Source organism: Salvelinus fontinalis, chromosome 38, assembly GCF_029448725.1.
Source record: "Salvelinus fontinalis isolate EN_2023a chromosome 38, ASM2944872v1, whole genome shotgun sequence".
In the NCBI taxonomy this organism is placed as follows: domain Eukaryota; kingdom Metazoa; phylum Chordata; class Actinopteri; order Salmoniformes; family Salmonidae; genus Salvelinus; species Salvelinus fontinalis.
The window spans coordinates 29,478,140-29,539,135 of record NC_074702.1 but is presented as its reverse complement, the minus strand read 5'-3'; the positions used below and the strand labels follow the sequence as shown (position 1 = coordinate 29,539,135).

The window sequence follows — 60,996 nt, the reverse complement described above, 5'->3', positions numbered from 1 at the left end:
CAATGGTCCAACAGTACTATTTACATGTTGAATGCTTAACAGGACAATGGTCCAACAGTACTATTTACATGTTGAATGCTTAACAGGACAATGGTCCACTTATCGCGACAACATCCCTGGTCATCTCTATTGCCTCTGATCTGGCGGACTCAATAAACACACATGCTTCATTTGTAAATTATTGTCTGAGTGTTGGGGTGTGCTCCTGGCTATCTGTACATGTAAAAAACAAGAACATGGTGCCGTCTGGTTCAATTAATATAAGGAATTTGAAATGATTTATACTTTTACTTTTGTTACTTAAGTATATTTTAGCAGTATATTTTAGCAATTACATTTCCTTTTTAAAATTCTATATATATTTTTCTACTTTTGACACTTAATCCTTAAGAGCACCTGTGCATCAATCTAAGTATCAATCTAAGTAACATAAAAATGAAAAAACATCAAAAACATTAAGCTAGAGATGCATGGGCTGCGTCTGAATCCACCACATCCGCCTATGTCGGCCTTCCACACCTGCGGTGGAATGTAGCCGAGCTACAGCAGTGTTTGTCAGACCACGAGACATCACAGAAACGTGTGTAGCGTCCGAGCGGTTTGGCCTACAAACACTATATGGAAAGGGGAGACTGTCACGAACACCATGGTGTTCTCCGTTTTGCTCTAGGACCCCCACAAGTGTCACGGGACTCGTCTGAAGGTAACCCATACAAATGAATAGAGGTTTGGAGGTTTGGAGATTTTTGTGCCAACAAAAATAAGGGGTTAAATATTTGTCCAAAAAAATATATATATTTATTTTTTGCCATTTATGAATGTGTTATTCAAGGTGTTTCTATGGGCTGTAGTAGTAAAGGTCAAATTCAATATTTTATTAAATAATACAAAAATAATAGAATCAGAATTAGAATAGAATTAGAATAATTTTTGATACCTAACAGGGTCCTTAAATTCGAAATGATCTATTGTATGACCCTCTTAAAAACAAGTCCATATGTTAGCTTAGACTTTTAGAGGTTTTAAATATATTTAATACGTTTAGACTTTTGCTCAAGTAGTATTTTACTGGGTGACTTTCACTTCTACTTGAGTCCTTTTCTATTAAGGTATCTTTACCTTTATTCAAGTATGACCATTGGGTACTTTTTTTACACACACACACACACACACACACACACACACACACACACACACACACACACACACACACACACACACACACACACACACACACACACACACAGTTTTTTTTTACTGGGCTCGCAACTCCAAGACATCACTCGACATGCTTGGAGTCTACATTGTCACTGACAGCTGTCTGCACTCTACTGCACCAGTTAAGTGAAACGTAACCACGGACAACGCCACTAGAATGTATGTAATAGGAGGCTGAAGTAAGTGTTCAAAAAGACTCAAGTAAAAAGTATCCTTATTAAAAGTGAGACGAGACTCAGCGGTGCATATTATGTTTGAAATCAAACCAAAAAATATGATTTATATGATCTGTATTCCGTTCAACAAGAAAACACTTTCATTTAACAGGTATATCAATTCATAACATAACATGCGGGTATTTAAAAAAGTAGCCATGACGTTGACAAAATTGTAACGTCTGTAAATATGCCACACTGAACAATATCACAGTAAGAATCGTTGCAAAATCATTCTAAAACCGTACAGTATAATTCTCAGGCTTTGTGTGAAAATGAATGATCATTGAAAATGATCTAAGCACAAAGATGCAATGCAGTAGAGGATGCTCTGACAATGCGGGAAAGACGTCAGATGACGTTCAATAACATATAGGCAAGAATAACATTGTTTCTTCCTTCAATATGTGATTTTCAGTTTATACAATTTCCTCAATCATATTTTTGAAACAGACATAAGCCCATTTACATTATCTCCCCCCTCTCTTTCTCTCTCTCTCCCTTGTATCTCTCAAACTGTATAAGGCTACTTTTCTCTCTCTCGATCATTCTTCCATCCACCCTGTGTCGTCAAGCAATCATGTTCCAGCCCATAATACTCCGCTCCATCAGCGCTGTTGCCGTGGTACAGCCGAAGGCTTCTCTCTCTGTGTCCTCCGGGGTGGACCCTCTAGTGTGCTGTGAAACACATGTGTTAACAATATTAAACTTGACAATGTATCGCTAACTACTTTATATTACATAGTTCCATGTATTTTAAATATTATTTCCATAGCTAGGAAACCTGATTCAACTTGTAAACTATTCATCAAGCACTTGAATAGGCAAATCAGGTGAGCTAGTTCAGGGCTACAACAAATTGTAAAGGGGGAGGTTTGAAAACCACTGGTCTACGTGACCGTTCAGGAATACACAGTGTGCAGAAATTCCCTTCTCTGATTCTACTAGACAGAGCAAAAGAGTAGTTACCGGTTACACTGGCAGTAGTCATTGGACTTCAGGGGCACTCTGATGTTCTTCATCTTCCGGTCTCTTTTCTGAGGGAGAAAAACATGTATTGTCTTTCTCTTTCATTTGCTGTTAAGCACTCGCTCCACCTGAATATAACTAAATTAATCATTAAGTGGGAGCCGTGGGAAGTATGGGTGCTTAGTGTGCTGCAGTACCCACTGTAAAAATCTGAATTTAAAAAATATATTAATAATAATATACTAGGCCTTTACTAGTCCTGTATTAGCAGACCGATACAGCTTTCTATTGCGCTGACAATATTTTTTTAAATAAATATATATTGATCTATATATGCTTATAGATCACTTTGGTTTATACGTTTGGCAGTGACATTTTCATTGATCCCTCCCGTGTAGACTGTCTCCTCACCTTCATTCTTTTGTTCCTGCGGTGCAGGAGAACAGTGGTCACGACGAGTAAGACCACCACCAGGCATCCTGCTCCCACTGCCACCCACACCCACAGGCTTAAGCCCAGCATGGGCACCAACTCAACGGACTGCTGGCTGCCTTTGGTACCTGAGAGACACACAACCAGGGAGCACCTCAGTGAAGACCTCAGAAGTGGCAACTCACCCTCAAAATCGGCGTATTTGTCACGCCCTGACCTTAGAGATCCTTTTTATGTCTCTATTTTGGTTGGTCAGGGCGTGAGTTTGGGTGGGAATTCTATGTCTGGTGTTTTATGTTGTCCTTGTTTTGTATTTCTATGTCTTTGGCCTGGTATGGTTCCCAATCAGAGGCAGCTGTCTATCGTTGTCTCTGATTGAGAATCATACTTAGGTAGCCTGTTCCCACCTGTGTTTGTGGGTAGTTGTTTCCTGTTTTGTGTTTTGTCACCTGATAGGACTGTTTCGTTTTTTCGTGTCTTCTCCTTTGTTATTTTTGTGTTCAGTTTAATAAATTTAACATGGACACGTACCACGCTGCATTTTGGTCCGATCCTTCATACTTGTCGTCAGAAGAAGAACAAAATCGTTACAGTATTGACGTCAATGCACGGTTGACTCGAAATTTGGCATTTCACACTTGTGGAGATAGAATTTGCCATAGTTTCTTTTGTGAATAATTTATTTTATTGAATCACTTTAGATTAATGAGAAACGTTTTATTTTTGTAACTTTTTGAACAACCCCTCCTCCCGTCCTGAATTGACCAATGTTAAGGAGAGATTGAATAAAGTAGGAGCTTCCAATACCTTTACCATGAGGAAAATGAAACAATGAATCAGTAGTCGGTGTTCATAAAGTAGTGATACTCACAGTGATTGCAAGGTGTCACTGCGTTTACATCAGAGTTAGGTACACTGTGCCCCTGCCCATCATCTTGGCCCTCGTTCGGCAACAAACCTGGGAGAGAAAAGACAAAAGCATTGTAATATTCATTACTACCATGGTTGTATTGGGGATGCTACCACCTATTACCTACTTCTCACGTTGATGGTCTGAGTCTCTTTGTGTGTCTTCTCATCCTGAGTAATCTGACATGTCCATTCTCCTGTGTCTGACAGGGCCACAGAGCTGAAAGAGACATTCCTAGAGCCAGGTCGTCCAGGAGCCCCTTCCACCTTTCCACTTGGACTAAGCCACTCCACACTGGGCAAGGGATCCACTCCTGTCACTTGGCACTCGAGGATAGCATTGTTGCCTTCGATGAGTTCATTGGAGGGGCGGACCTTGACTGGTTCAGACAGGGGAGGGGGGAGAGGGAGGAAGGGAGAGGGAAAATAAAGAGGGAGGGGTAGAGTATGACAAGAAAGCGAGGAGGAAAAGATAGGGAGGGAAGAGACAGAGGGAGAAATGTCTAAGGAGAACACAGAAGCTTTCGCCACGTGAATTCTGCCATTAGAATTTACCTCTGGTGCAAACCTGGGTTCAAATACTATTTTAAATCTTCTAATAATTTGAGTATTTGCTTTAGCCTGCCTGGAGTACTAAGTGGGTGAGGATTACACTTTTGAGACATTTCTATTGGTTCCATTGCAACATGGAAGCTCAATCAAGCACAGATACAGGATTTGAAATGATTTCAAGTAGTATTTGAACCCAGATCTGCTTTGGTGGTGTCATTCAAATGGTGGGCAATAATAATATCACTTCACCATCACTGCTATAAAAACTGCTAGTTTGCAGGACTGGTGTCCACATGCACTTGCTGGACAGCCCCATAACCCTATGCGGAGTGACACCTGTGACTAAGTCGAGTCTGTGAGGGATCCTTTTCATGTCCACCATACAGATGTAAAGTCCGGCGTCACCATCATTTAGAGCAGAGATTTCCAGCCAGTCCCCTCTCACTTTCGCCCTTCCAACCATGGGAGCATTTCCTGACATGGGGAAAAGACAAGGACTATAATGAACACGTACAAAACGCCATGTATACATTTGTTTTACGGCATATGATCTATGCGGTATTTTAGGAAACACTTATTTTTACTGCTACTTTTTCATGAAATAACCCATTTATTTCTTTATAATGATCTCTTTTCTATCCACCTTTCCGCTGGTTGCCAGTATTTCCTTTAACGTGGAAGATCAGAACAGATTCACTTCCACCCACAGCTTTATGACTCCACTCTACATCCTTGTTAGACGTCTTGACTCCACAATCAATTTTGACAGAGTGCCCCTCTGTCTTGTAGATCACCTCACCCACCGCATGGAGAATGCACAGGGCTGAGCGGAGAAAGAGAGAGAATACTGCAATCCCTTTATTATTATTACAGTACTTCTGTTACTTGTATTATAATGTATTTTAACTTTCCATTTCAATAAAGCATACTGAATTGAAATTGAATTGATAGAGAGATATGTATCTGTTTATTTATTTTTCCTTTCATACTTCGACTATATGCACATTGTTACAACACTGTACATAGCCAATAATATAACATTTGAAATGTATATATTATTTAAAAACTTTTGCGAGTGTAATGTTTACTGTTAATTTCTGATTGTTTTCTTTCCCTTGTTTTTATCCCTTTTGTTTATTTTCTATTCCACTTTGCTTTGGCAATGTAAGCATACATATGTTTCCCATGCCAATAAAGCCATTTGAATTTAATAGAAAGAGAGAGAAGAGAAAGGTGTGTGTGTGTGTGTGTGTGTGTGTGTGTGTGTGTGTGTGTGTGTGTGGGTGTGGGTGTGGGTGTGTGTGTGGGTGTGTGTGTGTGTGTGTGTGTGTGTGTGTGTGTGTGTGTGTGTGTGTGTGTGTGTGTGTGTGTGAGGGGTAAGAGAAATAGTACAATGAATACAACAACATTTTAATATTTCAATCATGTAGTGTAGATCTTTACCCACCGAACACAAACCAGGAGACAGTCTTCATATTGGACATTTTATCTGAAATCTGGAATGCAAATTTAAATGACATTCATGCAGTCAAAATGCATAGAACATTTTAAGGAGAGATTGACACTTTTGAAACATCTAAAATGTAAAGTATATTCTATAAAAATGAGTACATTTCTAAGTAGAGTTTAATCTAGACTTTATGTTCTTACATGGCTTCTGTTTGAGCGAACTTGTGGTTTCTAACCACAAGGCTACTTCCCCTCTCTCTCTCTAACATTTATATATGTATAAAAAGATAAAACATCTGTGAAAAAGTCAAAAGAGTCAAATGTTTCTTTGCATGACTAGAGCTGTGATGATAGTTTTCAGAGCAGGGCTAGATTCTTTTCTATCTTTTCATTATTTTCAGAACTTACTCTAAACATTTGACACATTTCAATAACAGGTAGATGTATATATAATAACATTAATAAGCATAAGCCTCTCTAACCGATAACAACAAAAACGTATGTAATGAATTGTGACTGAGTATGTAAATATGTATAATCATCATCACCATTATTATCGAAATACTCATATATGAAAATCATTAGTCTATATCAGAGCAAAATACAAATAACTTTGTGCCATAACTCATAGTTCATGGATAGAAATCCCAGTAAATAAATTAACTGAAAATCGACAACAAAGGCGGTAAATATTCTAATTTACAGTATAATATTAGTTACACGTTTTCAAGAATGATATCCCTCTGAAGATGGTTTACTGAATAACAATAAGTAATCTATCACTCCACAATTGTTTTAGTAAATAGTAATTATATATAATTAACTCATTTTCACTATTTGTTTAATTCAGATTGATCGTAATAACTTAATTTATTACAGCCGTATTAGTAATTGGGGCAATGCTTGACTACTTTACAATATTCACCTTTTACTTGAGCAACTTAATTAAATGAAGACCCATTTATTTATAATGATACTGTATGCCTACTTGAAATCGGCATTTCATACTTTATCAGGTGTTTGATATCGATGTAATTCTTAACACTATCTTTGATAACTTTAAAATATTCAACTATTCCACAAAGCCTATATCTGAATACCATGCTATTCACAGAGGTGAAGTATAGTCTACTTTAAAATGTACTATAATTTACTAATAGTAATCATCTTTGTTATAAACCATCTGTAAACAAAATTGCAGTAACCTAATAATTATTCGATTCGTATCATGATGTATTATCTCACTTTGATTAACTCACAAACGGTGATAGGCTACAGACAATGATATTGTGTTTGATATTATGTTTGAAATTATGTTTGATATTGTGTAGGCTGTTGAGTAGGCTGTTAATCTATGGTTGATTTATTTGCCACGAAGTAGCATAACAAATAAAACGTGGCTAAAAACGTAGATGCCTGCTCGATAAAAGCCTATCCTACAATATCTCTTCGATATACTATTGATCAAGAGCTATTCATTTGCTGTAACTATTTTTTTTTTTACACGTCTTTGTGTGTTATGGAACATTATAATAGTCTACTGGTTGTGGTGATTTAACAGTTTTAAGGCCAGGCTGAAATGACATTTTTGCAAATACCTATCAGTTTTGAGATTTTGTTAGCGTTTTGGTCAGTTAATATTTGTATTTTCAAAACTTGATGAAAATGTTAAGCATACTATCATCATAAAGATTTTAATGCAATTTAAACACTTTAAAGTCGACATACGTCAATATTTTCAAAGCTCACTACATTAAATTACAGATAATTTAAATGTCCATTTCATAGAGAATGTCACAAATTGGACTGACTATATTTAGTAACTTACTTTGAAGAGATGGTGATTCGGTCTAAATAGGCGTTTGGTAGTCTAAGTCAGACTCTTCCCACACCCCAACTAAGAAGCATCTGCGTTAATCAAATTTTAGTCCGGTTCGGGAGTATCTAAACAAAATGACTCCAAAATATTTAGGCTGGTTTCGTCCAGAAAAATGGATCTGCGCTATATGCAAATATGATATACTGACTAATTTGCATATTTGTAAAACATATTTCTGGAGAAATGTAATATAAAAAAATATTATATTTGTGTCTAAATTCAACCGGTAAAAGTTGATTATCCGTCCCCTCTCCCTTCAACATTTCCCACGAACTAAAAATAACAAAACTCCTCTCTCTCGGTAAAAAAAACATATAGCCCATGCAACTGAACTAGCTCCGACAAACATGGGAACATTAATATTACCTGATCTGATTTGTAATTTACCTGAAATTGATTCTCAAAACGTCTTAGGTTACAAAAATCTGAGAAAAAAAACCCACGTTGTCCTTTCGCGACAATACACTAATGAGTATGCGTTGAGGATAGTGACGGAGTAGAGCGGAAGAGATCGAGAAAAAACGTCTGCACTTTGGAAACATTGTGGGTTTACGCATGCTACTTGCCTGCGCCTTCTTTGAAAACTCCTTATTTGATTTTGTATTCACCTTCCACCAGTGACCCAACTTCATAGGAAATTGGCTCCTTACTAAAAGTCCAATCTGCAAAATGTGCTGTATATAGGAAACTTTGCATTTGCGCTGAATGACTGCATATAACTAAGTATCGTGACATACTTTTTTGTGATGATCCTTTATGACGTGAACTTGACAGTGATACCACTTAAACGTCTCATGTAAATATAGTATGTTCTTTTGCATTATCAATAGCAGCCTACTTTAAAAATCTACCTTATAAAACCACGCTATTAAACCAAATAAAAGTAGGATATTATCTTTTTTTCCAGCCTATCAAAATAAATTGAACGGCAAAATTGATATTCAATGATATGGCCTTGGGTCTTCCAGGCATGTGGCCATGAAGATATACACACCTGAAAGACTACTAAAATAGTTCTTAGAAGAGCAGCAGCAAACATAAAATGAGTCAAAATGTAGTATGGTGTCAGGTGTAACTGATATCAACCAATTAACCCCCACAATGATCCCACTCCCACCCTGTGATGAAGACAAGACCTATAGTTGCATTCTCACCACGTGTCACTGGCATGTAAGAGCCCTCAGGAAGATGTTGAGTCTGTGGACTGATGCTAGTGCAGAGCACCATGACTCACCTGGTGTCCCCGGCTCTTCAGTGAGAGCCTGCATATAAGAACCCAGAGCAGCAGGGCCACTCGATGACTAGTGGTCACTAGTCACGTCCATCTCAACACAATCACACAACAAGCAGGGGCAGCAGAAAGACATCTTTATTTGTCAGAGCAGAAGTAACAAAGGAACTAATTTGAGCAAAATAAACAAAACAAAAATCAGCCAGATATCACCCTCGCTACACTTGAAAGAACAACCTGTTTGGTTTAGTTTTTATTCAGTTGTTTTTTTTAAATACACTTTTAATTTTTTTGTATTTATTAACGTTTCCCTCTCGATTACTGTGGATGCCAAACTTATGAAAATGCCATGTTGGAACACAGAAGGGGGAGAGAAGGGAGGCAGTGCTTGGCTTAAGAAGCAATAACAATACAACAGATGCTAGTCAATAAGTGGCATGTTGTTCAGGGAAGAGGCGGGAACATTGTTGCCAGACACTGTATAATGATACCAGTATCTATCATGAGTTGATTGGTGTCAGTTGCAAGATGAGTATACACTTAGAAGGGGTGAATACACCAGCAGCCTTCCACCAACACTACTGTGTTTGTAAAAAGTGGAGGGAAAAAAAGACTTCTCCTTTAAAACACCCCATCCATTCCACCTGCCTGTGTCTGCGTACATAGTTGTGGGAAAAGTGTATTTATTTAAACCCAACATTTGTCAGTTCAGAAGCTTGTGTCAGAGCATTCTTAGTAGCTCAGTGTGTGTATAATATGTGCATGTTGGCGACCCTCTTCCCCTCCCCAAGTGAAACTCTGCCCCCCTCCGTTCACTCGGTGACTCTCCGGTAGAAGTAGAGGTAACCCAGGTCCTTGGGCGGCTTCTCTGAGGCACACACTTTCTGATCGTTAAAGATAACCCACCTGAGAGAGAGAGAAGAGGAAGAGAAAAACACAGACATGAGAAAACAAGAAACAGCACTTTAAAGCTGTGCCTAGATTGTTATAACCACAGAATCTCAACAGCAACACCGTGCACCACAGAAGTGGGCATTAAGTAGAACGACATTCATGTATCAAGTGTGTGTATAAAAGGAGTGGTTTCTTCTATATGAAATGAAGAGAATGGCGCTTACTGTTGGTCCTTCTTGATGTGGCAGACGTAGTGGCCGCACATAGTGCTCGTGCCCATGTGACTGATGAAGGCAAACAGCTCATACTCTGGAATAGAGAGGAGGATAGAGGAGAAAAAGGAAGACGTACATAGTAGAGACATCAGTGACAGTGCATCTATACTGCAATTGGACATCAATTTCAATACAGCGAGTGTTTCAAATGGAAAGATATGGACAGACAAGAATTTGGAGTATGTGCGCATTGTCAAAACACATGTAATATGCTTTCCACAAATAGGAAATCATTAACCAATAAATGTTGTGGGAAAAATTAAGTATATTCTTTATTTCCAGGAGTGCGTACATACAGATGCTTTGAAGAGATTATTAAAATATGTTCAAAAGTCCAACCCAAACTGGACCCACTCCCCTTCACCCGCTTCCTCTCGCTGTTGACTTACTGCCGGGTCCGTCTCGGACTTTAGGCCCAGGAGGGGGCTCCCGGGACCCCTCGCTCTCGGCGGCCGAGCGGCCCCCCTCTGAAACCTCCATGGACTCTAGATCATCCAGGTGGGAGAAGATCCAGTCCACGGCGCGCTCTAGGACGTTACTCTGGAAGAGGAGAGGGAGAGGAGAGACCACTTGGTTAAAGGTTGGAGACCTGACCAGCAGCACAAATGAAGAATGCATGTGTGAACTTCAACGGTGTGCTAGAATAGAGTATATTGTGACAAAGGTCTAATCATACCAGTAAATTCCACGAGGGGAATGCAGCTACTGAGCATGTGCGAAATCTCACTGCAGTTATATTAGTACTTTGAAGCAACATCAAGGAGTTCTGTCACTACAGCAGTGCTAGACGTGAAGGGGAGTTTATTACATTCATAGTAATGGTAAAGGAAACAGTCTCACCGTGGCCCTCAGTGCTCGCGTGGCCTGGTCTCGGCTGAAGCCCATGGAGACGATGGTTGCTAGGTGTTCCTCAGAAAAGCTCTCTGTGGGCGTGGTCCCGGGAGCGGAGCTGGTGCCTGGCAACACCAAGGGAGCGGAGAAATCTGCAGCAATCACAGAGGAGGAGGAAACGTGAATATAACGTACATAATGAAATCAGTTGCATACTGTCGTGAAATTACTATTGTAAAACATGAATAACAACGTTGCTGGAAATTACTAATTGGTTCTACTTCACGGTCAATCACATGGCAGTCTATACCATTTAACTTACACTACCGGTCAAGTTTCTCACTCATTCCAAGGGTTTTTTCTTTATTTTTACTATTTTCTACATTGTAGAATAATAGTGAAGACATCAAACTATGAAATAACACATATGGAATCATGTATTAACCAAAAAAAGTGTTCAACAAATCAAAATATATTTTATATTTGAGATTCTTCAAATAGCAAGCTGATAGCCCTATTTGGTAAAAGATTAAGTCCATATTATGGCAAGAACAGCTCAAATAAGCAAAGAGAAACAACAGTCCATCATTACTTTAAAGACATGAAGGTCAGTCAATACGGAACATTTCAAGAACTTTTAAAGTTTCTTCAAGTGCAGTCGCAAAAACCATCAAGTGCTATGATGAAACTGGCTCTCATGAGGACCGCCACAGGAAAGGAAGACCCAGAGTTACCTTTGCTGCAGAGGATAAGTTCATTAGAGTTACCAGCCTCAGAAATTGCAGTCCAAATAAATGCTTCAGATTTCAAGTAACAGACACATTTCAACATCAACTGTTCAGAGGAGACTGTGAATCAGGCATTCATGGTCAAATTACTGCAAAGAAACCACTACTAAAAAGGACACCAACTAGAAGAAGAGACTTGCTCGGGCCAAGAAACACTGGGAATGGACATTAGACCGGTGAAAATCTGTCCTTTGGTCTGGAGTCCAAATTTGAGATTTTTGGTTCAAACCGCTGTGAGACGGCCCTGAATGTCTGAACCGTCTCAGTGCTTCTCCTTCTAATAGGGCGCTTCCCCTTTAATTCCCAATTAAATAGCCAGCATCAGCTGCACAAAAGTGGGGTTGTGATAGTGGTGCGAATGTGGATGTGTTCAACCCTCAGTTCCGAAGATCCTTTTGTTATGTTGTATTTAAAAGTGTGCTTTGTGGCCTTGTCTCAACCTTAACCAGGATCGGATACACTAATTTCTTCCTTTGGACTACACATCTGTTGGTCTCCGCTGTTATGTCGTGGCCTTTCTCAGCTGGAGATCTGTTGGCGGATTGGATCGTCTGACTACAACTATTTTGCATACAGTATTTCATTTGTTTTAGTGTGATGTATACCGTGATGATTTATGTGGTCAGTTGTAGTTGAAGACGGGTTGAGATTTAAAACTCTTTATGGTTGTGTGGTAAAAGAGTTGATATTGATTGTATGATTGAGACTGGGTTTACGCTACACTTTTTTTATGAATGGACAAACATTGCGTAACTAAGGTCACTTGAGTTTCCTGAACTCCTTTACCGGGCTGGACTCTTGTAGGCCCGAGGTACGGGACTTTTCTTGAGGAACCAGAGCTCGTTGTTTGTTTTATTATGTGTGTGATCATTTATGTTGGTAATACAACCCACGCAAAAGAATACAGCTGTTTTGAAGTTATTTCCAATGTTTTAAGGGTTTATGAAAAGTGTATGTCCATCCTGACTTTTACATGAGTCCTTTGTATTGGTGTAGACTTGACGGACCAGACGGGACTCATTCCCTCCCAAACCAAAAGGAGAAATCAATATTTTCTCTGGTAGCACAACCTACCTGGCACCCCAACAAACAATAACCTCAAGTCAAAACCGTTACACTCGGTTTGGGTGAACTGATGATCTCCACATGTTTATTTCCCACCGTAAAGCATGGAGGTGTTATAGTGTGGGGGTGCTTTGCTGGTGACACTGTCTGATTTATTTAGAATTCAAGACACACTTAACCAGCATGGCTACCACAGCATTCAGCAGCAATACGCCATCCCATCTGGTTTGCGCTTAGTAGGACTATCATTTGTTTTTCAACAGGACAATGACAAAACAAACCTCCAGGCTGTATAAGGGCTATTTGACCAAGAAGTAGAGTGATGGAGTGCTGCATCAGATGACCTGGCATCGACAATCACCCAAATTGAGATGGATGAGTCGGACCGCAGATTGAAAGAAAATTAGCCAACAAGTGCTCAGCATATGTGGGAACTCCTTCAAGACTGTTGGAAAAGCATTCCAGGTGAAGCTGGTTGAGAGAATGCCAAGAGTGTGCAAAGCTGTCAAGGCAAAGGGTGGCTATTTGAAGAATCTCAAATATAAAATATATTTTGATTTGTTTAACACGTTTTTGGTTACGACATGATTCCATATGTGTTATTTCATAGTTTTGATGTCTTCACTATTATTCTACAATGTAGAAAATTGTCAAATAAAGAAAAAGCCTTGAATGAGTGTAGGTGTTATAAAACTTTTGACCGGTAGTGTATATTTCTCAACAAACACCACCCACTTACAGCCCTACATCCATGACAGACACACGTGTTTTATGGTATATTTGGCAAAACTGATCCTCCGTGACCTACCTGGGTCGTCCATGTGGCCCATGACCCAGTTCATGGCTGCGTCGATTCCAGTATTCCCAGTATAGTACACAGCCTTCCTGCAGGCCTCCAGTGGGAATCCCATCTCACACAACTGGGACACGGTAGAGTCGTCCAGGACTGGGGCTGAGAGAGAGAGAGAGAGAGAGAGGAGGGGAGAGGGTCTAATTATATGGATGCACTCCACAGACAGCAGCAACTATAAGAATGTCACGAACGGTCCTAACAACTGCTGAGAAACTGGACATTTGGAGACAGCCAACAAAATAACACCACGTTGGCAAACCATATTAAACTCATCCTGGACAATAATAGCAAAACCAAGTCTCTTTCCCACCATAGAATGGAAATGATAGCTCACATCACCTCACTGAAAATACAAAACCAAATTTAAAAAAAGGTGTAAACACAAAAACATGGAGAAAACATAAGAGGGAAAGAAGAAAAGGAAAATATGACGACGGGACGAAGGGATGAAGGAAGGAAAGATCAGAAAGGACAGAGACTGACAAAGTAGTGGGGAGTAGAGCGAGTCGTCCTCCTCGTTGCCGTGGGAACCCAGGATACCTTTGACCTCCACGTCAGGGGTCATGAGAGGGGGTGGGGCCACCTCTGGCAGAAGCTCCTCCCCCGGCTGCTGGCCGGTCGCACGGAGCGCAGTCAGGTCCAGCGTGTCGGGAACGTCGATGCTCACGTCTGCAGGGACAAACAAACATCTATTTAGTTGACAGGGACTGTGCCACATTAATCCCACATTTCAGTTCACATTAATGGAAAAGTAATTTAAAAATGTGTGCTTCCTTGGACTTGTCAAGCAACTACAATGGAATTTCCCACTTGAATTGAACTGATATCGTCTGTGATAACCCACAGGTGTAGATGTTGCATGTGTATGTAAATGAAATGGTATTCAATACAGAAGATCATGAAGACATTGTTTACACTGCGTGCAGAGCAGACTACTCACCTAGTTTCTTGGGGACCCAGTCCTGTCCAAAAGTGAACTTCTTAACCTGGATAACCATGTGGTCAGGGAAAGAGGCAAAGCGGGTGGTCCTGAAAGAGGGACGAAGAGAGAGCGAGACCAATTACAAACTACATTTTCCCTTGGAAAATGCATTGATGGGATGATTTAATTCAGGGTTTTCCAACTCCAGTCCCCCAGTACAGCACAAATTGTTGTTGGACCCCCAGACAAACTCACCTGATTCAACTCATTGAGGGCTTGATGACAAGTTGAATCAGGCGTGCCTGTCCGTGGCTATTACAAAAATGTGTGCTGTTGTGGGTACTCGTGGACTGGAGTTGGGAAATACATTTCATTGACTGGGAAACTGATTGATAGATTGATAGACTGAGTGAATCGTGTGCGTTGTCATACTTGGTGGCGGTGGTCTTAGCCTGCGCGGCGGAGCTCCAGAAGTCTGTGAGCGTCTCCGGTTCGCTGAGCGCCGCCATGCACGCTGTGAACGGGATACAGGCGCGCACCGGCGCGGGGGTAGGGGCTCCCGACGAGTCTGCCTCCTCACGCCGACGCTCAGCCTCCTGCAGCTCCTCTGATGGAGAGAGAGGGATAATTGATGTACTCAATTTAAATAAATGTTACTTTGTGAAGAATATATTTGACTTATAAAAACTTGGTTGACTTATTTAATGAGGCTTCAATAAAAACCAAGGGAATTGACACAATAACAAACTACATTTCCCATGAGCCCCTCACCTGTGTTGGTGGCCTGGTCCATGGGCACAGGTAGCTGGAGGATGTAGTCCACCCTCTGCGTGTACTTTGCTTTCTGTGACTGCTGACACACGATCCTCTCCTCGACCAGGAAACGGAAGGCTTCAGATGGGTTCACCCCCGAACGACAGTTTCTCTGAGGTAGAGGTTAATAAAACAAAACTAAGAAAATGGGGTACAACAGGGGGGGGGGAAACTGATGACAGAAGATGGAAAGACTTTACCTCCACCATATTAATGAAGTGTAATAAGAACTCCTGGGCGTCTTGTTGCCGATTGGTGGAGAACTCCGGGTGGCCCCGCCCAACAAGTGCTTTGAACATACGCGCTGCTATGCCAACCTGGTCACCCTGGAAACCAAAAAAAATGTATTTAGACAATACACATGGAAAATGAAAACACAATCGCTTAATGTAAACACAACTAGAAAAACCTTGTCATGTTTGGAGACAGGTGTTTGAGGCGCCAGTGCTACGGTTGCTAGCATTCTGACTTAAGAAAAACTTCCGCACAATCTTCTAGTGCTTTCCATTCACTTACTCTGGGTTCAGAGCTGGGTTCAGAACCCTCTCCGGGGTCAGGGGCTGGTTTGGAATACTCGCCCGACAACAGACCATAGCCCAGCTTTGCTCTGAAATAAGGAATAGATGCTGAACAACAAACATTGGAACAAAGTCAATTTAAAATGTATAAATAGAGGATAATATAAACAGGAATTACTGATCCATCGGAAGAAATCCTATTTCTTAAACTAAACAGTCTTATAAATTAGGGGAAAGTGTTGCATTTTTTCCCAAAATACTTAAAAATAAGTGCTAACAATTACCATCCCCGTATCTTATCTAATGTAAGTCTTGGCCATAGAAATGGATCGTTTTTTCTCAGATAAGTGAACGGTTAGTGACATCTGGTGGAGAAAGGCTGGCCTTCAGACAATGACCTACTGTCCATCCAAACATAACACATGCATCTCACAGTCCCAATGACTATGCATGTGTGTGCCATAACAGTTGTATGCCAGTGTGACTAGCCTTGAATACACGTGTTATAACCCTGACACTGTGCTACTTCCAGACACAGGTGTGTGTAATCTCAAGGTTGTTGGGAAAAGGCAGGTTTAATAAACCATATTTATGTTTGACGCGAAATGGATAACAACGTTAAGCTTGTGTGAGTGTGTGCATGCTACACTGAAAAAGAAAATAGCATTTGGTGGAAACTCACACTTGGGTTTTGAAGTCCTGGGTGGGGTCGCTTGGAGCTTCATTGAAGATCTTGTCAATGTTGGAGACGTACCTGAGGCGGGGTACACACACACACGACAGAGGGGTTTCGTGAGTATTTTCCAGCACTCTTTTTACAATCTGTCTAAATTGCTCTTTATCTCAGGGCCAATGACCCCTGGTCAAAAGTAGCACACTAGAAATGGAATAGGGTTGCATCTGGGAAGCAGACTAAGAGGTAGAAGTGATAGACGGTTACTGACTTGCTCTGGAAGTCAGGCACGGTGAAGAGGACTTGCATGACCGAGTTGAGGTAGCAGCTGTTGCCCAGGTTCTTCATGCCGGTGAGGCCGGGGCCCGATAGAGGCCGCAGGGTGGCCCCTGACTCCTGGATCACCTCCCACTCCCCCACACGCTGGTTCACCGCTATCTCCAGCTCTGTCATCGTGTGCTCAGTCTGCATGGGAGGGAGGGGAAGACCGGTGTCGAGGAGAGAAACAGGGAAGGAATGGCAGGGGGAAAGACAAATGACAGATGAACCAGATGGTCTCACAGAGTCCCATCTCTAATTTTGTTGTTATAACACAATAAATAGGAGCTAATGAAAATGGGGCCAGGCCAGCTTTGAACATCATTTGCCACTAAAAACACCGGTAAGGCAAGTACGGAAAAGTATAGTCCTTATTCATGAAGGAAAATATCTGTTACTAAAGAAGACAAGTCCTTAAACTACAACACTGCAGCAGGAGAGAACATGCCCTAGAGAACCTGTATCTTTATTGATTTCGGCAGTCCTACCTTTTCCATGGTCATCATGTCGATGCCAAAGTGGGACAGGTGTTCGGGGAGCTTTGGATCCAGTACCATATCATCCTCGTCATAGGAGTACACATCTGGAAAGGCCACAGAAGCAAGTCAGACATTAAAAGCTCAAAGAATACAGCCTCTAACCAAGTTACAACTGTCTTCGAGTCCTTTTCCTTTCCACTGTTTTCTTAAATTGTCCCCTTTCAATAATTCAAGGGTAAGAGTGTCAATATGGATTCTGTGACTGCTGGAATATTGGGACTAGTAAGAAGCACTTAGTAAATAAAACAGAATTGTGTTGTTTCAAGTGTCCAAGTATTCGTTTTGTGTTGCCATCACCTCCTCCGTCGGGGGTGATGGTACCCAGTTTGACAGCCAGAGGGTGTCCCGTCTGCTGGAAGTGCAGGAGGGCATGGTTGTTCCCCCCGGAACCATCGAAATACCTGCGACCGCAGAACACCCTTCCGTCCGACAGGTTCATCCACAGGTTCTCCTGCAGGTCACACACCTCACACCGCCAACCACTGGAAGACAAGGATGGCGCGAAGGGAGAAAGTTGGAGAGGGGTGGGAGGGGAGAGGCAGAGAGAAAGGAAGAATCATTGAATGATAGAGGAAGACAGAGGGAGAATGAGAGATTGTTCATTCTCTGTCAATCATTCACTAAAACATATTTATTTAGGCTACATGTTGACAAATTATTTAATATATTAATTACGCCATCAGACCTTGTATATGATCCAAGTCGATGATGAAATGAGTGGACATTTATGAAGCAAAAGGAGCAAAATAATGCCCAAATTAAACTGCCTGCTACTCAGGCCCAGAAGCTATGATATGCATATTAATAATTAATAGATCTGGATAGAAAACCCTCTGAAGTTTCCAAAACTGTTAAAATAATGTCTGCGAAGGGCCTCCCGGGTGGGGCAGTGGTCTAGAGCACTGCATCGCAGTGCTAGCTGCGCCACCAAAGTCTCTGGGTTCGCGCCCAGGCTCTGTCGCAGCCGGGAGGTCCGTGGGGCGACGCACAATTGGCTTAGCGTCGTCCGGGTTAGGGAGGGTTTGGCCGGTAGGGATATCCTTGTCTCATCGCGCTCCAGCGACTCCTGTGGCGGGCCGGGCGCGGTGTGCGCTAACCGAGGGGGGCGGGTGCACGGTGTTTCCTTCGACACATTGGTGCGGCTGGCTTCCGGGTTGGAGGCGCGCTGTGTTAAGAAGCAGTGCGGCTTGGTTGGGTTGTGCTTCGGAGGACGCATGGCTTTCGACCTTCGTCTCTCCCGAGCCCGTACGGGAGTTGTAGCGATGAGACAAGATAGTAATTACTAGCGATTGGATACCACGAAAAATTGGGAAGAAAAGGGGATAAAATTTATTTAAAAAAAATAATAATAAATGTCTGCGAGTATAACAGAACTGATATGGCAGGCGAAAACCCGAGGAAAATCCAACCAGGAAGTACTATTATTTTGAAAGGCTGTTTTTCCATTGAAAGCCTATCCACCATACAAAGACTTAGGACCCAGTTCACAAGCTCTATGGCTTCTTCTACATGTGGCCAGCCTTTAGGCATTGTGTCAGGCTTTTACTCAGAAAAATTAGGGAGATACAGCACTTTCAATCAGTGGCCAGTGGAAATTTCCAGACATCAGCCATGCGTCTGATCGGGAACGCGCCTTTCTTGTTTCTCCTTTTCTATTGACGAAGCTTTTGTCCAATTGAAATATTATTTATTATTTATGACTAAAACAATCGGAGGATTGATTTTAAACATCGTTTGGCATGTTTCTACTAACTTTTATTGTACTTTAAAAAAAAATGTGTCTGGACTTAGTGCACGCGCCTTGTGCATTCGGATTACTAGACAAAACGTGCGAACAAAAAATAAGGTTTTTGGTCATAAAGAGGGACATTATCAAACAAAACTAACATTTATTGTCTAACATGGAGACCTGGGAGTGACACCAGATGAAGATCAAAGGTAAGTGATTAATTTTAATGCTATTTCTGACTTTTGTGAGCCCTCTCCTTGGCTGGAAAATGGCTGTATGGGTTTCTGTGGCTAGGTGCTGAACTAACATAATCGCAAAGTGTGCTTTCGCCGTAAAGCCTTTTTGAAAATCTGACACATCGGTTGCATTAAGGAGAAGTTTATCTTTATTCGTATGTTTAACACTTGTATCATTTATCAATGTTTATGATGAGTATTTCTGTAATTTGATGTGGCTCTCTGCACTTTCACCGGATGTTTGTTTGAGACAATGCATTTCTGAACATAACTCGCCAATGTAAACTGAGATTTTTGGATATAAATATGAAATTTATCTAACAAAACATACCGTACATGTATTGTGTAACATGAAGTCCTATGAGTGCCAACTGATGAAGATCAAAGGTTAGTTTAATTTGATCACTATTTCTGACTTTTGTGAGCCCTCTCCTTGGCTGGAAAATGGCTGTATTGTTTTCTGTGACTAGGTGCTGACCTAACAAACGCATGGTGTGCTTTCGCAGTAAAGCCTTTTTGAAATCGGACACGGTGGTTGGATTTACAAGAAGTTTATCTTTAAAATGGTGTATAATACTTGTATGTTTGAGGAATTTTAATTATGGGATTTCTGTTGTTTTGAATTTGGCGCCCTGCAATTTCACTGGCTGTTGTCGAGGTGGGACGCTACCGTCCCACTTGTACCAGAGAGGTTAACGCCGGAATGCTTGTGATATTCTAGCCAATGCCAGCTCAGAACAACAACCGAGCCTAACCAGCCTCTCACCTGGGAGGGATCTTGGTGCCGTTGTTGAGCTGCTCGAGTTCGACGGCGTGCCGGGACTCCGCCCGCAGCTCGCCGTCCCACTGCTGCACCTGCAGGGCATGAGACACTGAGTCTGCAGACATCAGCCCCGCCATGGCTAGAGATACCTATAGGGATATAGAGAAGGTTATAGGCGGTTACAACAAGAATGCATGATCAATCTATATTAAGTGTAATATCTAGAGCAGGGGTCGTCAACAGGCTGCCCGTGGGCCAAAACCATCCCGCTAGTGGGTTTTTTGCGCCCCCCGAAGTTAGTTGGTCAAAAAATATACTAAATTCAGATAAAATGAGTTTACTTTAGGAAATCTGTTCCCAAGTATTCCCCACACAAAAAAAGAAGTGATCGTGTCTCAAATATTTTCAAATACAATCTCTTTTTGGGCTTAGCTGTGGTTAAATTTGCAGTGTCAAAATTATAATTAATTTCCATCTCCCCGACCATTCCCTCTAACATAAAAAAGAAAAAGCAGAATCGTATTAGTTTCCAATGCATACACTAACTATGAATGAAGGGATTCAAAACCACATGCCCATGGCAATGATAGGGCCTCTTTCTAAACACAGACAAACACACAACATTTAAGAGATAATTAGCAAAGTTGAGGCAACACTTGAGGTGTTCACCCACAAAGTGTCTCACCCGCTCTCTCACAACATCTGGCATGGTGGCGAGGTCATCGGATGTAACTTCCTGTCTATCAGGGAAGAGGACGACCTTTACTTCCTCCTCATACTGCTCCTGCTCCACATTGAACCCTCCCTCGATCCCTGAGACAGAGAGGAGGAGTGTAAATAGACATTATATCAGTTTCATTGATCTATCATGGCAGAGTCATTTATGAAAGTTTTGGCTCCAACCGGATAGAATGGAAAATGTTGGCGTCAGCGTCCCTGAAGGCTAGCCTGGGTACCAGTATGTTTAGCTATCATTCCACTCTGTGTCATATGCTAAAAACATGTTTGTCATGACATGGAATACAAGGAGTGGAATGTTAATAGAAACAGACTGGTACCCAGGCTACCTGAAGGCTGCTTCGGGGTTCTTTGCACCCACAGAGGCCTGTCTGAAAATGTGCTACTGTTAACTCTGCTGTTACCTATGGCTAATCGGGTGGGCTTCTTCTTGGGTGGGTCACCGGATCCAGAGTTCTCATCATCTTCCTTCTGGGGAAAATGACAGTTCAGATTTAGTGAATTGTGGAATGTCTCCATCCACAAGAAAGGTGGTTCATTCATAGTGTATAATTTCTTATAGACGTTGAGCAAACCAAACAGAAGTAGTTGCCATTAAAACCAGATGAACTGGCCTGATGGCACATTGTCATTAGATGCTGCCAGTTCCCTGTCATACCGTGTAAAGGTGTATTACTTTTGTACTGTCTAGAGAGCAATAATTTTGATTTCGACACTCAATGTGTTGTTGTTTGGCCACTATTCAGCCTCAAGTGCCTCTATTGAGACTCAGCCAGACTTCAGTAAAAGGCTTGAAGGAACAGTGTGTAACTCACCGGAGCTTTGCGGGTCTGGGAGATGTGCAGGTAAGCCCGCTGTCCGCTCCTGGTGTGGTGTCTATCCACATACTGGCTGCCGAACCCAAGGAAACTGTTCATGCACACATACAGGCCTCCTTCACTCTCCTTAAAAAAAAATATATATATAAAAAAAGCGAGAACATTAAGGTTAGTCATTACATTGGCTGTCTTGGTAACTGGACAGCTGCTAGTTTACCCAACAACCTATTGGGTGTAACCGTACAGTAGTTGAAGTTACCCATGCGACCAACTCATAACATTGAAGAGCATCATTACAACTGACAGTGTGATTATCTAGCATGCTAACTAGCAAGTTAACGTCAGTTAGCTAAACAGTTGGAATGACACGTCAAGTGGCAGCTATAGTTAGCTAACTAGCGTTAAACTTGAAAGGTAACGTTGGCTAACTACGTATCGTTACTGTGAGTTCATTGACAACTGGTCGTGATGATATTCGGAAATGATTCGACAACCACTGGTTACAGTAACTAGCTAACGTTAGCTGAATGCTAAATATGTTAGCTAGCTGGTTAACGTTTCTCAATGTAGCTACAGTAGCTAACTAGTTAACGCGTTAGCTAGCTATTGTTGTGACTAGCTAACTACCAACATAGCTAGCTGTATAACTGGTAATACACAAATTAAAAATATCCAACGAAAAAGCATATTTAAAAGACAGGTTTAATACGAAGCTAATAACGTTAGATGAGAAGACGGTTACTCACCGGAGAAGAAAATGACAAGGCGCATTCGTCTTTGTGGACACGGTCCCCGGGCCTCGGAACCCGAATTGTAGACAAAACCGACATCAAAACCTCGCTTACCTCCGCCATCTCAAACTAACTAATTCTGTCTTCCAGTCGGACACTTGTTCATCTGAGTTTGGACCCTAGCTTTTGATTCCGCAGCTTTGACTACTGTCTGTTTGTACTGCTCTTCCCCTCTCCCTGTTTGTCTGTCTTCCCCCCCAATGAATGGCTTGATTCCTCCCTGTTTGTGTGGACGCAAGGCCGAACGCGCATAGCACGCTCCGGGTAGCGTGGTAATCGTAATATATAGAGTACAAACTACCGCACAATTATGCGATGTTGTGTTTGAAAGAGAATCATAAATTAAGTATGAATTCAGATCACCAATGAATCAAATTTATATTAAAACGTTATTTAACTTCTAACAAAGACATACAATAAAACGCACAGGCAAAATAGACACCATCTGCTTATTTCACACATAGCCTTTTCAGTAATTACGGTCATGTTTAAGGACTCGCCACTTCGACGAAGAGAAGGCGAAAATTTCAGGGTTTTTAAAGCACCAAATGATCTACTGCCACCGCGTGGGTGGAAAGAGAACTTCACACAAACCCCAAATATGTCAATTAATAGACTATGGAAAAATATACAGGATTGGATGTGTCATATCAGCTGCCACCTTTAATGCTGATGAACACATTACTTTGTAGTCAAACGGGGTAAATATTTTACATGTTGCATGTTCAGACCTGCCATGATTTATGTTTGGTGAGTGGGACGTTGGTAAAGTAGGCCTATATAGCCTAAATAGTTCGATTTAAGAAATTCTGCTATGAAAAAAATAGGCCACTATGAAGAATGGAAACAATGTTTTTTTGTGTAGCCTATGCAGTGTTATGAATGAGTGTGTACAGACTGTAGGCAAGTACACTAAGCTAGACTATAATATTATTTTAGCATTATTTTAGTGCTTCCAAACACTGTTATTTACTGTGCCAATAAATCTACTTTCAAGTGTACTGCCTCTTCCCTTTTCTCCACCCATCCCACTACTTCTTCTCCCCTCATCACTACCATCCACGTCTTTCCTGCCTTTCTCTACTTTCCTCTGGCCCTGTCCCTCCCCCTCTCCTTCTCAAAAATAACTACGGCGTACCATGGCGCTTTGCGCAAATCACAACTCTGTCTACGTGGCGCTGCACATCTCTCTTATTCACTCTCTTTTCTCATTCTTCTATTTGACCTCTCCTGTTGCAGGCATCGGGGCTTCTGCAGGATCTGCGTCCGGACTCATAACCTCTTACGATGTTTTGTATTATACCGGGGTCCGTGCATACTTTAGCGAGGAGTGGGAGAAAGCTGCGGAGCTGCTCGAAAAGTCGATGTCTACCCGGGAGGCTCTATTTCGGACCCGACGGCAGTGCCATGAAGAATGTGTGCCAGCGGGACATGACAGGCTACCAAAACTGGGTATGTGTGTGTTTACTGTGTTGTATGTGTTCGGTTCATAGGGTATGTGTGATAGAGAGTATGTCCCTCGGTCTCCACCTGTGTGTACTCTGTGCATGCATGAAATATATTAAATCACATGTTTCTGTTTGCCACTTACATTCACATCTTGCATTAGGGCCTAGATTATCTCCCAGGAGTCAGTGGGGACCCTATCTATGGTCATTCGTGCAAGACAGTCCTGGTATGGTACATTCCAGTAATGTAGCATCTCTGCTGTGTGTGTGTGTGTGTGTGTGTGTGTGTGTGTGTGTGTGTGTGTGTGTGTGTGTGTGTCCTCAGACACAGAGAAAGGGAATGTGTGGGACCTATGGGCAGTGGACTGGGTCCAGCGGCGGGCTGAGTGTGTGCGGTTCTGTTTGGGACGGGCTGTCACTCCCGCAGGACAGCTTCCCGTGTCTGCCGACATCGAGTACGAGTTTAGCACCCGGAACCCCTACAACTTCCTGCAGGTGGTCTACTGGAAGGTAACTGATACCATACTCACCTGCTGTTTCATTATGTTCCTGTGCATATGCGTGGCTGACAGTTGAATTATAGCTCTGAAGTGCTAATTGCATGTTAAAGCAATTACATAGGTTATTCCACTGGTCGTTAGTTACTCTGGTATAAGGCATATATGATGTAATGTGCCAGCTCACTTTACTACATACTGTAGCGACAATACCCTACAACTAGAGCTGTGGTCTTCGTACACTATAGGTCATCTGGACTTTTAACTTTTCTTCTTCATCGTCTACCTCCTCCTGTTATTTTTTCTTTCTCCTCCTCCACCTCCTCCTCCTCTACGTCTTCTACCTCGTTCTCGCTCTCTTTTCCCCTCCTCTCCTGCCTTCTGCTCTTCCTCAGCTCGGGAAAGTACAGAACGCGGCGTCAGCAGCCCACACGTTCTTTGTGGCCAACCCCAGTCACCTGGAGATGAGGAACAACATTGAGAAGTATAGACGGATGGAGGGAGTAACAGAGGACGCATTCCAGGATAGAGAGATGGAGACAGAGAAACACTGGGTAATAAAAAAAGAGTGGGAGAGGAGGAGGGTTGGTGTGTCTGAGATATTTTCAAATAAATGGTAGATTGGATGCATAAATAAGTATAAGTATTATTTGTTGTAAGAAATATTCTTTGATTCCCACATGTGGCCTGAGGGTTCAAATTCCTCTCTGTGTGCTTCACCTTAAGTACCTAACCAATCGTAAAAGCCTTTTGGGCTCACACAGTAACCTCTGCATGCCTCCACAGCATTCCTGATAACATGTTACTAATGGAGTGTACTATAAATGAGAATACGTCATGTGGACTTCACTGGACTTTTGATATCGCTAAAGCCTAACAGTAACAAAAAAAATGCCAGTTAATTTCACTGCTTTGTTTTGCTTGTCTCCAGCTAGTCTTCATGCTTTCCATACTTACTATGCCCATTGGGAGTATAGGCCATCGACAACTCCTCTCCATCGCACTCTGTTCTTGATGTTTACCAATTATAGCCAACCTTTCCAGCTAACATTCCTCCCTCCTCTTACCCCTAACCTCCATTCCTCTATTAACCACAGGCCCTGTACGACTCCGCCCTCACCTCTGAGGCCTCCTCTGATTGGACGCACGCCGTGGAGAAATGGATGGATTGTGTGAACGAGACACTGAGACAGACTGATGAGTGCAGGGCGCAGTGTGAGGTCGCCTCACAGCGGCTCCCTGAGAACAGAGGAGAGGACGGAATGGACGGGGTGTTTGAGAAGGCTGCGGGTGAGAAAAACATGTTTGTTTGTTAAAAATGTATATTTTTAAGGGTTTTATATATCCTTATGTAACAGTTGTAACTTTACGTCGTCCCCTCGCCCCGACACGGGCGCGAACCAGGGACCCTCTGCACACATTAACAACAATTGCCCACGAAGCATCGTTACCCATCGCTCCACAAAGGCCGCGGCCCTTGCAGAGCAAGGGGCAACCCTACTTAATGTCTCAGAGCAAGTGACGTAACTGATTGAAATGCTACTAGCGCGCACCCACTAACTAGCTAGCCATTTCACATCCGTTACACTTATTGAGATAGGACAGTGACGAGGACAGAAAAAGTACGAGAGATTGTGAGTCAGAAGGGCATGGGTCGGATTTGAACCCATGCGGACATTGGAAGCTGGGTTGCACATGTGGCACTAACCACTGGACCACACAGGTCACAGGAAAAACATGTTTGTGTTCATGAAGCTGGTTGTCTATGCAGGGCTATAGCTCATTCATTGCTTGTAGGCTGAAAATGTCACGCAGTGCATATTTTGTTTGGTCCAAAACAAAGAAAAGATTTTAATTAGTTTTACATGTATAGGATAGTTGTCCTACTATTTTATTCTTACGCTATTCTCTACAATTCTAATTTTTCCTTCTACTTATCGTGTGATTTTTATCTCCTGTCCTCCAGCACTATCCCTCTCCCTCCTGTCCTGCCAGCAGGCCTGTGTGACTCAGGTGGCGACGCGACCCGGAAGGATTTCAGCCCAGGAGGACTTCCTACCCACACAGTTGGAGCATCTACACATCGCACAGTTCAAAGGTTAGACAGGGGAACGGTCATATCTGAAGTTACAGTAATGACCACATGATGACGCGAACAACAATTATGATGGTAACTCTGCTTCTACTGCAGCTGATGATACTGGCCTGACTATGGCACCTGTAATAAATGTATTATTTCAAAAAGGCTCTGGTGTTTCATACAGGAGTTGACATATCTAATGAACAATCAAAGCCCATCTCTCTCTCTCTCTCTCTCTCTCTCTCTCTCACCTATTTCCCGCAGCGGGTGATCTAGGAGGAGCGGTGCGTTCTCTGCGGTCTCTCCTCCTGTTCTACCCCTCGGACAAAGACTCCCTCAGTAACCTGGAGCTCTACACAGAGACACTGGGGGGTGACACTGAGGCACATGGGACAAAGCCCTCCCAGGTACTAATGGTGCTCAGCCTAAAATCAATAACCCCTAGCCTGGCCCACTAGGGAGGTTTCATTTTTATAAACGACACTCCTCAAATTTGACAGATACATTATTGTATCTTACTCTACTGTGAAGACCAGTATATTGGTTTTCTCTGTAGGCATCACTCTTTTAATTAAATTAAAATGTGTATGTATATGTCTGTATATATATATGTATATATATTGGTCGCATACACATATTTAGCAGATGTTATTGCGGGTGTAGGGACATACTTTAGGTCCTAGCTCCAACAGTGCAGTAGTATCTAACAATTCACAACAATACACACAAATCTAAAAGTAAAAGAATGGAATTAAAAAATATATAAATAATAGGACGAGCAATGTTGTAGTGACATTGACTAGAATACAGTAGAATACAGTATATACATATGAAATGAGTAAAACAGTATGTAAACATTATGTTATTGCAGGTGTAGGGACATATATATATTGATTAAATATATATTTATTAAAGTGACCATTGATTCCATGTCTATGTACATCGGGCAGCAGCCTCTAAGGTGCGTCTAAGCCTCAGTCTCTGTCTTTATATTCTCAGGAGATAGCCAGGTATGTGAGCCGCTCACTGCAGGAGAAAAAGCTACTCTACTTCGGAATGGAAAACCTCAACTTCAATTTCACCGACCCGGTATGATAAAGTTGTTTATTGATTATCGCTGGATCTGGTTTGGCTCAGAGCCATAAAGTAGCTACTGTATATCTGGGCTATATATGGATCTGATTTGGTCACTCACATTTACTTTCAAACTGAACAATCCTCCCATATAGGATCTCTGGACTCCAGAGGAGGTTGTTCCTGAGTTGCTGAGAGACACATGGAGGTAAGAGGAAAAGTGAAGGAGGAAGTTACTGCAAAAGAGGACGGGAGTGTGGAGAGAAAGGGCTTTGAAGTGCTATTGGGCGGTTGAAAGCCATTTCCTTTCTGATTTCCAGAGCAGAAAAGGAAGTGCTGAATGAGAAATTGAAGGCGGGAGAGAAAGAGTTGGAGATGGACGATAGTGGGTTCTACGCAGGTAAGGGTAAACATTAGTGTTTGGCATGTTACAATGTTACATTGATGGATTGGTAATGACAAAAAACATCATTGGCTCGGGTCTCGGGATTGGGAAACAATAATCTGATAAATGTCTATTTGATTTAAATGTGTGTTTGCGTGTGTGTGTGTGTGTGGACCCTCTTCCTGTGTCTCACTCACACCTCCGTTCTGTTCCATCCCCCAGGGGGTCCTGTTCCTCAGGTTGGTGTCACCATCAGCATGGACGACAATTCTTTAAATGGAACTAATCGCGTCGTGCTGGACGGAGTTCTAGATCAGAAGGAATGCGACACAGTACTGCGCCTAGCGACCGTAAGCTTGCATATTATTTGCTCAGGAAACAAGACTCCCTCAGACTCCCTTTTAATGAGCCCTGTCCCTTTGGTGTTTCCCATTTGATGGGAAATAATAGCTGAAACTGCAATATAGTGAAAATCACACCGAGCCTATCAATGGCCATTTAAACTCAGTTTTTCACAATTCCTTACATTTAATCCTAGTAAAAATTCGCTGTCTTAGGTCAGTTAGGATCACCACTTTATTTTAAGAATGTGAAATGTCAGAATAATAGTAGAGAGAAAGATTTATTTCAGCTTTTATTTTTTTCATCACATTCCCAGTGGATCAGAAGTTTACATACACTCAATTGGTATTTGGTAGCATTGCCTTTGTTTAACTTGGGTCAAACGTTTCGGGTAGCCTTCCACAAGCCTCTCACTATAAGTTGGGTGAATTTTGGCCCATTCCTCCTGACAGAGCTGGTGTAACTGAGTCAGGTTTGTAGGCCTCCTTGCTCTCACACGCTTTTTCAGTTCTGCCCACAAATTTTCTATAGGATTGAGGTCAGGGCTTTGTGATGGCCACTCCAATACCTTGACTTTGTTGTCTTTAAGCCATTTTGCCACAACTTTGCAAGTATGCTTGGGGTCATTGTACATTTGGAAGACCCATTTGCGACCAAGCTTTAACTTCCTGACTGATGTCTTGAAATGTTGCTTCAATATATCCACATAATTTTCCTACCTCATGATGCCATCTATTTTGTGAAGGGCACCAGTCCCTCCTGCAGCATAGCACCCCCACAACATGATGCACCCCCGCGCTTCACGGTTGGAATGGTGTTGTTCGACTTGCAAGCCTCCCCCTTTTTCCTCCAAACATAACGATGATCATTATGGCCAAACAGTTTTATTTTTGTTTCATTCAACCATTGGACATTTCTCCAAAAAGTACAATCTTTGTCCCCATGTGCAGTTGCAAACTGTAGTCTGACTTTTTTATGGCAGTTTTGGAGCAGTGGCTTCTTCCTTGCTGAGCGGCCTTTCAGGTTATGTCGATTATAGGACACGTTTTACTGTGGATATAGATACTTTTGTACCGGTTTCCTCCAGCATCTTCACAAGGTCCTTTGCTGTTGTTCTTTGATTGATTTTCACTGTTACATTTACATTTAAGTCATTTAGCAGACGCTCTTATCCAGAGCGACTTACAAATTGGTGCATTCACCTTATGATATCCAGTGGAACAACCACTTTACAATAGTGCATCTAACTCTTTTAAGGGGGGGGGGGGGTTAGAAGGATTACTTTATCCTATCCTAGGTATTCCTTAAAGAGGTGGGGTTTCAGGTGTCTCCGGAAGGTGGTGATTGACTCCGCTGACCTGGCGTCGTGAGGGAGTTTGTTCCACCATTGGGGTGCCAGAGCAGCGAACAGTTTTGACTGGGCTGAGCGGGAACTGTACTTCCTCAGAGGTAGGGAGGCGAGCAGGCCAGAGGTGGATGAACGCAGTGCCCTTGTTTGGGTGTAGGGCCTGATCAGAGCCTGAAGGTACGGAGGTGCCGTTCCCCTCACAGCTCCGTAGGCAAGCACCATGGTCTTGTAGCGGATGCGAGCTTCAACTGGAAGCCAGTGGAGAGAGCGGAGGAGCGGGGTGACGTGAGAGAACTTGGGAAAGTTGAACACCAGACGGGCTGCGGCGTTCTGGATGAGCTGTAGGGGTTTAATGGCACAGGCAGGGAGCCCAGCCAACAGCGAGTTGCAGTAATCCAGACGGGAGATGACAAGTGCCTGGATTAGGACCTGCGCCGCTTCCTGCGTGAGGCAGGGTCGTACTCTGCGAATGTTGTAGAGCATGAACCTACAGGAACGGGTCACCGCCTTGATGTTAGTTGAGAACGACAGGGTGTTGTCCAGGATCACGCCAAGGTTCTTAGCACTCTGGGAGGAGGACACAATGGAGTTGTCAACCGTGATGGCGAGATCATGGAACGGGCAGTCCTTCCCCGGGAGGAAGAGCAGCTCCGTCTTACCGAGGTTCAGCTTGAGGTGGTGATCCGTCATCCACACTGATATGTCTGCCAGACATGCAGAGATGCGATTCACCACCTGGTTATCAGAGGGGGGAAAGGAGAAGATTAATTGTGTGTCGTCTGCATAGCAATGATAGGAGAGACCATGTGAGGATATGACAGAGCCAAGTGACTTGGTGTATAGCGAGAATAGGAGAGGGCCTAGAACAGAGCCCTGGGGGACACCAGTGGTGAGAGCACGTGGTGCGGAGACAGATTCTCGCCACGCCACCTGGTAGGAGCGACCTGTCAGGTAGGACGCAATCCAAGCGTGGGCCGCGCCGGAGATGCCCAGCTCGGAGAGGGTGGAGAGGAGGATCTGATGGTTCACAGTATCAAAGGCAGCCGATAGGTCTAGAAGGATGAGAGCAGAGGAGAGAGAGTTAGCTTTAGCAGTGCGGAGCGCCTCCGTGACACAGAGAAGAGCAGTCTCAGTTGAATGACTAGTCTTGAAACCTGACTGATTTGGATCAACTCACTGTTCACACCAAAGTACGTTCATCCCTAGGAGACAGAACGCGTCTCCTTCCTGAGCGGTATAAATGCTGCGTGGTCCCATGGTGTTTATACTTGTGTACTATTTTGTACTAGTTTGTACAGATGAAGTACATCAGTGTGTCTAGTTTGAGAAACAGATGCCTCACAAGTCCTCAACTGGCAGCTTCATTAAATAGTACCCGCAAAACACCAGTCTCAACTTCAACAGTGAAGAGGTGACTCCAGGATGCTGGCCTTCTAGGCAGAGTGGCAAAGAAAAAGCCATCTCAGACTGGCCAATAAAAAGAAAATATTAAGATGGGCAAAAGAACACGGATACTGGACAGAGGAACTCTGCCTAGAAGGCCAGCATCCCGGAGTTGCCTCTTCACTGTTGACGTTGAGAAGCTTCCAGTTGAGGACTTGTGAGGCATCTGTTTCTCAAACTAGACACACTGATGTACTTGTCCTCTTGCTCAGTTGTGCACCGAGGCCTCCCACTCCTCTTTCTATTTTGCTTAGAGCCAGTTTGCGCTGTTCTGTGAAGGGAGTAGTACACAGCATTGTACTAGATCTTCAGTTTCTTGACAATGTCTCGCATGGAATAGCCTTAATTTCTCAGAACAAGAATAGACTGACGAGTTTCAGAAGAAAGGTCTTTGTCTCTGGCCATTTTGAGCCTGTAATCGAACCCACAAATGCTGATGCTCCAGATACTCAACTCATCTAAAGGCTAGTTTTATTGATTCTTTAATTAGAACAACAGTTTTCAGCTGTGCTAACATAATTGCAAAAGGGTTTTCTACTGATCAATTAGCCTTTTAAAATGATAAACTTGGATTAGCTAACACAATGTGCCATTGGAACACAGGAGTGATGGTTGCTGGTAGTGGGCCTCTGTACGCCTATGTAGATATTCCATTAAGAATCAGCCATTTCCAGCTACAATAGTCATTTACAACATTAAATATCTACACTGTATTTCTGATCAATTTGATGTTATTTTAATGGGCAAAAAAATAGCTTTTCTTTCAAAAACAAGGACATTTCTAAGTGACCTTAAAGTTTTGAACGGTAGTGTGTATACACTTTATGAATTCAGGCCCTGATTTTTATGGTTCTTAGGGATATGAGCCAAGGGTGGATTTGGAATTCAGCAATAGCAGAAGTATTCCAACAGGGCTTTAAGCTCATATCCTCCATGATGACTTCCTGTGTTGTCTCTGACAGGCAGCTGCGTCCGCTGGGGACGGTTACCGGGGGCGACGGTCCCCACACACACCCCATGAGAAGTTTGAGGGCCTGACTGTCCTCAGAGCTGTCAAGGTGAGAACGATGCATCTCGAGATTAAGTCTGTCTGTCTGTCTGTCGATCTCTCTGTCTCACATGGCCACATAGCTAATGAACAGTTGAACACTTGTCTGGTCTGCAGTTGGCTCAGGACGGCATGGTGAACCAATCAGACGCTAAGCTGCTGCATGAGATGGGGGAGAGGGTGAGAGCCCTCCTGCACTCCTACTTCAGGAGCCCCTCAGGACTCCATTTCTCCTACACACATCTAGTGTGCCGTAGCGCCATCACAGGTATGGTCCACTCAAGCAATGCCCTCTATTTCTTGGAATGATGGTTCCAAAAATGTCTTCATATTTCATGTTCATTTCCATCTGTTCTGTTGATTCCATTATGTATTACATTTGTGGGTCTCAGTTCAAAATGGCGCAAAGCTTTCCTATTCAAATAGGGTTAAGGCCTCTAGATTTTGTCACGCTTTTCCCATTTATAGTGTAACCCAATAGCTAACCCTTGACTTGTATCAGGTGTCTTATCTGCTTTGTGTTATGTCACCCGTTGTGTTACCTGGGTCATGTTCATTAGGGCACACAATGGGAAACTGTCTTAAACGTTTTGCAACGGAAAACTAAAATGAGTGTTTCTTATTGAACAACTCCAGGTAGTCCCTCCCTATTTCAGTCCATTTTCTTCCATTTGGTGCCTAATGAACATGGCCCTCTTGTGTTGTGTGTCCTGTCCAGGGGACCAGGAGGGGAGACTGGACCTGTCTCACCCTGTTCATGTGGACAACTGTCTACTGGAACCTGAGACCAGACAGTGCTGGAGAGAACCACCTGCCTTTACACACAGAGACCTGAGGTACACACACACTTATACATGCACACCCACACGCACAAGCTGGCAGGACGCACAAAAACACACACGCAGACTGGCAAAACACATGCACACACACAGGAGCATGCAGATGTCTGCACTGTGCATGCGCAGACATGTAATTACACGTAAAAAAAACACACAAGACTTGGTAGTTGAGCTATACAATACCACATACACTCCCATGTGTATGCAATTGGACAGTGAAACTAAAATGGTACATTTGGCTCTATACTCCAGCAGTTTGGATTTGAGATCAATTGTTTCATATGAGGCGACAGTACAGAATGTAACTGTTTATTTGAGGGTATTTTCATACATATCTGTTTTGCCATTTACAAATGAAAGCACTTTATGTATTTTGTCCCCCCAGTGTGAAGAAGTCATAAATATTTGGAGAAATTCACTTACAGCCTATCAGAGTCGTCAAAAGTTTAGTATTTGGTCCCATATTTCTTGCACACAATGACTACATCAAACATGTGACTTTACAAACTCGTTGGATGCATTTGCAGTTTGTTTTGATTGTGTTACGTTTTGCACAATAGTAACTGAATGGTGATTGGAGTTTTATTTTCTTCTAAGTGAATAGATAAGATGTTTCTGAAAACTTTAATTAATCCTGATAATGGCAAGATTAAGAAAAATCATTCATGAATCATGAATAATTATGAGTGAGGTGACGTTCAGAGGCTAACAACAAAACATGCTAACCTCTCACCATTACATATAATAGGGGAGGTTAGCATTTTTGTGGGGGTATGATCTATATTCATGATTGTGGGGTTATGAACATCATTATTCATGATTGTCCGTAATCATGGAAGCATCCACATTAATGTAGAACTGTTCAGAAACAGCTTCTATATTTATTTACAATGCAATTGACAATGCAAATATAATCCGAAACACAACCAAAACAAATTGCATCCAACAAGTTTGTATAGTCACAAGATTGACAAAGTCATTGCGTGCTAGGAATATGGAACCAAATACTACACTTTTGACTGCTTGAGTACGCTATAGGTAAATACAGTGCATTCGGAAAGTATTCAGACCCCTTCCCTTTTTCCACATTTTGTTATGTTAAAGTCTTATTCTTATATAGATTTTTTTTTAAACATGTTTTTCTCATATATATATATTTATTATTATTATAGATTTTTTAAATACCTTATTTACATAAGTATTCAGACACAAAGACACTTGAAATTGAGCTCAGGTGCATCCTGTTTCCATTGATCATCCTTGAGATGTTTCTACAACTTGGAGTCCACCTGTGGTAAATTAAATTGATTGGACATGATTTGGAAAGGCACACACCTGTCTATATAAGGTCCCACAGTTGACAGTGCATGTCAGCAAAAACCAAGCCATGAGGTTGAAGGAATTGGATTGTGTCGAGGCACAGATCTGGGGAAGGGTACCAAAACATTTTTGTAGCATTGAAGGTCCCCAAGAACACAGTGGCCTCCATCATTCTTAAATAGAATACGTTTGGAACCAGCAAGACTCTTCGTAGAGATGGCCGCCTGTCCAAATTGAGCAATCGGGGGAGAAGGGCCTTGGTCAGGGAGGTGACCAAGAACCTGATGGTTACTCTGACAGAGCTCCAGAGTTCCTCTGTGATTTCAGGCAGGAGGGTGTGAGGAAATAATGTGATGTGCCTCTGGCAGTGTGTTATATAGCACCACTACGTTTGTTGACTAAGCAATACAGATGGCAACTGACAACTTTGACTAGACTTGTTGTTAAATGCCGACTAAGACCATGTCTGATTCCATTCCAGCGCTGTGCTCTATCTGAACGATGACTTTGACGGTGGGGAGTTCTTCTTCACAGACAGGGATGCCAAGACTATCACAGTAAGTCACTTGACATTTAAAACTCAAGTAGAACACTTGACACTGGCTGATCTTCACATGAACTTTGACCTATGCCCCGCCGGCCCCGGTCATCACTATCTGGCCATGCTAGAAAGGATGGAAGCACAGCTTTCTAACGTATGCAATTCGAACCTTAACCCGTTCAGTAACTGTACACCTAATATTTGCCCTAACGCTAAATTAAGAAGAAATAGTTTGTGTTGTGTGTACTTAGTAAGTTCTGATGATATTGCCTCTTCTATCTATTCTAGCATGGCCCTTATAAAGGCTACCCTTTCTGATGCTCTCTCTTTCTCTCTTTCTCTCTCTCTTTCTTTCTGTAGGCCCGGGTGAAACCCACCTGTGGTCGACTGGTGGGGTTCTCCTCCGGTCCTGTCAACCCCCATGGTGTGACCGCGGTGACCGCTGGCCGCAGGTGTGCACTGGCCCTCTGGTTCACCAAGGAGAAGCACCACAGGGATATGGTGAGAACTGTTATTGGATTGGTTGCTCTATATAAGCCTGGCCCAGATCAGATATGTTTGGCATGACAATAACCATAGGAGTTGGCAAGACAGCACAAACAGATCTGGGACCAGGCTAACACTATAATGCTATAGAGTTAAAAAAAAAAAAGGGATAGAGTTAAAAAAAAGGGAGGACCGACTGCTTGCTAGATGGTAATGTGGGCTGGCGGCCATCTTGGTAGGGAAGTGAAGTTGAAATTGGTTAGTGTTGCCCCTAACCATTTTTTTAAATAAATGTATTGTATTAATGGTTAGGTAGGCGAAGCTGATCCTAGATCAGTGGTTAAGGTGAACTTCTACCACAAGCGGTGAAGTTACAAAGGTGACTGCAAGGTTATTGTTCATAGCAACGTACTGTGCATAGCAACCAGATCAGCTGCAGACAAACAAACAGAACATACATGCAAATGTAATGGTTGTTTCTTTCTCATTTTTCACATCTAGCGCTGACAATTTTAAAGCTATTTTCCCTATGCTAATTAACTTTTTGTTTAGATAGCGCTTTTGAAGAATAAGTCAACGTCAGCTCGGGTTGGTAGTCAAATAACATGTGACAATAGGCACTTTTTTATTTTACCGTTGGTCGGTTTATTAATGATCTATAATTTTAAGGTTGAACTTGAGGAAAGTTCCGGCACAATTTTCCCTAGATTTTAAAGGAGCACTTCTGTTTCTTACCCAGCTAGCCTGGATTTTGTCTGATCACGGCCGTGGCGTGAACACTTCACCTCACATTACTGTACCTTCTGTGCCTCATGCAGGAGAGGGAGGAGGCCGAGGCCCTGTGGGCTGCGGATGGACAGAGTGTGACGAAAGGAGGAGAAGTAAAAGAGGAGGGAAGAGAGGGCACCGCTGCCCCTGCTCGGAGTGGTAGAAGCGGAAGCCAGTCGTCGAGGAGTAGAGGGAGGGGCAGGGTGACGGGGGGAAAGGACGAGCTGTGATGAGCTGCTGTGATGGATTTAAAGACTGAACCACCCACGCTGAACAGCGGGGTAGTCCTGTTCACCTCCCCGTCCTACTTGGTGGACCATCCCGGTCCAGCCACCAGTCCCCTCTCCCAAAAGACCATAAACTCTTCTCTATTTTTACACCAGGCTTTTCAATCCCTACCCACGCTCTTTCACTTCTTTTCCTCTCTCTGTCTCTCTCTGTCTGAGACCATTTATGAAAGAAGGTATTTTTGTCCATCTTTCTCGCTCTGTCTTCCTCCCTCAGTCTTTCTCTTTGAGACTGTGTTGTGTGATTGTGTGTCTTTCCACCCCCTTCGTTGACAATTGACAATCAGTCCATTTGTGTTACAGTGTATGCCTTAGTGTTTGCTATGTAATAACTGTTACATAGCTGCTGGAGAAAAGTAAAAGGAATTTAATAAAAGTTATTCAAAATGGTGGAGAGGGAGTGAGAATGAAAAAGCCCTTGTTGCAGATATAGAAAAAAAGCCATAGCTGAGGTCCTTCTGAAGTGGCATCTTCCCTCTGTCTGAAAGAGGTATAAGTGGGAGAGAGACTGACTGCCGTTTTGAACTTGAGCACCATCGCTCGACAAGAAGTTGCCCTCCCGCTATTGGGCCACCTTTGCAAATGTTTTGTTGTCTGAGTGAGCGAAATGCTGTACATTTAAGATGACTCGATGGATTCAGAAAGATGCGACGTTGCGGATTATAATAAATACAGCTTTTGAAGTCATACAAGCAAGCCAAATACCCATATGGTCCAAATGTGCACTTCACATTTCCAAATCCTAAAACTCATGTCAACGTTTATGATCACTGTTTGATGTACAGTTACAAGATGACATGGCATCATACCCTGGGTTGTTCTGTACAGAATGATCTTATGTTTGTTTATTGTTAAGACAATTTGCTGCGGCACACGCACCTGAATGTACTCATGACTCCTTTCTATGCGCACCAAAATTACGATCTGTTTCTCTGAATTGCCTTGTGAAAGCCTAATACTAAGATCGTACAAAACTCAGCAAGTCATGTTGTCAATAGAACAAGCTTTCAAATCATGCTCACCTGAACCAGATTGCGATTTAAAATGGACCGTTTTTGAATTGCGTAAAAAACACCAGTAATTGTGTGATGGCTGTGACGCAGGGTTGTGTTCCAAACAAAATAACCACAAGGGTGCTTGCACTAGTTCCTCGACGGCACAGCTAGGAAAGCATTTTCCAGGAATATCTTATAATACGTATCTAGAGTCTGCGGCCGGCGAAAAGTACAGTAAATGTCAAATGCGCATAAACTCAACAGTGTAATGTTTCAATCCAGTCTCGTGTCAGTTGAACTGTTGCGTACTCACCTTTGGTCTAATAATTTCCCCATTATCTACAAACTGTTCCCTTTCAATTGCTACCATGTGTAACAGTATAACTTTATGGCGTCCCCTCGCCCCGGGCACGAACCTGGGACCCTCTGCACACATCAACAACAGTCACCCACGAAGCGTCGTTACCCATCGCTCCACAAATGCCGCAGCCCTTGCAGAGCAAAGGGAAACACTACTTCTAGGTTTCAGAGCAAGTGACGTAACTGATTGAAACGCTATTAGCGCGTACCCGAGAACTAGCTAGCCATTTCACATCCGTTACACTCACCCCCCTTTCAACCTCCTCCTTTTCCGCAGCAACCAGTGATCCGGGTCAACAGCATCAATGTAACAGTATAACTTTAAACCGTCCCCTCGCCCATACCCGGGCGCGAACCAGGGACCTTCTGCACATATCAACAACAGTCACCCACGAAGCATCGTTACCCATCGCTCCACAAAAGCCGCGGCCCTTGCAGAGCAAGGGGAAACACTACTTCTAGGTTTCAGAGCAAGTGACGTAACTGATTGAAACGCTATTAGCGCATACCCGCTAACTAGCTAGCCATTTCACATCCGTTACACATGGTTATGCATATGGTTTTCATAGTTGTTCTGGAAGAAACATTTCAATGTAGCCCTATCCATATAGGCCAATTCCCATGAGTGTAAAGGGTTAAAACGTCAACTGCATGTGACTAGAGAGAGAGTGAGTGAGACTGAGGGAGAAAGAGAGGGAGGTTGAGATAATAGGTGTGGATTCGTAGAGTCCATTAACCCGATTACCTCAGTGCCAGGCTGCCCTTGAACTGTGTGGAGATGAAGACCATAAAACCAAGAGAGGGTAAATGTGTGAGTGTCAGAGATGGAGGGGAGGTAGAGAGAGGCAGAGGAGGGGAAGGGAGGAGAGAGGTAGACAGATAAGGAGAAAGAGATGTCACACCTGTTTAGGGACTAGAGCATGCAGTACAGAAACACTGACATAGAAAGGGAAAGACAAAGAGGGAGGGGGAGATAGACAAAGCTCTGCAATGCACAAAAACTGATGCTACGGAGAGAGAGGGAGAGACAGAGAGAGAGGTATGCAGAAGGGGGGGAAAGATAGAAAGAGAGATTACCGTTAATCCCTCGTAAATGAGTGCATTTGTTTATGATGTTTCCGAAATCTCCCGTTTAGAATATGGAATCATAATCCAACTAGAATTCATTTCATAATTTACATCCAGTCTGACACACTCACTCCCATCTTCTTCCCCATTTATATCTCCCACCCTTCTCCCCCGTCACGGCCAGTCAAGCACTGTTTATGACCCATATTAACTCTCTCACTCCCCCCCGTGTGATAATCTGCGGGTGCTGCAGAATTGGGTCGACTGGCCTGTTAATGGACTCCTGGTTTTAACCGCTTCCATCCCTTAGCCTCTCCTCTCCAGCCGCTTCATTCCCTAAAAGGCTCAGTTAATCTGTGTTTAAGAAGGCGTACATCTATGTCATGTATTGTCACACTGTCACCCCACTATCTAGCGTCAAATGATGTGTCTATGTGTGTATACAAGGGATGTACTGTATATCGGCTGTACTTCATCTTTTGAATATCACACTATTAGTAATCAATCCAAATCATTTTTGATATAACGTAAAAGGAGTCAGATAGTAAATAGTAAAAACATCACCACCATATCATTTAAATGCGTAAAGGAACACGTCATTTGAATGTGTTGAATAATTTTCTTTATAGTTTGATGTGATAGTGTTTTCCACAGATATATTACTGTTCTATTTCTATGGTGTTTCCTCTAATTGAGTAAGGATCCACATCCATATTACATACAGTATATACACTAAGTGTACAAAACGTTAGGAACATCTCCTCTTTCCATGACATGGACTGACCAGGTAAATCCAGGTGAAATGTCACTTGTTAAATGCACTTCAATCCGTGTAGATGAAGGGGAGGAGACAGGACAAAGAAGGATTTTTAAGCCTTGAGACTTTGGATTTTGTATTTGTGCCATTCAGAGAGTGAATGGGCAAGACTAAATATTTAAGTACCTTTGAACGGGGTAAGGTAGTAGGTGCTAGGCCCACCGGTTCGTGCCAAGAACTGCAATGGTGCTGGGTTTTTTCACGCTCAACAGTTTCCCGGTGTGTATCAAAATGATCCACCAGGAGGACATCCAGCAAACTTGACAAAACTGCGAGAAGCGTTGGAGTCAACATGGGCCAGCATCCTTGTGGAACGCTTTCAACAGCTTCTAGCGTCCATGCCCCGACGAATTGAGGCTTTTCTGGGGGGGTGGGGGGGGTTGTTAATATTAGGAAGGTGTTGTTAATGTTTTGTACACTCAGTGTATACACATGTCCATATCCATATATCCTTTTCAGTGTGTCCTATTAAGATTTAAGCAGACATTAGCTACTGTAAGGCCAGTTTGATTGAACCCTTTTTGATACTGCATACTGTCAAGTCAAGTCGAGTGATCCTGTCATATCAATGTTGGTTACTGCCAACACACCATAGAAGCACATTGGTCAAAGGTGACAATTAAAGACATGCATACAAGTAGCGCAACGACTGACCGAGACAGGGTAGTCTAGTATTAGATAGTCTTTCACTTCAGTGTCTTCCCAGGTTGTTTGTTGATGGCTGATTCCTCTGGCTGTGTGATTTGACATTTAATCCCACCCTCCCCTTTCCCTTTGTTTAAGACTTGGGGAGAGGGGCAGTAGGCTGCTAATGGCTGTAGTATTATAATTCTGCTGTATAGCATCACAGAGCAACAGAAGGCTCAGTGCTCTGTCCTTGCTGTCACATCCCTACTGCAGCCAAAAGCTGCTCTGCAGGCTCACTGCTGGCACGTGTAGCTTAGCTGAATGTGCGAGACCAATAGAGACGACCACACAAGCTTAATAGATTGTAATTCTCGGCCTCACGCTGGTTCTCTCACATGCCCCGCCGTACCTCTTGCTCTCCAGCTCTCTTTCTCTCTCACGTTCTCTCTGTCTCTCCCCTAAATCCAGCGTCAGCGCTGTCAGAAAAAGGAGAGTGTCTGTTCGCTCAATGAGTCCTGTTGCTATTTGACCATGCGAGAGAGGGTGGAAGTACTGGGTTAATACTAACTATCCATGTGAAGATAAGTTCAGAAAGTCAAAGGGCAATGTGGTGAAACTTCTCTGTCCCTTTTTCGCTCTGCCTGTCTCGCTTACTCGCTGTGTTTGTTTCCTCTCTCTCTCTCTCTCTCACACACACACCCCCAGACACTCTTTCTGTCTATCTCCTTTTTACTGTGTCTCACTTTTAGCAAGTTGCCTTTTTAATGCATATTTGTGAACGGTATAATGTAGCTCATTGAGGCCATGAAAAGTGGCACATGTAAAAGTGCCGTAAATACAGTATTATGGACCACACCTATGAACCATGGTACGAGCCTGTGAAAGAGAATGTCTTTCTCAGAGGACAACCAAATCTACTCTATTCTTACCCATGTGGCTTTGTAGCAAACGTGTATCTTCATCAGGTCATAGTTAGGCAGGTTGAGGTGCTGGCCTTAGGGGTTCATACATGCAGGTGTACTAGAGTAACTTCTCTTCCCTGGCCTGCGATGTGTCGCCAATGTCCCCATCTCTCTGTCTCTGTCTGTGCTACTGGCTTTTCTAATATTAGACTTTTCTCAAGTTTACAAAACACTGAAGCCCCCTGCCAGTCACATGCTTTCACACCACACCATAAAAAGCCATGTCAAGGAGTGAATGTTATATTTTATTTTTATTAATGCAGGACCGGTTCCTGTCTTTTGACCCCATGACACGATTGCCCACCTTGTTTGGTGTGCTTTGCTTGCCTCCCTCTCTCTCCCCTATGTCTCCCACTCTCTCTCTCTGTTTCTCCCTCCCTCTCTCTCATTCTCTTTCTTTCTTTCTTTCTTTCTTTCTATATCCCTCTCTCTCTGTTACTCGCTCTTTTCTTTCTCTGTCTCTCTCTCTCACGCCCCCGCCCGCCCACCCTCTCTCTCTCTCTCTCTCTCTCTCTCTGTCCATCGCTGGATTTATCCCCTCATCCCTGATCTTTCTTCATCCGCTCCAATCCGCATCTGTTCCTCACAGGAGAGAGAGTGTGTGAGAGAGAGAGAGAGAGAGAGAGAGAGAGAGAGAGAGAGAGAGAGAGAGAGTGTGTGTGAGAGAGAGCAAGAGAGTGGAATATCCATTCTGTGTGGGACAGGAAAACTGAATAAAAAACATCTAGTAACAGAAGAGGGGTAAACATATGACAACCAAACGGAGGGACCCTGAAAAGTGAGAACAGGTTAAGAAACCCACTGGAGAACTTCCTTATTTGGTGAGTAGGCAGCCATACATGTTTATTTTACACCTCAATTGTTGTTTTCTTTATTTATAGTTTTTGATTGGATATGTGAATAGATGTGTAAGTGAAAACCTCTGGTCACAGTAGTGCTGTATGGAGCTCTTGGTTGAAACAGATTTGTACATTTTTGTCATTTAGCAGACACTTATCCAGAGCGACTTACAGGAGCAATTTGGGTAAGTGCCTTGCTCAAGGGCACATCAACATAACTTTTACCTATTCGGCTCGGGGATGAAAACCAGTGACCTTTCGGTTACTGGACGAATGCTCTTAACCTTTTACTGCAGTGGGCTAAATCAGGGTCACCCAGAGTGATTCTTGGTAGTCTTAAACAAATCTACTTTGAAACAAAAGTATACACCTCATACACATGGTTTAAAAAAAATAAGACATCTGTACCATGTCAGATACACAGTTGAAATGTATTACATTTTGAGTTTGCATCCCAATATTACACTTTATATACGTCACAGAAGACTGAAATATAACAGCACTGTTTGACATAGAAACACTGGATCGTCATCAGGTTTTTTGACATCATCTTTATCAATGATGAAATGATGAAAAATATTAGTAATACTCCAGCCATGAGGCCAAAGAGGGCACTTTTGGTAATTAACTGCAGAAAAGGGCTACCCGCTAGGCTGCCTGCTGCCGCCAGATTAGTTTGGGGAGTGTAGAAGTACTTTTAGTTCTCGATTGAGTGTGTCCTGATTTTCTCATGTAATCAAAGTGAGTGGATCTGTGGGATAAGTATCCATTTCATTTGATAGCACTATGACGAGGGTGCCGTTTAATGGCGACAAATAACAGTTTATCGATACTGTAAAATCTATGAATCCATTTTCTTCTCTATAACACGGCAGGGAATTTAATTGAAAAAGTATGGAAGCATGGCAGCATGGTCGAATCCTTGGAGATCACATGGAGAAACAACACTAACTTGGATTGGATATGTTTTATTGAATGTTTTACATTTTTATCATAAGGATTTACATATGATTTCTATATTATAATGCATGTAATATTGCTATTGCACTACTAATGCAATACTCTGCTTACAGATCATCTTAAAGGATAACATTCATTCATATCTTCTATGTGGATTTTTTCCCCCATTGACAGACAGTTTACACATGCAGCCCAATTCTCATATTTTTTCCACTAATTGGTCTTGACCAATCACATCAGATCTTTTTTTTCCCCAGAGCTGATGTGATTGGTTAAAAAGACCAATTAGTGGGAAAACAACATCCGAATTGGGCTGCCTGTCTAAACGCAGTCCATTTGAATGATCACATCCTTTGTTTAAGTGTTTGTTTGTTTTCTAAGAGCATTGTACAGTGTTTCCTCTGATACATCCATTTTGGAATACATTTGATTCTCTGCCGGGGGTATCACTAGCGTTGTGGGTGTCTAGTTGGCATAGGTGCTGAAACGTGGTACTTTGTGTTAGACCCTTTCATAGCACAGAAATACAGTTCAAGGCATCGTCATTCAAATCAAAACTAAAGTGTCTTGCTACAAATTGGAAAGAGTTCTTTAGTCCCGTTCTGAGAAAGGTCTGTTTTTAGTGCTAAATTCTCACTAAGGTTTGGCCACCGGTCACCGTTAACGTTTTTTTCAATATGCCTAATAGTACGTGACACAATACTAATGGTGTGTCAATAGTGAAAAGGTGAAACATTTACAGTGAGAAAACAAGATCTGACTTACACATTCCTACAATCACTAGTTCAAGTTCATTGCCCATTTCATACAGAAAACACCCATCTCACCCTGTCTTAGATTTTAACCAACCCATTCTCTCCCTTCTCCTTCCCTCTCATCCACCACCACTAGTTTCCCCCTTCCTCTCTCCATCACGCCCCTCCCTCTCCCCACCTCTTATCCAGATGCAAAGAGCAGTCAGTAATCGGATGAGAGCAGATTTGAATCAAAAGGCTTCCTTTAAAATCTCAGCTACTAGGATTTAAACTCACTCTCTACTGCATCGCCTCTACACACAGCCCCACCCCCTTCTTTCTCTCTCCCTCTCCCTCTCTCCCTCTCTCCCTCTCTCGGTGTTAATGCACTCCACTCTGCGACAACCTCTAGCAGCCATTTAATCACATGCAACAACGGCAGGCCGGGGTCTCAGGGACAGGATGGCAAAAGGGCAATAGCACAGTTGAAACACATTTTCTTTCTTTTTTTTAAACGGTCCCGTTTTATTGGGTTAGTACTATTTATAAACGTAATTTTCTCAGGGAACGAAATATATGGCCTAAATCAGATGAAGGCTAGATAAGGTGACCATTATGGATACTACTCCCTTTAGGTGAGGGAGCAGGACACCTATGAGCACAGCTAACTTGAGATGGATGCAATCGCCTTAGGGTTAATTGTTTCAGGCATTTCTATATTTAGACATACGATTTACAGTGTTTTCACACATGCATGTATCCTACAGTACTAGACAGATAGGGACAGCAAGGAACAATGGAAAGGGAATATCTTTCTCTGAGTCACTGCCTCTTCTCTCTCCCTCTACCTTTCTCCTCAAACAAATGAGAGGCAAATTCATTTGGTAATGAGATTTGACAGAGACACTTTAGACAAATAGAGAGAGATTGCAGCAAAGGAACACGATCAAAGCCAGGGGTTTAGGGTTTTCTTCTCCTGGTAGTTTTCAAGGTAAGATAGAGTAAGATCCAAATCGTTTCATCTGTCACAAATATCATGCAAATGTGTTATTAGATGTGCGGATGTCACATGAAATGTTGTGTGATTATCATGTTTACAGTGTTTTAAAGTAAAGGTGATCATCTGATTTCATAGAAAACAGTCTGACGCCATTGCCAGTTATAAAGTTCCTAATTTGATCATGTGACAGAGATACTTGAGAGAGTTGATGCCTACTTTTTGTCTTTACTGTATAGTACGCCTAACCTGAGAATATTTTGGTCATTGAAAAAACAATTCAGTCCTCATTGACTCAGTCGACAGCATTTAATTGCATCGTTAGAGCGCTGTGATGTGATGTCACTGGAATCACAAAAACACAAGTGCCTTCAGGGCTGACGTAAGATTGGAAAGCTTTCCAAGTCTATGGCACTAAAGTCAATTGAGATAGAAAAGGGCAGAGTAAACACTGCGTTTGTTTAGCTTGTATAAGCACGAGGAGAGATATCAAACAAGAAAAGTGTTGGCATTAAGATGACACACCACACAGGTTTGAGTTTACAATCGGGGTGGGAAAGTGTGTTCGTGCATATGCAGTATGTGCTATGTTAACTAGTTCATATAGTTGCACGCTTGTAGGTATGTGTGTGTGCGTGCATGTGTGTGTGCATATGCATATCTGTGCAAGTGAGCTTGTTTGACTATGGGTGTGGGCTTATGAGTGTATGGGTATTTGTGTGTGTGTGTGTGTGCCTGTGTTTGTGAAGGTTTGCAAAGTAGTTGAGGAAGGTTTGAATTGCAAAACAGTAGCTAAACAACAAAGAAAAGAAAGGGTAGACCTTGATCTAAAAAGCTGGTAACATGCATAAATATCTAATGTCTTGCTGTATACAGACTTTGACATTACAGTGAGACGAATGGATAATGAACTGATCAAATGCAATGTTACATTTTTCCCCCTCTCTTCCCCAGGATTACGTCTGCTCACCTGATTTCCCTTCCTGTCTCCATCGGTGACGACGCCTACCAACCGTTGCCATGGGCGAAATGGAAGAGCTGCGAAAGGAGGCGGACAACCTTAAAGATCAGATCACTGTCAGTTATCAATCAATGATTCAGATGAAGATCACATTATTGGTCAATTACACACAGGATCCAACCAGATTTTGACGTCCGCTTTTAACTCAAGGATTTGATACCAGCAACACTCTATTTGCCAGCTCACTTCCCGCCCATTTTTTCCCCGGTCAGACCCAGGATTCAAACTGGCAGCCCTCCAGATGCTGGGTCTCCTTTAGAACTGCTAGGCAATAATCAATCACTAGTGTGAATAACGCCTGCCTGTGTTCCTCTCTTAAGCTCGTACTTTACTAAACTATTTGCTGAAAATTTTACCATGATCATCAACCATAAACTGAACAAGAATCCTTATCCTATAGACCACCAAAGGCCACCTATAGACCACCAAAACCCACATTAGAACTGGGCAAAAGAGCTTTTACCTCAGGGCAGTGAAGTCCTTGAACTTCTTGACAAAAACCGAGTTGTTTTAAGAGATTCATTCGTAAAATGTATTGAACGACTAGAGTGGGTCTAAGAAGTTCTTGTAATATGTTATGTTGTATTTAAATTCATATGTGGACACGAAGTATGCGGCTGGGGGGGGGGGGGTGGGGGGGCTGGGGGGGGTGTTACTCGTAATATGTCCAGGTAATAGGGATGTGAAACTTTGTTTGTGTTTTTGTCCTTTTATTTGAGCTTTTGCTGTTTTTCTAATTTCTATGTTTTTTTTTTTTTACATTTCTTAAGAATTAAGAACTCTTGGAAAACTAGCCCTTGGGCTAAAAGAGATCCTAATACAATAATAACAAATCCTAACTGTTCTGATCCTCTAGACAGTAAGGTGTATAGGTGTTCATAACACCACAGTCATAGTCATATCTATGACAACAGTTATGACCATACATCCCCACCCCTGACCGCTCTGTTTGTCCAAAGGCAGGAGGAGTAGGTGTAAACAGTAGTTTAGTCATATGTAATACGTTTTCTTCTGAGACCAGGTTGCAATAGCACACCTTAAAAATTACAATAGTTATAACAGTGGTTTTAGCCATAGTTAAGTGGACCATAGTTATTATAACCATAACTTGACCATACACAACCATCCCTCTACAGGAGGCCCGAAAAGTAGTGCAGGACACCACCCTGCAGGAGGCGGTTGCCGGGACGACGCTGGTGGGGCGTGTCCAGCTAAAGACCAGGAAGACGCTGAGGGGTCACCTGGCCAAGATCTATGCCATGCACTGGGGCACTGACACCAAGTAAACACACATATGCCATACACAAGAGCACACACACACATACATACAGGCACACACACTAGCTCAAAGTAGACAAAGACCCTTCACAGACTTCTAGCCTGCACTCTTTTCCTGAGAATTGCTTGTTGAGTCGTTCAAATATTTAAGTATTCATTCAATCATTTCTGTTCTATCATGTCATTATGTAACATATATATTCATCTGTTCATCCATTCATTCAAACAGATTGCTGTGACAAATACTGCTATGGTTTAAAACTGGCGTCACGTAGTGCTCTGTGTTTATTGGTTAATTGGATTGGCGTTGCAATCCCATAGCTTGTTTTAATTGGACGCATTAGTGGAACCAGGAAATACTTGACTGACAGTCTGGCAACACTTTAAACCAACACTATCCCTGAATCAATCAATTATTGCTGATACTATAACTTGAATGTGCACTAACCCACCTTTTCTTCGTTCATTTTGTCCTCTCTCCTTCTACTTACCTCTCCCTATATTCTCATTTCATTTCATCTCACCTCTTCTCTTTCTCAGTTGTAGCAAGTTAGTAAGCTTATTAGCTTTTCCTCGGTTTACAATACTTGGGGTGTCCTACATTTAGTGGGACTAAAAGATAGCTTTTACTAACTGAACCAGTGTTGGGCTAAGAGGTTCTGGAACAACGCTTCTCTATGTCTAACACAGTACAATCCAATACAACTTTATTGTCCGTCAATGGGGAACTCATTTGGCAACTGTGAACACTTAACAGACAACATATTCACACATATTCCTCCATAGTGTCTAGACATTACTACATAGCACGCAATATCATCATCACCAGCATCAACATCCCCGTCATCATTTGTGCTGGAAACACCTGGCAATAGGAAAAAGTGCAGTAGCATTAGTCATGTCATGGCTTTTTAGATCAGTCGTGTTAAAGACGGACTGCCATTGGGACAAAAGAGTCTCTGTATCTATTATCGATCTGTCTGTCTATTTATCTTGAGCTGCTGCAGGTCCTTGGATCTTTTACTGGACTCGGTCTCTCTCTCTCTCTGTTTCTGTCTGTCTGTCTCTACACTGGTCTTGTTCTCTCTACCAGGTTGTGTGTCAGTGCCTCTCAAGATGGAAAGCTGATAGTGTGGGACACCCTGACCACCAACAAGGTATGGCGGACTGCGTCTGGGTTTACAGTCTGGGGAGTTTTGCTCATGGAACAGTTTTTTTTACATGCATACGGCATGTAATGACAATATACTGCAACATCAACAATATACTGTAATATCAAGTGCTCGTATAAGTGCTCACATTGACAAACGCGGTGTGACACACAGGCACGTACACATACACACACTGGTCCACGTGAGGAATCACTTTCCTTCTTTGCTCAGGTGAGCGCCATCCCTCTGAAGTCGTCGTGGGTGATGACGTGTGCCTACGCGCCCTCAGGGAACATGGTGGCGTGTGGCGGTCTCGACAACATGTGCTCCATCTACAACCTCAAGGGCAAGGACGGCAACGTCAAGGTCATGCGGGAGCTGGCCGCACACACAGGTACCCCACTCGACACTTGGCCCACTATTTGCATTCATTAAGACAGCATTACGGGCAACACGTTTAACGATGAGTCGTTTCGATCAAAGTCAATGTAAGAACATACGAGGTAGTATTTATATAGTCTATCCAATACAGCATGCTTGTGTTGTATGGCTCTGATGGTGTTCTCTCTTACTGCCCAGGTTACCTGTCCTGCTGTCGTTTCCTTAGCGACAGTGAGATCATCACCAGCTCTGGCGACTGCACCTGGTAAGGTCATAGAGATGGAGTCTCTATGAGTCTGGTGTGCAATAAGGGGTTACAATGACTGACCAGAGATCATTCCAATCTGTTAATGCTACCATATCTTTATAATTCTATGGGTTATACTGTACCCTTCCTTTGATACGCATAGTCTTATCTATTACTTTTCTGCAATGGTGTCCTAAACATTCTGCCTTCTTTCGCCCTTCCATCGCAACCCTCTCTTCTTTGACCACCTCTATATCCATCCTCTCCTCCTATTCCCTCCCTCTGTCCAAACTTTATAGTGTTCTATGGGACATTGAGACAGGGACAGAGAAGACCATCTTCGCGGGCCACTTGGGTGACTGCATGTCCCTGGCCGTGTCCCCCGACTTCAAGATGTTCATCTCGGGGGCGTGTGACTTCACGGCCAAACTGTGGGACATCAGGGAAGCCACCTGCAGACAGACGTTCAGCGGCCACGAGAGTGACATCAACGCCATCGGGGTGAGGACAGAGGACCCCCAGCATTGATTCATTGTTTACTAATAGTTTAGTATTCTGATAGATGCACTGCACCCGGCAGTTCACATGGACAAACAAAGACTTCCAAGTTTTTACAAATTTAAGCTTTTAAAAAACACTTATCAAAACGTACAATATCCCAAAAATGCATTTGATGCAACTGGTTGCTCAAACAGTTGATTCATTTAATGAGGTGAACCAAAGCTTACACCCGCTCTGTAGCTCTCCAGTACCACAGTTAGAGAGACCACTGCTCTGACCTCCAACCTCTGTCCTCTCCACTCTGTCCAGTTCTTCCCCAATGGTAATGCGGTTATAACGGGCTCAGACGATGCCACCTGTAAGCTGTACGACCTGAGGGCAGACCAGGAGCTCATCACCTACCAGGACTCGGGCATCATGTGTGGGGTGACCTCGCTCGCCCCGTCACTCTCTGGCCGCCTTTTACTGGCCGGATACGATGACTTCAACGTCAACATCTGGGACATGCTTAAAGCCGAGAGAGTGGGTGAGTACGGAGGGAGAAAGAATGGGAGATAGAGTGTGGGTGAGTATGCAGGGTTGGGGAGAGAAAGATGGTGACTGGAGGGAGAAAGAGAGGGAGACAGTGTGGGTAAGTAGAGGGGATGATGAGAGGAGAAAGGAGGATGTGAGTGGGACGAAGGGAGAAATAGAGGGAGAGAGAATGTGGATGCAATGTAGGCAAACATAATATTTGCATTCATTCTATACTGACGTAATTCTCCTCATGGCTCAGGAGTGCTGGCTGGTCATGACAACAGGGTGAGCTGCATCGGAGTATCCTCGGACGGAATGGCATGCTGCACAGGATCCTGGGACAGCTTCCTGAAGATATGGAACTGAGTCAGTCCTCTAGTCTAGAGAACAGACAGAGCGAAAGACTAAGGAGAGGGGAATAGAGGAAGAATATCACAGAAACCTGGTAGATTGAAGAGGGGGATGGGGGGAGACTAGGAAGCCAAGAGTGAAAGGTTATTTATTTGTATTGTGCCAAGTCTTATTCGATTTGAGGGAAGAATTGTGACGAGAGAGTCTGTCGTCTCTCCCTACTTCCGACTCAAGTTTAGAGTTAGGCAGGGGGGACTTTTGTAGAAAAACATGATCGTTGCATCAATGAATGATTGATTTTTATGTCAAGGTTCAAACTGAATTCTAGCGTTATATGAATATATTTCCTATGTCATAAGAGCAGTTGCCAAATGGAAACGCTAGATTTGGATATAGCAGGATACGGTCACAAAATAAATGACCACCGATAGACTGTAGGTTTACAATAACTAGGACGTTACATGCTTTTATATTCGAGGCGATGTTTGTCAGAGGATGAAGGATGAATATGTAAGCATTGATTTGTTTCAAGCGGATGTTTGTGTGTTGGTTAGAGAATCCCCTTGTTTAGTTACGGTTTTCTATTTTTATGGCCACATTAGAATAAAATTGTTTCGCCTGTAGATTTCTACACGAGTGTGTGTCTGAAAGTTTACGTACGTACGTGATTAGTAGGATAAGTTTACCATGAGTTGGGGTCTAATCTTTTGACCTACTTCCCGATGGCTAGTCACAAAAAGGCATAAGCGCTCAGTAAACTGTTGGCTGGACAGACGGGATGATATAGATCTTATGGTTCACTGACAACAAAATAAAAATGAAAAAGGCAAATGCACAAGACCACAATATTTCACATTTGTCATAGAGGACTGGAGGAGTTTAAACCTTACCTGGCTGTGTATATCTAATTGACAGTGGTTTGTTTTACCCCTGTCGTGCGAGCAAAACATAGTCGCAACTCAATGTGAAGTGACTTTGTCTTTTCAAATCGCATCACACACTTGACAATTTGGACAGCCTGTCTTTACCATCAGAACATTGTGCATATAGTAAATTCACAAGGCGCTTTTCTTACACTTAAGGTATGGCTTTACTTAGCACCTTAAGACTAATGAAAACAACTTAACGGGTGTATTCCAGTTAAGAGCATAAAAAAGCAGATACAGATTTAAAGCAAATGTATTTACATAAAGTACAGGATAGCAAAAACACTGATATGCACATTTGAAATAAATGCAAAGAAACAGTCGGACAAATCACATCGATGACACTTCCAAAAGCAACGTACACAAAAGATCATTTGTTAGCAGTTTGAAAAAGTCAGTTGAAAAGAAAAAAAGAGCTGTATACTTTTAAAAGGCTTGTTTTTAGAAAGATCTAGAAACATGGCAAGATTCTGTACACTGGCCAGTTAGTGTTTGTGCATGTTCTTCTGCAACGTCCGTCTATCTGTTCTCCTTGTCCATGGACACAGTCAGGACTCTCCGGTCCATCTGACTCAGCCTCTGTCTGTCTGGGGTGGACACCTTCAGCTTCATCTGACGGGCAGGGAGGGAAAGAGAGAGACCGAACCTTTCAGTTAGACCACAGGTTTAAAAGCCGTTGTGATTGTTCCTTTTCCTCTGACCCACCCAAATAGATCAATCCTGTTCTTTAGGCTTTAGTGTGCGCAGACATGAACGAATGAGATGGCAAGAGTGAGATAAGGAACTGCACATGTACTTGCATCTGAGGGAAAAGTGTGTACATTAGGGCTGGCACAATTACCGTATAACAGACTGTTATGGATGAAGACAGTTATGAAAATAAAAGAAATGTCTACAAAAACCATTTATTTATATCATTGTGGAACGGACAGCCGACTGAAGACGGGACTGCCGGGCAGTTGAGTCAGTTGCCGCAGTAACATGGACTCTTTACAACGTGACGAAACTCTGCTGCTCCTCGTTGAAACGAGCAAGGTGTTGTAACACACATGGAATGGGCTTGCAACCTCTGACCCTGGCAATTTGACTGGTAAACCCATTGGCACATGCACAACGGCTGCCTGGTATTGTGATGCAATCATTTCCATGGTAACGTAGAATGATGTCACCATTTAATTGAATGTATTTTTTGTTATGCCAAAATGTATGAGAACAAAAAGTAGTTTTTGTTGGTCTTAATTAAAGTTTAGGCTTAAAGTAAGCAGCGTGGTTAAGGTTGGGTTTAAAATAAGATACATTTTGGAATACAGGTTTTTCGGCTTTACCACTTGCCCAGATAATGACGACCTCACAACAGCCGCCAGTCCAACCATCATTGACTTGAATGGGTGACCAACAACCATCTTCTGAAATACCATGACTGTCACAGCCCTAGTGTACACCATCTATATACCTGTGTAGCTTGCTCCCGGGGGGAGTTGGTCTCCTTGAGCATCTGCAGAGGGGAGCGGCCTTCAGCCATGAGTGCCTTGTCTGCCACAAGGGAGAGGAGAGAAAGCTTTTTAAAAATTCTTTAAAAAATTAAATAAAAATCACAGGAAAATGTGCGAAAAATGATAGACAATAAAAACACCCACGTACCTCTCTGCTTCGGTTTAACCGACTGCCCCTTGTTCTCATTGGCTGCATTCTTGTTTCCAACCTGGATGGAGAGTGGTGAAGAGGACGACCCCCACTTGCCTCCTCTCCCTCTGGCCCTAACCCCTGTGGCCCCGAAGCCCTTCCCTAGCCACTGGGGCTTGAACACCACTTGACTGGGGCTCTTGGTGTCAAATGTGGGGCAGCGGATCCCGGTGACTTGGGGCTGCTGCGGGCTCGCGCTGGGGCTTGGGCCAGTGGTTGTGGTGGATGGTACAACAGGCGACTCTTGTGTGACGGGCATCACTGGCTCCTCCACTGGAGTTGGGACCTCCACTTTCTCCATCTCCGTAGCAACAGTGACTTCAGTGAACTCTGTAACGGTGGGGATGGATGGTTCAGCCATGGGGGTCAGAGGTTGTGCGGCGTCAGAGGTGACTGAGGGAAGGGCATACGCGTGGTCAGGTTCGTCCTTGTGGAGTTCAGCAGTAGCGTTTTCAGGGAGAGGAGACGCAGGGCAGTTGTAGTGCACCTCGGCGAAGGTCGGTGATGGGACGACACCATCGTGGCAGGTGATCAAGCTCATACTCAGTCGCTTGTGTAGTGAAGACTCTTTGGCCTCTTCGGCGTCCTCCAGAGTGAAATCGGCTTCGACGTCCATCTGGGCCTCCCCCACAAGAACGAAGGGGCTCTGGATGAGAAGCGTATGACTAGTCACGCTCTGGGGAGAGGGCTGGATGATGTCACCTGAGACCTGTGATGGCTGAGGAGAGAGAACGGGCTCACTGGAGCCCAACTCTCCCTCCACCACTGCCTCCTCCTCCACGTTGAGGTTGGGAAACTTGTTAAAGGGCAAAGGGGCAACTAGTTCTACAGAGTCACCGTGGAGGAGCATGCCGAGGCGACGGGCGAAGGAGCCAACTGTCACTGGAGGAACAAAAAAAAAAGTTGAAAATAACTATGACAAAAAGCTTTTTCAAAATGTACTGAAAGGGCAATGCTGCATCTACAGTTTAGGGCAGGGGTAGCCCCTGCTGAGTCCCCAACGACAATGTTCCATTTCAGGGGAAATGGAAAGAGACTTCCACTTTGGACATGAACAAAGCGACACTCCATCTTAACTCCTCCTCCACATTTACTGGATTGGTTGAACAGTGCAGAAGAGAACATCGACATGGGTGGGGGCTAGTTTCAGGCGTTTATTTTACCCCTGCTACGTTAGGGGTGGCCAAACTACATATCCGACCAGCGAGTCCATTCAATCCAGGCCTTCGTTTAAATTGAGAAATACTGCGCCAAACATCTTAGTCAGATGTAAAATTGCGCAACTAAGATCTCCTCTGCAAAAACGACAACATTTATTACAAATTTGAGTTCTTTAAGATTAATTCTGACTATTGAGGAAGTTTATACTAGTTATGGTATCTCAAAAGGGACAAACGGTACTACCGCAGTCTAGTTTTTCCAAGCGAAGATGTATTTTTTAAAAGGGCATATGCGAGGCACAGACGTTCACGGCATCCTAGCAGAGTTCTGCTAGGAACAAATCGAACCTAGTATGCAGACGCCATAATGCCGTTTCTACAGTCAAAGAAACTGGATGCCATCCCCGTCGCTCTGTCGACCCCGGTTGGTGTTATTCTGAGGTATTTAGGGATCATCTGCGAAAAAGATCTGATCTCAGCAGGACCTCCTGATAAAATAAATAATTCTAACCAAACCCAAATCAACCCTAGGCCTTGTTCCAGTGCTTGACTGGATAGCTTTGCCACTTGGTTAAGATAGTTACCTCTCATTGAGTCCTTCATTGGGGTGCGGGTGACACCGACTGAGGGTGACCGAGGGTCGCTGGCTAGAATGGAGCAGTCTCTCTCCACCACAACTGGGACACAGGAGACAGTTCCACTCACCTGGAATAGATGAATACATTCTTGTTACACGATGTATGCATGCGCAAAGCTGTCAAGGCAAAGGGTGGCTACTTTGAAGAATCTCAAATATCAATATTTTTGATTTGTTTAACACTTTTTGGTTATTACATGATTCCATGTGTGTTATTTCAAAAGTTGTGTCTTCACGATTATTCTACAATTTAGAAAATAGTAAAAATAGAGCTGACACTATTTCTACTCAATGCCATTACAGTATCCATTGACTTAGGACTCAAATTGCAGTTTCTATGCCTTCCACTAGATGTCAACAGTCTTTAGAAATTGTTTCAGGCTTGTATCCTGAAAAATTAGGAAGTAAGAGCAGTCTGAAGGAGTGGACGGAGAGAGTGCGTTTCTTGTTAACCTTTTAAATTGACGACGTTATTGTCCGGTTGAAATAGTATAAATTATTTAGGCTAAAAACAACCTGAGGATTGAATATAAACATCGTTTGACATGTTTCTATGAACTTTACAGATACAATTTTGATTTTTTTTATCTTCCTGTTTTGACTGCGTTTGAGCCTGTGGATTACTGAAGAAAACGCGCAAACAAAACAGAGGTTTTTGGATATAAAGAGACTTTATCGAACATTTATTGAGTAAATGATTGTCTGCTGAGTGCAACCATATGAAGATCATCAAAGGTAAGGGATTCATTTTATCTCTATTTCTGACTTGTGTAACTGTTCTACTTGGCTGGTTAGTGTTTGTAATGATTTGTCTAGTGGGCTATGTTCTCAAATAATCGTAAGGTATGCTTTCGCCGTAAAGCATTTTTAAAATCTGACACCGTGGTTGGATTCACAAGAAGTTCATCTTTAAACCTATGTAATATATGTTTTGTTTTCTGAATTTTTATAAGGAGTATTTCTGCATTTGAATTTAGCGCCCAGCAGTTTCACTGGCTGTTGAAGAGGTGGGACGCTAAAGTCTCACGTACCCAAGAGAGGTTAAATCAGTTTTACCAAATTTCTATCAGCATGTTAAATGTGCAACCAGAGGGGGGAGATATATATATATATATATGTTTTATAAAAAATAAACTCTGGACCACCTATACTCCAACAACAGAGACGCATACAAAGCTCTCCCTCCATTTGGCAAATCTGATCATAATTCTATCCTCCCGATTCCTGCTTATAAGCCAAAATTAAAGCAGGAAGCACCAGTGACCAGATCAATAAAAAGAAAAGTGGTCAGGAGGAAGCAGATGCTAAGCTACAGGACTGTTTTGCTAGCACAGACCAGAATATGTTCCGGGATTCCTCCAAAAGCACTGAGGAGTACACCATTTCAGTCATTGCACTTATTGATGAAGCCCTCGATGAAGTCGTCCCCACATTGACAGTACGTTCATACTAGAGGTCGACCGATTAATCGAAATGGCCGATAAATTAGGGCAGATCTCAAGTTTTCATAACAATCGGAATGCGGTAATTTTGGATACCTTTTTTTTATTTATTTTTTACACCTTTATTTAACTAGAGAAGTCAGTTAAGAACACATTCTTATTTTCAATGACGGCCTAGGAACGATGGGTTAACTGCCTTGTTCAGGGGCAGAAGGACACATTTTTACCTTGTCAGCTCGGGAATTCAATCTTGCAACCTTACGGTTAACTTGTCCAACGCTCTAACCACCTGCCTCACGAGGAGCCGCCTGTTACGCGAATGCAGTAAGAAGCCAAGGTAAGTTGCTAGCTAGCATTAAACGTATCTTAAAAAAACAATCAATCAATCATAATCACTAGTTATGGTTGATGATATTACTAGTTTATCTAGCGTGTCCTGCGTTGCATATAATCGATGCAGTGCGCATTCGCGAAAAAGGACTGTCGTTGCTCCAACGTGTACCTAACCATAAACATCAATGCATTTCTTAAAATCAATACACAGAAGTATATATTTTTAAACCTGCATATTTAGCTAAAAGAAATCCAGGTTAGCAGGCAATATTAACCAGGTAAAATTGTTTCACTTCTCTTGCGTTCATTGCACGTAGAGTCAGGGTATATGCAACAGTTTGGGCCACCTAGCTCTTTGCAAACTAATTTGCCAGAATTTTACGTAATTAGGACATAACATTGAAGGTTGTGCAATGTAACAGGAATATTTAGACTTATGGATGCCACCCGTTAGATGAAATACGGAACGGTTCCCTATTTCACTGAAAGAATAAACGTTTTGTTTGAGAGGATAGTTTCCGGATTCGACCATATTAATGACCTAAGGCTCGTATTTCTGTGTGTTTTTATGTTATAATTAAGTCTATGATTTGATAGAGCAGTCTGACTGAGCGATGGTAGGCACCAGCAGGCTCGTAAGCATTCTTTCAAACAGCACTTTCGTGCGTTTTGCCAGCAGCTCTTCACAATGCTTCAAGCATTGCGCTGTTTATGACTTCAAGCCTATCAACTCCCAAGATTAGGCTGGTGTAACCGATGTGAAATGGCTAGCTAGTTAGCGGGGTGCGCACTAATAGCATTTCAAACATCACTCGCTCTGAGACTTGGGAGTAGTTGTTACCCTTGCTCTGCATGGGTAACGCTGCTTCGAGGGTGGCTGTTAGTTCCTGGTTCGAGCCCAGGTAGTGGCGAGGAGAGGGATGGAAGCTATACTGTTACACTGGCAATACTAAAGTGCCTATTAGAACATCCAATAGTCAAAGGTATATGAAATACAAATTGTATAGAGAGAAATAGTCCTATAATTCCAATAATAACTACAACCTAAAATTTCTTACCTGGGAATATTGTAGATTCATGTTAAAATGAACCACCAGCTTTCATATGTTCTCATGTTCTGAGCAATGAACTTAAACGTTAGCTTTCTTACATGGCACATATTGCACTTTTACTTTCTTCTCCAACACTTTGTTTTTGCATTATTTAAACCAAATTGAACACGTTTCATTATTTATTTGAGGCTAAATTGATTTTATTGATGTATTATATTAAGTTAAAATAAGTGTTTATTCAGTATTGTTGTAATTGTCATTAATACAAATTTTAAAAAATCAGCCGATTAAATCGGTATCGGCTTTTTTTGGGGTCCTCCAATAAATCGGCATCGGCGTTGAAAAATCATAATCGGTCCACCTCTAGTTGAGGCATGGAAAATAGGTCTGTCTGTACAACCAATTGGCAAACATACTGCAAATTGAGAAATCATGTGACTAAACTATACTATGAAACAAAAATTAATTATAAAGAAATAGTAAAAAGCATTGGCACACCTTAAATGAAATTTTGGTCAAAAAGGCACACTTGGCTCCATCAGTCATTGAATCAGATGGCTCATTCCTCTCAAAAAACACTGATATTGCCAACTACTTTAATGATTTCCCCCCCCCCCATTGGCAAGATTTGCAAACTTAGGCATGACTTAGGCACTTAGTGCCAGCCACAAACGCTGACACTACACATCCATGTATATCTGAGTAAATTATGAAAGACAAGCATTGTACTTTTGAATTCCGTAGAGTGTGGAAGAGGTAAACAATTATTATTGTCTATCAATGACAAGCCACCGGGGTCTGACAACTTCAATGGAAAACTACTGAGGATAATAGCTGATGATATTGCTCCTCCTATTTTCCATATCTTCAATTTCAAATTGTGTTTGACCAGATACAATGCTATTGTACTATAAAACAAACTTAGCACGCTTATAGGGAAGGACATTCAACAAGCACGGCACTTACACAAATGGCTGAGCGAAATGTATAATAAATACAACTGCCCCAGTGCACAAAGCGAGGTCCATACAGAAGTGGTTTGTTGAGATCGATGTGGAAGAACTTGACTGGCCTTCACAGAGCCCTGAGCTCAAACCCATCGAAACCTTTTGGAATAAATTGGAATGCCGACTGCGAGCCAGGCTTAAATTGACTAACATCTGTGCCGGACCTCACTAATGCTCGTGGCTGAATGGAAGCAAGTCCCAGCAGCAATGTTCCAACATCTAGTGGAAAGCCTTCCCAGAAGAGTAGAGGCTGTTAAGCAGCAAAGCGGGACCAACACCTTAGTGTTCGATGAGAAAGTATCCACATATACTTTTGGTAGTGTCTCTGCCCTATCGTCTCTAGTAATCTTAGTGTTCAATCTAGTAATGTTGGCTGCACAGATGGAAAAAAGAGAAGTGTATTTGATGTTGGTATACAACCAATTCAGGAAGTGAATCAGAATCACCTTTACACTTTACAGTGGTGGTGTCATAATACCCATAAAACCTAGGGGTCAAACAGGAAAATGGTTTCAATCATATTAGAAACATTTAAAATAAGGACTGTGTTTCATGTAAGCTTACCCTGGTGTGACATTTTGATAACCATGTAAATCTCTCGGACAAGGAGACTTTTATCAATATATTCGGCACTATTTACTCTGAGATCCTAAAATGATAATTAGAGTCACAGTAGACATCATTCAAAACTATAAATCCCTGCAAGGCATCTCTAGCTGACACCTTTGCTAACAGGTATTGTCAATTTAAAACTTGCACAAGACAGTTCAGAATTGTCCATTTAAAGAAATTGCCTATTTATTCATTAACTACTACATTTAGCTAACATTGGATAGTTCATCCAGAAATTCTTACATTTGCACTGGATTCAGCAGTCTATTTCAGATCATAATGGCATTTGTCCTCCCGGGTGGCGCAGTGGTCTAGTGGTCTAGCTGCGCCACCAGAGTCTCTGGGTTCACGCCCAGGCTCTGTCGCAGCCGGCCGCAACCTGGAGGTCCATGGGGCGACGCACAATTGGCATAGCGTCGTCCGGGTTAGGGAGGGTTTGGCCGGTAGGGATATCCTTGTCTCAGTATGTAAAATGTAATAAAATGTAGGCACTCTACTGTAAGTCGCTCTGGATAAGAGCGTCTGCTAAATGACTAAAATGTAATTTGTAGTTCTTTATGATAGCAACATTAGCATTTCATTTTGGGGGGGTAAATACAGGCAAATGTTGAGAGATTTGCAAGGTTATCAAAACGTCACACCAGGGTAAGCCTACATCAAACACAGTCCTTAAAATGTAAGGGTTTCTAAAAAATTCATGTAAAACGATTGGAACTATTTCCCTGTTTGACCGGTAGATTTTATGACACCTCCACTGTGGGGCTCTATTCGCCAAGTACATGTACCCAGAATTAGACTTGGTGAAATGGTGCTGCAAGTTAAACACTATATAGGAATTTACACAATATACATACAATACGGATACAGTAAACAAAACAATTACACATGATATGAGAGTATTCAAATAATAAACTATTTTCAAATCAAAATGATGGCCCTTGTCAGCTAACGTTACCTGAATAGGTGTGCGGTCAATGGCTACAGATGGAGACCGTGGGTCGACAAGTTGAGAGAGACGGTCGTGTTTGATGCGATGGCTGTGGTCATATTTGGGAGTTGAGGCCACAGCAACCTTGCTCTCGCTGGATCCCATGGCGATACAGTAGATGCCTAATGTCCGGAGACAGAAGTTAGACAAAAGTTTACGTTAAAAAAGTTAGAGCGAGTCTGGTGTGCCATTCATTGTTTTCTATCTAACTAAATAACTTCATTAAAAAGGTTTTCTTGAAGCCAGATAAAATTAATAAAATCATTCATTAGGCAATTTACAATTATTGTGGATAGCTAACAAAAAGTTAGATTGGGTCGGCAAACTTGCTCAAACTAACAAGTCACTTTAGCTAAACTAAAGTATACGGATGGCTAAACTCAGTTTAACAAAGTTATCTTGAAGCGAACTACAAAATAAAGTTCTTGCTCTTCGATTATTTGTATGTGATTCACATGAATCTGCTAGGTAATAACGTAACTTTTAGCAAAACAAGGACTTACCTTAAACGTTTAGCTAGAAGTGAGTAAGTATCCTTTCACTTTTTCGAAGCAAAACATGAGGATTTAAATTGCGAAAAGCATATGCATCCAGTTATTTTCAAACCAGCCAATCAGTGAAGTTGGTGCCACCGCCTTCCCTACAGAGATTGGCTGATTGTACCTACGACGTCTAAAATGGGCGTGGTTTGCTACTGAAAACAGTTTTAAAACCTACACAAGACCTGACCATGCTTTGCGGATTTGAATTTGACCCTCTTGAATGTTGCGCAATGCAACACTATTTGAAAGTCGCATTATTATCTCGCGAATGGGAATACGAATGTGAATGAACATGTTTGGCTGTGCTATACCCATAGAAAAATACTGTATCTGTGCAAAACCTATAGATAAGTCAAGTTCAATGATGTATATAAACCCATAAAGTTATATACAAAGTAGTTCTTGCAGCAGATACTAGTAACTGCATTTACCGTTTGCTGCTATTTTGTGCTGTAAAAGCAGCCCAATCCTGAGTATTTTTGTCC

General features: G+C 42.6%; 5 protein-coding genes across 7 annotated transcripts; 2 read left to right on the top strand and 3 right to left on the bottom strand.

The window, feature by feature from the left end:
- Positions 1–1,466: 1,466 nt before the first annotated feature.
- On the bottom strand, positions 1,467–8,104 carry LOC129837793 (T-cell surface glycoprotein CD4-like). Its single transcript, XM_055904236.1, has 9 exons — positions 8,011–8,104; positions 5,743–5,791; positions 4,939–5,118; positions 4,632–4,769; positions 3,872–4,123; positions 3,706–3,792; positions 2,814–2,962; positions 2,403–2,470; positions 1,467–2,111 (listed from the first exon to the last, which is right to left on the bottom strand). Exons 2-9 carry the CDS (start codon positions 5,777–5,779, stop codon positions 2,042–2,044), a joined length of 981 nt encoding a protein of 326 aa, XP_055760211.1. The 5' UTR covers positions 5,780–5,791; positions 8,011–8,104; the 3' UTR covers positions 1,467–2,041.
- Positions 8,105–8,976: 872 nt separating this feature from the next.
- Positions 8,977–22,890, bottom strand: LOC129837267 (ubiquitin carboxyl-terminal hydrolase 5-like). Of its 3 annotated transcripts, none has more exons than XM_055903287.1 (20): positions 22,374–22,890; positions 21,625–21,753; positions 21,214–21,280; positions 20,757–20,884; positions 20,075–20,220; positions 17,641–17,825; positions 17,293–17,387; positions 16,758–16,951; positions 16,496–16,567; positions 15,812–15,902; positions 15,496–15,621; positions 15,254–15,407; positions 14,915–15,089; positions 14,501–14,589; positions 14,044–14,229; positions 13,516–13,659; positions 10,864–11,006; positions 10,413–10,563; positions 9,973–10,057; positions 8,977–9,760 (listed from the first exon to the last, which is right to left on the bottom strand). In XM_055903287.1, the coding sequence occupies exons 1-20, from the start codon at positions 22,479–22,481 to the stop codon at positions 9,667–9,669; spliced, it is 2,562 nt and encodes an 853-aa protein (XP_055759262.1). In that variant the 5' UTR covers positions 22,482–22,890; the 3' UTR covers positions 8,977–9,666. The 3 variants fall into 3 exon arrangements, with proteins under 3 accessions (XP_055759262.1, XP_055759263.1, XP_055759264.1); XM_055903288.1 differs by having other exon boundaries at positions 21,214–21,277; XM_055903289.1 differs by having other exon boundaries at positions 14,101–14,229; positions 22,374–22,889.
- A 568-nt stretch (positions 22,891–23,458) lies between these two features.
- Positions 23,459–36,716, top strand: LOC129837669 (prolyl 3-hydroxylase 3-like). Its single transcript, XM_055904017.1, has 16 exons — positions 23,459–23,870; positions 24,192–24,376; positions 24,759–24,917; positions 25,461–25,653; positions 26,330–26,461; positions 26,708–26,850; positions 27,443–27,532; positions 27,673–27,725; positions 27,838–27,917; positions 28,125–28,252; positions 31,998–32,093; positions 32,201–32,351; positions 32,802–32,919; positions 34,724–34,799; positions 35,144–35,284; positions 36,088–36,716. The coding sequence occupies exons 1-16, from the start codon at positions 23,558–23,560 to the stop codon at positions 36,265–36,267; spliced, it is 2,238 nt and encodes a 745-aa protein (XP_055759992.1). The 5' UTR covers positions 23,459–23,557; the 3' UTR covers positions 36,268–36,716.
- Positions 36,717–41,684: 4,968 nt separating this feature from the next.
- LOC129837532 (guanine nucleotide-binding protein G(I)/G(S)/G(T) subunit beta-3-like) lies at positions 41,685–51,206 on the top strand. The gene is made up of 9 exons (XM_055903780.1): positions 41,685–41,974; positions 45,638–45,760; positions 46,841–46,986; positions 48,076–48,139; positions 48,365–48,527; positions 48,713–48,779; positions 49,061–49,262; positions 49,572–49,788; positions 50,038–51,206. The coding sequence occupies exons 2-9, from the start codon at positions 45,704–45,706 to the stop codon at positions 50,142–50,144; spliced, it is 1,023 nt and encodes a 340-aa protein (XP_055759755.1). The 5' UTR covers positions 41,685–41,974; positions 45,638–45,703; the 3' UTR covers positions 50,145–51,206.
- An 87-nt stretch (positions 51,207–51,293) lies between these two features.
- LOC129837530 (cell division cycle-associated protein 3-like) lies at positions 51,294–60,561 on the bottom strand. The gene is made up of 6 exons (XM_055903779.1): positions 60,473–60,561; positions 59,937–60,091; positions 54,483–54,603; positions 52,697–53,620; positions 52,509–52,588; positions 51,294–51,667 (listed from the first exon to the last, which is right to left on the bottom strand). Exons 2-6 carry the CDS (start codon positions 60,072–60,074, stop codon positions 51,575–51,577), a joined length of 1,356 nt encoding a protein of 451 aa, XP_055759754.1. The 5' UTR covers positions 60,075–60,091; positions 60,473–60,561; the 3' UTR covers positions 51,294–51,574.
- Between the last annotated feature and the right edge of the window lie 435 nt (positions 60,562–60,996).

Excerpts from the sequence above, each read along its gene's own strand:
- LOC129837793 (XM_055904236.1), bottom strand. The coding sequence starts at position 5,779 with ATGTCCAATATGAAGACTGTCTCCTGGTTTGTGTTCG. Across the intron at positions 4,124-4,631 it reads CAGACTCGACTTAGTCACAG|TCAAGGTCCGCCCCTCCAAT; the intron begins GTGTCACTCCGC and ends TGTCTGAACCAG. Across the intron at positions 2,963-3,705 it reads AGTGACACCTTGCAATCACT|GTACCAAAGGCAGCCAGCAG; the intron begins GTGAGTATCACT and ends TGTGTCTCTCAG.
- LOC129837267 (XM_055903287.1), bottom strand. The coding sequence starts at position 22,481 with ATGGCGGAGGTAAGCGAGGTTTTGATGTCGGTTTTGTCTACAATTCGG. Across the intron at positions 17,388-17,640 it reads CATCACCCCCGACGGAGGAG|ATGTGTACTCCTATGACGAG; the intron begins GTGATGGCAACA and ends TGGCCTTTCCAG. Across the intron at positions 11,007-13,515 it reads GGGCCACATGGACGACCCAG|ATTTCTCCGCTCCCTTGGTG; the intron begins GTAGGTCACGGA and ends TGATTGCTGCAG.
- LOC129837669 (XM_055904017.1), top strand. The coding sequence starts at position 23,558 with ATGGCGCTTTGCGCAAATCACAACTCTGTCTACGTGGCGCTGCACATC. Across the intron at positions 32,352-32,801 it reads GTGCCGTAGCGCCATCACAG|GGGACCAGGAGGGGAGACTG; the intron begins GTATGGTCCACT and ends TGTCCTGTCCAG. Across the intron at positions 35,285-36,087 it reads AGAAGCACCACAGGGATATG|GAGAGGGAGGAGGCCGAGGC; the intron begins GTGAGAACTGTT and ends TGCCTCATGCAG.
- LOC129837532 (XM_055903780.1), top strand. The coding sequence starts at position 45,704 with ATGGGCGAAATGGAAGAGCTGCGAAAGGAGGCGGACAACCTTAAAGAT. Across the intron at positions 48,140-48,364 it reads ACACCCTGACCACCAACAAG|GTGAGCGCCATCCCTCTGAA; the intron begins GTATGGCGGACT and ends TTCTTTGCTCAG. Across the intron at positions 49,789-50,037 it reads GCTTAAAGCCGAGAGAGTGG|GAGTGCTGGCTGGTCATGAC; the intron begins GTGAGTACGGAG and ends CTCATGGCTCAG.
- LOC129837530 (XM_055903779.1), bottom strand. The coding sequence starts at position 60,074 with ATGGGATCCAGCGAGAGCAAGGTTGCTGTGGCCTCAACTCCCAAATAT. Across the intron at positions 53,621-54,482 it reads AATGAAGGACTCAATGAGAG|TGACAGTTGGCTCCTTCGCC; the intron begins GTAACTATCTTA and ends TTGTTCCTCCAG. Across the intron at positions 51,668-52,508 it reads CCCGGGAGCAAGCTACACAG|ATGAAGCTGAAGGTGTCCAC; the intron begins GTATATAGATGG and ends CCTGCCCGTCAG.